Here is a 72,089-nt window from a genome sequence, read left to right as displayed (position 1 = left end):
TGCGGTCAGTTGGCTTAGCAAGAAACAAGCAACAGTTGCACTTTCAACTGCAGAGGCTGAGTATATTGCTTTGAGCCAAGCTGCACAAGAAGGAGTTTGGTTAAGACGACTACTAACTGAGCCTGGAATGGAGACCACAGCAACAGTGATCCTGGAGGACAATCAAGGAGCAATTGCAATCGCAGAAAATCCAGTTGATCATGCAAGAATAAAGCACATAGACATTCGTTACCACTACTTTCGTGAATGTGTGCAAAATGGACAAATCCAGCTGAAGTATTGCTGTACAGAAAACATGAAGGCTGACATCTTAACCAAACCACTGTCTAGACAAAAGTTTGAGTATCTCAGAGAGAAGATTGGACTGTGTTCAGTTTAAAAAGGGCTATCATATGCTTAACATGCCTATATTATGCTTATGTTAAGATGTCAAGCATATCTACACCGCATTCATTACTCCAAGGCAAGACTGGCCAAAATATTTCAAAACATAGATGCAAGCTGTGAGAGATGTAGAGATCCCTCTGCAGATTTAACACATATGTTTTGGTCATGTTCAACTTTAAAAGCCTACTGGTCAACAATTTTCAAAACATTGTCTGAAGCATTGAATGTTGAGCTTCAACCCAATGCAGCTATGGGTATATTTAGTGTCACAGATAGACGACATAGAACATTAAGGAAGAGTCATAAAAACATAATCGCTTTCACTACACTGCTTGCACTCAAGAAGGATATTATTGCATTGGAAGTCAAAAAAGCCACCCAAAGTGGCTTTGTTGTTTAGTGACCTGACACAATTTATACAGTTGGAAAAGATAAAGTACGCTCTCAAGGGGTCGAAGGAGAGATTCTTTGCCGTTTGGGATACATTGCTAAAACATTTAGAGAAAATTAAAACCATACCCACCTGATAGACGCTTGACAGCTGCTGTACATCCTTTTTCTGTATGATTGTGATTAATTTTGTGCAAATTATTGCCCTTTAAGTGCACATCTTCAAATATGGTGAATTTCCTTGTACGTCATTTAAATTCTGGATCGGCGTCCAACATGTTCTTGGGGTGGGGTAAATATATAAAAAGGAGCATTGTGGCCTTGCTACATGTATATCTTTGTACTACCATTGTTGATGCTCAATAAAAAAATGTCAGGCATATTGTAATGCAGAATAATAGTTTTGTCTAAGATGGACACAGTACATTTTTTTTCTTTTGTGTGAGTTCAAAACAAAAGAGAAAATGTTTTATTTTCTAGTAACACTGTGATATAGGTGCATATTTTTTTGGGGAAAGAAATAAACAATGCCAGTGAAGTAAGTGAACTCCATGGTAAAATTAAGTGGGAGTGTTGTAATAGTAATTTTACAATGTATGTTGAAGGGATATTACTGCCCTCTGTTGGTGTGTCTGTGCATTACATGCAATAAAAGGTGTTCGTTAAAAACATCAAACGCAACCATCGTCGGCCTGATCACTGCTGGAGAGGAGACGGCTTACAGGGAAGAGATGGCTCAGCTGGTGTCCTGGAGCCTGGAAAATAATCTCTCCTTAAATGCTGAGAGGACTAAGGAGATGATTATTGACACAAGAATGAGGAAAGACCAGCACGCCCCACTATGCATTAACGGGACTCAGGTGGGTGAAGACATTCAAACTCCTCGGCACCCACATCAGTGAGGATTTCACCTGGACTCATAACACACGGTAGATCATCAAATAGGCTCAACAACGACTCTTCTTCCTAAGGAAGCTGAGAAAATTTGGACTCACCTCAAAACTTCTCAGTAACTTTTACAGATGCACAGTGGAGAGTATCCTGACAAACTCCATCATAGTGTGGTACAGGAACAGCATCACTCAGGACAGGAAGGCTCTCTTAGCATGTTGGCAAAACTCATCTGTGGAGTACCACTCCCACCACTACAGGACATTTACAACACTCCTACCATCTAGCAGACGCTACAGGAGTGTGAAAGCAAGGACAACCAGACTAAAAAACAGTTTCTATCCACAGGCCATCAGGCTACTGAATCACTGACTATGTCGAACTGTTTATCCATAACTGTAAATTTGCACTTTTGTACACTTATACACAGCATAATACAACTGTAATTACCCCTAACCTGTAAATTTGCAATTCTGTACATATCTCTACATATACACTGTTGGGATTAAGTAATTTGCAGTGCCTCAATAATGCTATACTTTTTATTAATAAGTGTTATAAAGTTATATAGTGTAGTATTAAGTGGACACAGCCCTGAAAAATAAAGGTATGAGACCATGTGTCGCTCACGCTTTCCTGGGAAAATGTACATAAGAGGGGAGCATCTCTAGTGGAAAGTTACTGAGACACTGTTGTTCAGACTAGAATGAGAGAGCTTCTGTAATAAAACTGCTAAGTGCGCGTCACCATTTTGAGATCCGCGGCAACGTGTCATGCAGGACGCATCTCCCTCCTAGAAGTAATGTGAAAGAGAAATAAAGTGTTAAATGGTCTAGTGAGCAGTGTTTTGTCTTTCATCGGATGCCTCTGAGGAATGAAAAGAACTCGGTGAAGTGTTGATATTTAACAACACCTTAATATTGCATACTCTGTATAAATTATCACTGTGACATTGTTGCAGCCATTGCTGGACTGGTCATCGGGCATACCGGGCATTTATCAAGGAAGGTTTTGAGGAAATTGGGCCTTGCATCTTATTTTTAATGGATTTATCATTGTTAGTGGGCTGTGTCCCGACTGCTTTTAAACATGCAGTAGTGCACCCTGTTCTTAAAAAAAGTAATTTTGATCAGAAAGACTCTGCCAATTATAGGCCAATCTCGAAGCTTCCGTTTTTATCACAATTTTAGAGAAAGCCGTCTTTCTCCAAATACAGGCTTGCTTAGTTGCAAATAATATTACTGACAAATACCAGTCTGGCTTTAAGCCACACCATAGCACTGAAACGGCCCTGCTAAGAGTCTATAATGATCTTCTTGTATTTGCTGACTCTGGTCGCCCTGCCGTTTTAGTTTTATTGGATCTGTCTTCAGCCTTTGACATGGTTGATCATAATATACTCTTGAGGAGGCTAGAGCACATTGTAGGCATCACGCGTTCTGCCCTTAACTGGTTTAATTCTTACCTCACAGATAGATCCTTCTCTGTTGTGATGGGAGGATACTCTTCCTCTGTTGCCCCTCTCTGTTGTGGTGTGCCCCAGGGGTCTGTATTGGGTCCTTTATTATTCTCTTTTTATATGCTACCCTTGGGCTCCATATTTGAAAAATACAATATTTCTTATCACTTTTTACCAGTGTTGGTCAAGTTACTTGAAAAAAGTAATCAGTAATTAATTACTGATTACTTCCCCAAAAAAGTAATCCCTTTACTTTACTGATTACTTATTTTCAAAAGTAATTAATTACTTAGTTACTTTTTAAAAACACGATTTACAACCTGAATAGGTGATAAAGCGATAGATCTTTCAGCCCAATTCTACTTTTTCTGCATAATCCATCATACAAAATGTAATCAAATGGAAAAGTCTCTTTTTAAAACTTGTTTTATCAGTTTTAATCTTTTAACTTTATGCATCAAGCAAACATTTAATTATATGCAACATTCTCTGACTGGAAGAAATTAGTTTAACATTTAAACCTATTTTCTGCACATTCCAGCACATAAAATAAAATATTTTTTGTGTTTACACTCAGTCTTTCAAATAGATGCAAGTAAAACACAGCAGAAAATAAATAACATCAAAGACTCAGCGGTCCTGTTGCTCTATTTTCACCTGTAAAGCAGGAGTGGGGCAGGCGGAGGTTTACCCTGGTGCAGGTGTGCCGCGGTCAGTGGAAGGATACGGCAGTTTCTCTGTGAGTTTCCCATTACGTCGTAGCTACTCGGTGCTTGTTGGAAGTTTAGGGGTTTTTTCGCTGTAAAAAGAAGTTTTCTTCCCATGCACAGCGGACACTAATGTTTTTGTCACTTTTTATGGAATCAAACTCAAAGTAAGGTCAGTACTTCCACGCTTTAAACGCTGCACGCTCATACTCTCTCCCACACTCGATATGTAATCCATTGTTGATCTGCACACAGCTGTTGTCACTAACGGCGCACTCGCTTACGTCACTGTCATGAGACATTCTCGCAAAAAAATCACGGTTTTAGTAACGCAGTAACGCAGCGTTCCTACGGAAAAGTAACGGTAATCTAATTACCGTTTTTGCAATAGTAATCCCTTACTTTACTCGTTACTTGAAAAAAGTAATCAGATTACAGTAACGCGTTACAAGTAACGCGTTACTGCCCATCTCTGCTTTTTACACTGATGACATTCAAATCTATTGTCAACTGACTGATGATTTGGCAGCATCACTGACCTCCCTGAACGATTGCCTGAGAGAGGTTAAAGATTGGCTGCCAGAAAATTCTCTCGTTTTAAATGAGAAAAAAACTGAAGTTATGGTGTTCGACAGCCATGTTCCTCGAGACCAGCTTGTTGCCCTGCTGGGGCCCCTTGCTAACTCTCTCCCTGATTCTATGCGTAACCTGGGTGTCTGTTTGGATAGCTCCTTTAAGCTCGATAAGCAAGTATCATCTGTAGTTAAATCTGTTTTTTTTTTTCAACTTCAAATTTCTAAAGCTAAGCATTATATACCACACAGGGACCTGGAAAAACATATCCATGCTTTTGTGACCTCCAGGTTAGATTATTGTAATTCTCTCTACTGTGGTCTCCAAGCCTTCTCTCTTCGAAGGCTGCAACTCGTTCAGAATGCTGCGGCTCGCCTTCTTACTGGAGCTAGGAAATTTGACCCTATTACTCCGGCTCTTGTTGATCTACATTGGTTACCAATCAAATATCGCATTGAGTTTAAAATCTCACTGACCTCCTCAATTTGTACACTCCTTGTTGCGCATTAAGATCATCAGGTGAATTACTCCTGGCCCAACCTAAGTTTAGACTGAACACCAGAGGCTATCGTGCCTTTGCTTCAGCTGCACCCAAGCTTTGGTACAGCCTCCCTGCTTCGATTCGAGCCTCGGACTCTATCTAGTCCTTTAAATCAAGATTGAAAGCATATCTATTTGACTTGGCTTTCCTGACTAGTTAATACCCTTTTAAATCTTTTAAATTTTAAACTTCTAAATCTTTTATTAAATTTATTATTTTATTATTAATTTTACTGCTGTTTTTGTCTTCTTAGCGGATTTTGTATTTATCTAACTCTCCTGGTCTGTTAGTGCCTCTATCCTGTCTGTGCTAGTGCCCGATTTGTACCCTGTTATTGACTTATGGTGACTCTCCATATTACTGTGAAGCACTTTGGTGTGCCTTCGGGTTTTTAAATGTGCTATATAAATAAAACTGTATTGTATTGTATTTGCCGACGTGATTTTTCATTTTTATGGGCCGATGATTTGTTTTTGTTTGTTTGTTTGTTGTTTTGGGTTTTTTTTATAACAGTATAAACAATGAAAGGTGGTGGATTGGCCAGATGCTGGCAGATGTGTAAAAATAACTCAGTTATTTAGAGCTTCCACAGAGGCAGCAGGTGGATGAGAGAAAGGGGAGGCAGGAGGAGGAGAGACCCGAGGCGCCCACCAGTCCGAGTGTCAGGTGAACTGAGCTTCAGGTAAGAAGTTATGACCTGCAGTCTATCTGGGTCAGATATAAACCAAGTTTAGTTTATTTTCATAGTGCTCTCTTTTTACCCTCAGTTACAATAACTCGTACTGCTACTAGCTAGCGAGACAGAGTTTCTATACAGCTGGGTGGTGCTATGATGTTACTGATGGTGAACATTATTTTATTCATAAGGTTAGTTAGTAGAGTTGCCAAATGTTCCGTAAAAAATGGAATCGTCTCGTATTCAGAGAAAATATTACGCGTTTCGTTTTGAGCTGAAAAAGACACAAAGCTGGATTTGTTCTGTCATTATGCTGCACAGCTGCCTCTTCTTCTCTCATTCTCTCTCCCTCCCTCTCCTGTTGCTACTTTAATCATGAAACTGATCGATGATCAGCTGATCGGCTTTTCTCTCTTGTTTATTTATCGCCCATTTTGTGCCAGAAACAGGAAACCAGCGGATGTCGCGCTAAACAACAGCAGCACGTTCAAGCTTGATCAGCTGTTAGAATGTATTTAATATTAATTTCTAGTATCAGCTGATGTTTGCTGGAGCCACAGCTGTAAAGCTGCTGGTCATGATGTTGGTTTGGTTATGTGGTGAGAGGGAAACATGAAGATGAAACCAGGAGATGTCCTTACTGAACCATCAGAGCTGAACAGGTGATGGAGAAACAGGTTTACCTTTTAGGTGACATGGATGAGTTGAAGTTATGAACTGTTTCTGAGAGACAAATAACACCAGGATCCTTTTCTAAGTAGCTGACAGGGGCGGGTCTAGCAAAGTGTTGCCAGGGGGGCAGGTAGGGCATTAACAGGGAAAGGGGGGCACAAAGTAATACCTTTCTTTCTTATTCTCATTTAAAATGTCTCACTTTTAATAAATAATTATCTGAATCTTACAACCAAAGTTTTTCTCTGATGTAAAATTTATAGAAATCACACATATACCAACAAGACTGTACATCACTGTCACAACAGCGTCTTTTTTCATTCAAGGCTTTATGGCTTTTCCTATAATACCTCGTCAAAATGCCCGGGCCGATTTTTGTGTCCCAGTCCAGCCCTGCGCACGACATGCAGTGAATTAATCTGAGAAGGTGCATTAAAAAATAAATGGCCGGGCCAGCGGTGCACATCGCAAATTAGCTTGCATAGACACATTAGTTGTTCCTCTTCTTAATGACAGTATCTTAACTAACAACCCCAACTACCAGATTCAACTTGTAATTGGCTAAAAATAACTTCGCCTACCGGTGAGAGGGACGTTGCTAGCTGGCAGTTTTTTCAAGCGATGTTAAAATTTTCACATTCCAACACTTCAAATGCTTCAGGAGCATCCATCAGCATGCCATCAGTTAACCCTTCGCATGCCACAGCTGGCACGCGTGCCCAGTCCTGTCCTGGACCATGGTGCTGACACTCACCAGTCCCCGGCCCCCTTCCTTCCGCTTAGCGTACAGCCTCAGGGTGCTGGACTTGGGGTGAAACCCTCCATGCATGGTTAGGAGTTTCCTGGTCTTGATGTCAGCGGCTTTTATCTCTTCCTTTGGCCAACTTATTATCCCAGCAGGGCACCTGATCACGGGCAGGGCGTAGGTGTTGATGGCCCGGATCTTGTTCTTACCGTTCAGCTGACTCCTCAGGACTTGCCTGACCCTCTGCAGGTACTTGGTGGTTGCAGCTTTTCTAGCGGCCTCTTCATGGTTCCTACTCACCTGCGGGATCCCCAGGTACTTGTAGCTGTCCTCTATGTCTGCAATGTTGCCTTCTGGTAGTTCAATCCCCTCAGTTCTGACTACCTTCCCTCTCTTTGTTACCATCCGACTACACTTCTCCAGTCCGAACCACATTCCAATGTCATTGCTGTATAGCCTGGTAGTGTGGATCAGTGAATCGATGTCTCGTTCACTCTTGGCATACAGCTTGATGTCATCCATGTACAGGAGGTGTCTGACAACTGTTTCATTCCATAGTCGGTATCCGTAACCAGTCTTGTTAATGATCTCACTGAGGGGGTTCAGGCCTATGCAGAACAGCAGTGGGGACATTGCATGTCCTTGGTAGATCCTGCACTTGATGGTGACTTGTGCTATGGGTCTTGAAGATTCCATAGGTCCCTCATCCTATTAATGACTGTGCCACATTGCAACAACAATGTTGCAAATTCTGTTTATTCAAAGTGTCTTTACTGACTTCTTCTTAAATGAGAAAAAACATCTGCTGTTACAGATGAGAAAGCACTTGTTTTAACCAACACCTCGCACAATGTCAAGACATCTTACGATTGCTCACTTTGAGACCAAGAGTTTAATGAAATGAACCAAATTTATTCTATAATACTGTCTGGAACGTAACCTTTCAGAAGGTGAGTCGTGATATTAAAAAGTCCCTGCATGTTATAAATGAACTGTTCCTCATTTTAAAAAGAATTTGAATGTCCCTGTCTGGGACCCATTGAAGACTAATTGCTTGCAGCTTCAAAATGTAGTATGTTCTTATTTATAGTATGATATCGTATAATATAGTATGTTATTCTTACATAATTTCTTTATGAATATTTATTGTTAGAATACATATTTTGGATCACAAAAACAAGTACTGAACACTTACTATATCATCATTTAGTTATGATGATGCTCATTGCTACAATAGTCATTTTCATATACATTTCCTAAACATCATTTTGAATTCGTATTGGAAAGACTCATTTTGGAAAGCCTTGTAAAAAAAGCAAAAAACCATTTGTACTTCACTTATATAGCACGCTTGACAATACTACAGATAATGTTTACACATCTTCAGTAAGCTAGCCTCACACTGAAACACAGTTTATATAATTGAACAGATACAAAATGAAACAGGTTCTAAAACATTAAAGTCTAGTTATCAGGGAGAAGTCTACGGTTTCTTTGCATCATAATTCAAACAGTACTGAGGTAGAAAGAAAATTACCAGATTTAGACAGTTACATCTCTGACATGTATTGACAAAAAATACACTTCTGGAATTTTGTACATGCCATTTTTCAATAAAAATAACATTTAAAAAGTTTGTTTTGCTCTCATAAAGAAAACAAATCCTAAATGTCATGCAGTCATGCAGATGCATGCCATAAGCTGAAGAACTCTCACTCTTTTCTCAATTTTATTATACAGCCAAATTTCCATCATTACTGAAAATTTTTAAAAAAAAATTGGGGGTCATTAACTACAGGACTTACATTGCCGGTAACCTGGTAATAGATTATAGTAGCGAAAACAAGCCCAAGGTTTAAATCGTTGAATCTAGGACAACATTTTAAGTTAAAGTTTAGACCTGTTAACACACACACACACACACACACACACACACACACACACACACACAAGCTTCTTTATATTTTGTTTACAAGTAAGGCAAAATCAAAGTTTTTAGGAAAAGTCCTCCAGGCTGATTGAACAGCTTTAAAAAGCTTTTGTTTTGATGTTGGCTGCCTTTTGTTTCATTTGCTGTCAACACAATCCCTGGATTCTGGGATTGTGCTCCACTGTGTGCTAACCAGGTATGGTTTTATTGGTTTATTCACTGGTTTGGAATCACCGAGCCTCATTTACAAACAGTGCAAATGCACAATTTTTTACAGGAAAATCTGTGATTTATCAGTATTTTCATAACTGAATTTCTTTGTATTTTGCAAACAAATGTTGTAACCCCTCTGACAATGGATAACAAACAAATCACAGCCTGGCTGCAGTAGGAATTTGAATTTGCTACAAAAAACAATAACCCCCCCCCCCCCCAATTATTATAGCCTTATTTACAGTTTTCCAAATGATCATATACCACAAAATAAATAGCACAGGTAAAGAAAACAAAAACACTAAATGAAAACAGTGTATTCAGCACATGTATAAACTGACAGCTTAGAGTACTCAGCCTTCTTGGAGTACCTGGGTGTGGTGCTTGAGGGTCGTCCTACTGCGAGACTGCAATGCTCATGTGAGCAACGAAAGTGAGACCTGGAGGGGCGTGACTGGGAGGAATGGCCTGCCAGATCTGAACCTGAGCGGTGTTCAATTCAATTAAATTCAATTTTATTTATACAGCGCCATAACACAACAGTCACCTCAAAGTGTTTCATATTCCAAGGTAGACCCTACAATAAGTGTTGTGTTGACTTCTGTGCAAATAACAATTTGTCCATTACAAACACAATGTTTGAACATAAGGACAGACTGTGGCACCAGGACACCCTAGGCCGCAGGTCGATGATTGACTTTGTAATCCTATCATCAGGGTGGCTGTAGCTCAGGCAGTAGAGCAGGTCATCTACTGATCGGAAGGTTGGTGGTTTGATTCCTGGCTGCCAAATATCCTTGGGCAAGATACTAACCTTCATACGCCGATGGATTCATCAGTGTATGAAGGTGTGTGTGAATGTTAGTTAGAAAGCACTTACGTAGAAAATGTGTTTGTGTGAATGCTTTACAAGTTGTGTAAAGCGCTTTGAGTCCACGGAAGAGTAGAAAAGCGCTATATAAGAACCAGCCCATTTACCATCTTTGGCTATATGTTCTGGACACTCAGGTGAAGAGAGGCGCTGATCACCACCTGGTGAGTTGGATCAAGTGGTGGAGGAGATCTGTGGGGCACATGAATATATAGTGATGTTGTGCTGGGAATGCCACATCTTCAACTCCCACATTGGGCAGAACTTTGACAGCATTCCAAAGGATGCTGGGGAGAAGAAGGAGGAGTCCTATTGGGATTGATTACCCTGTGGGACTTTGGATTTAATTTTTTTTGATTGATTCGTACCAACGGGCCAAGTGGAAAAATTGGACCAGTTCTTTATCCTCTCAAGGATACTTGAGGGTGCATGGGAGTTTGCCCAGTCTACATGTGTTTTGTGGACCTGGAGAAGGCATTTGACTGTTTCTTAGTGTTGTGTGGGAGGTGCTTCAGGAATAAGCGGTGTCTGGCCTGTTGCTATTCGCCATTCAGTCCTTATACGACTTGCAATTGCGCGGTCCACATTGCCGGCAATAAATCAGACTTGTTCTCTCCAAGGAGAGAAGTATTGAAGTCTTGGGGAGAGGGGAAAATGAGATCGACAGACAGATTGGTGCTGCGGCTGCAGTGATGTGGACGCTGTACCGGTTCGTAATGGTCTGCGTCCCTAACCCTCAACTATGGTCACAAGCTTTGATGGCGGAATAAGCTTTCTCCAAAGGGTGGCTGGCTTCTCCCTTAGAGAAAGGGTGAAGAGTCTGGCCATCCGGGAGGGACTCAGAGTAAAGCTGCTACACCTCCATATTGAAAGGCGGCAGTTCAGGTTGTAAGGGCAGCTGACAAGAATGCCCCCTGGGCGCCTCCTTGGTGAGGCAGAGGGGCAGACCCAGGAATCCTAAAGAGATTAGGAGGAGGTGGCTGGGGAGAGGGAGCTGCTGCCCCCCGCGACCCCGGATAAGCGCAAACAAACAAACAAAAAATATATGGATGCAAAGAGGTGTGGGAGTCAACCTTCATCCACTCATTTTCTTCCACTTATGTGGGACAGGGTCATGGGGCAGAGGCTTAAGGAGAGCCGCCTAGACCTCCCTCAATCCTGCTACCTCCTCCAGCTTATTTGAGGGAACACCAAACCTGTCTTTACCACAACAGAGTGGCGGGCAGCATCCACAGCCTCATCTATTAATTTAAAAATATTCCATTAATCTGTGTTTTATTGTTTCTTAAATGTTCTTATTTTTCCACTGAAAATGACTTCTACCATTGCTGGATGTGATCATTTACAATATATATGTTTTTGGTACTACACCCTTGATGCTGAAGAATCTGGATTTTCTGTTTTCATTGCATTGAGCTTTTCATATGAGGCTGACAGATTACTCCATGTGGTCCTTGTCCTCCGTCTGTTAGTCATAGCGCCTTTTTCAAATTTTCTTTCTTACTTGAGCGAAAATAAGTGTTTCAGGGGAAATGAACTCCTGCATTTCAGACTCAGTATCGCTTTTTATTTATTTTTAAAAAGTCATCACTCCTGTGGAAACACTTTGGAAAGCTTCCACCTTGGACCTCAGACATTATTATTTAATTTTGTGCAGTCACACTTTCTCCTTATTTCCTGCCTAGAGGTGCAGGCGTCTCTCTTTACCACATCATCACCACTTTCTCCACTTCATCTGGAGGGAAATGTGTCCTTATGTAGAAAATTGGGGCGGGTCAGTCTGCAGATAGTATGCAAACTGTATTCTACAAGGTTGTTGATTCCGAACACTTCAGATTTATTAATGTTGGACACGATGTATCATGCTTCCTTGAGGTTTATTACCAATTGTAAATACCTGACCCATCACTGTGATTTGTACTTAAGAGTAAAATGGCCTTCTTTGGCCATTAGAAGACAGGGGCATTGGTACACTTTTATTTACAAAGCTATGCTTGGATTGCTGCCTCCTTATATTTGTACTTTGGTCACAAGGACAAATAGTGGTTCTTACTCCTTGCGCTCAAATGATCAGCTGCTGTTGTCTGTTCCCCTTGTCCGCACAGAGCTGGGTAAGAAAGCCTTTGTCCACTCTGCGCCTTTTTCATGGAACATGTTACAGAAAGACTGGAAACTAACTGAATTGTTGTCTTTAAATGTTTTTAAAACTAAACTCAAAGGCCTACAGGCTGCCTCAATAATGTGTAATTGTTTTGTGTAATTTTAACTTTGTTTGTTCGTATGTATTTGTCTTGAAATGTGCTGCCTCTTGGCCAGGACTCCCTTGAAAAAGAGGTCTTTGATCTCAACGGGACATTCCTGGTTAAATAAAGGTTAAATAAAAATAAATAAATTAAAATAAGCAGTAAAAACTAAATAGGCCGGTTGTATGTTTTATAAATCCAACAATAATTTTTCTTGGGAACAATTTTTTTTTTCGTTACACAGAGTAATTCTACGTAAACATTAGTAAATGAGGCCCAGTGTCATGCTGACACTTTACAGCTTTACAGATGCACAGACACTTCTTTAATAGGTTCATAATTTCATCAGTTTTGATAAGACTGCCAACATCAGTGGCTGAAATGCAGCCCCAAACCAAAACAGAGTCCCCACTGTGTTTAACGATGGCTGTAAAACACTCACCGTTGTCTCTTCTTGACCTTCTTCATGCACTCTAGCAAGCTGAATTTTTTACATTTGGACCTATCGCTCCATAAGATGTGGAGGATTTTCTCCCCGCTTCCCTTCTATTGGCTTCTTGACACATTTCCTGTTTTTGACGATGCATCTCTCCCCGACCATTTCTTAATAACGTGACATAATTATTTGAATACAATTTCTCTTTGCCATGTGATTTGTATCAATGTTTCAGTGACAATTACTTTGACATCTTCCACATTTTGCAGTTTTATATGCTTTGACAATGGTGGCATTAAACCTCATGGAATGAACCTCTTCTTGCAGGTTTTACAAACATACTTCCTCTCACTTGTGCAACTTCTTGTGTACACTGTCAGTCACTACTTTGACCACATCTTGTTGTAGTTTCGCTAAATTTCACCCCCTCACCCATGTGGATTCTTGTGTGATCCGTCACAGAACTGAAACCTTTGCCAGGAGATTTGCAAAGGTGCTGCCTCTCAGCTGTGTGATTTTTCACGTGAACACTCCCACCACTTTGAGTAAAAACTTCTCCAAATGTTTTGCAAGAACTCTCACTTGTGTGAGACCCCATGTGGACAGTCAAATGACTATTTTGACTGAAAGTCTTACCACAGGTTTTGCAAGAATATGGCCTCTCACCTGTGTGAGTTCTCATGTGTACATTCAAATGACTGTTCTGACTGAAGCTTTTACCACAGGTTACACAGGAGTAGGGCTTATCACCTGTGTGAGTCCTTATGTGGACAGTTAAATCCCTCATTTGGCCAAAACCTTTTCCACATGTTTTACAAGAATACGGCTTCTCACCTGTGTGAGTTCTTGTGTGCCTTTTCAACTTTGATAAGCAGGTAAATTTTTTCCCACATGTGTTGCATTGATAAGGCTTTATATGTGTGTGAGTTTTCATGTGGGCAGTCAAATTACCGCTTTGTGTAAATCTTTTTCCACACGTGGCACAAGAATATGGCTTCTCACCTGTGTGAAACCTAACATGACGTATCAAATTTGAAGCGTCCCTAAACGGTTTCCCACAGATCTTGCAGGGATAGGGCTTTTCACCTGTGTGGGTTCTCATGTGGTTCAGTACTTTGTCACGTCTTCTGAAATTTTTCCCACATGCTTCACAAGAATATGGCTTTTCACCCGTGTGAATGGTTATGTGGCACTTCAACTTTTCCAAGCGGATAAATCTTTTTCCACAAGTGTTGCATTGGTAAGGTTTTATACCTGTATGCGTCGCCATGTGCACCGTTAAATTGCCTTTATGATAAAATCGCTTCCCACAAGTATCGCAAGAATGTCGCTTCTCACCTGTGTGATATCTAATGTGACATATCAGATTTGATCTGTCACTAAATGCTTTCCCACAGATGTTACAGGCAAAAGGCTTTTCACCGGTGTGAGTTCTTATATGGACCAACAAGTTATCCTTTCTCCTGAATTTTTTCCCACATGCGTCGCAAGAGAAAGGCTTCTCACCTGTGTGAATGCTCGTGTGTACTTTCAATGTTGACACGTATTTAAATCTCTTCCCACAGGTGTTACAAGAATATGGTTTCTCATCTGCTCTTCCCTGGCATAGAGAGTCGTGAGAAAGGAGCTGGCTGTTTGGCTCTTCTTTACAGGAACTCTGTTCCTCAAAAACTGAAGAGATCATGAAGGGATTGGTTTGCTGCTCCAGTACAAGCTGCTCTCCCTCCAGTACAAGCTGCTCTCCCTCCAGCACAAGCTGCTCTCCCTCCAGCACAAGCTGCTCTCCCTCCTGATTTGTGAAGAGTTCCTCCTCTTCCTCTTTTATTTGTAGAAGGCCTAGGTCCTGCTGGTTCAGACCAGATTTATTCTCCAGGTTAAAGAGCCATTTGTCATCGAAAATGTCCTCCTTGCATGCATAGTGGTCTAAAGGAATAAAGGGACACATAAAAACATTACTACTGCGATGAGAGGTAAATACATTTTTCAACACCAATAATGACCTTAGACATTGTTGTATTTGGTGTATGATATTGTGAGTTTTTTCTATCCGTTCACCATCTAAATGTATTTGCTTCCACCAATTTGTATGTGTGCAGCTGACAGCCGAGGCTTGTGCGTTAATAAAGACAAGCCTGCAGTCCGCGAGTCCTCTGTTGGGATAGTATGAGTACTATGAGGTAATTAAGATATAATGGGGCCTGATGATTCAAGACTTCGTAGGTGAGAAGAAGGATTTTAAATTCAATTATGGATTTAATAGGTAGTCAGTAAGGACAACCCAGCATGGGAGAAATAGTTCCCATTTCTAGTTCCTGTTAGTGCTGCTGTACATTTGCTGCAGTGTCTTAGATCCACTTATGCTTTTCTGGGAGCCTTTAAAATAGCCAACAACAAGGAGTCAATATAGTTCAGCCTTGAAGTAACAAATGTGTGGTGTAGTTTTTCACCATCACCATTAACTCGGACGTTAAAGGACATATGCTGGTTAAAAATGACTCCGAGACTCTTCAGTGTTTCTGGAGTCGTTGTGTTAAACCAGAGTAAACGTCATGTTTCTAAAGCTCCATTTTGTCTGAATTTAGGAGAAAAACAATTACTGGACATGCAGACCGTTATGTCTTTCAGACAAACCTGCAGTTTAACTGATTTCTGTTATCAGGTCTCATTTTTGAAAAATAAATAGGTAGATCTGTAATGACCTGAGGCAGCTTTATCAACTAAAGGCTTTGAAAGTAATGGTTAATTTACAGCAGCATAAAAACCCGTGGTACATAATGTTTTTAACACTGATAAAATTATCACTTTTAATATCAATGCATTGTATTTCTATTGTGTCTAATAGACACACTGATGGTTTGGAGAGACTGAAAGAAGCAGTCTAAATAAAAATCAGTGGATGTTTAAGTTGAATACTTGAAGATGGATCTCATGGAAGGATGTGATCGTTTCCTCTCTTGAATGGCTAAATTCTTTTGCTTGTGAAGAATTTTAAGAAATCATGACTACTTAAAGTTAATGGGTTATTGGGCTGTGCAGAGCTCTGACTGTCAGCATAGCTACGGTGCAGAAAAGAGGATGGTTTTTATTAGTAAGCGAGTTTTTGTTAGAAAGGAACAAACTATTTTTCCAGGACAAACTCTAAGTTAGAGTTATCTCCATGAAGGCATGTGTTGGTGAGTTATATGAAGGAAATATCAGCCAAACTGCTTTGATTTGCCATTTTCTTTTTTTTCAGTAGTAATGTTACATTCACTCTGACGAATGGGAACATTGTAACCTTTGTTTCTGTGTTGTCTCTTCTTTGGCTTCAGCTTTGTGCTGGTGTCCACACGGTTGTCTACTTCCTGGTAATGATTCTTAGATCCAGGAGAGCTGTGACAGATGAACTGGTCAGAACGTATTTTGGGTTCATTATCATCACTTTCCTCATTAGTGCAAGGCACCATGAAGGTGTCAGTTTCCTGCTTCAGTAAAAGCTGCTCTTCATTCTCAGTGAAGCAGTGTTCCTCGTGTTCCTCTTTAATCGGCAGAGGAACCGTTTCCTCCTGGTCCAAACTGGAGATGCTCTCCTCATTGCAGAGCTGCTGGTCTGTGAGAACGTCCGTATTGTAGACATGTTGTGGGAGATCTTCAGAAAAAAAGAAATAAAAAGGTACACATGACAAAAGGTTACTCCTGTGATCATTGGACATTCAAGTTAGTGACAGAAACAGGTTTCTTTGTGATAAAACAACAATAAAAATGCTAAATTTAAGGTTCTACAGTGAGAGCATGCTGCTCACACTGTTTCATCATTTGTTGGACAGCTTTAATTGAAGCAGCTTTTTAAAAATGTACATTAACCATCCATTTCTGTTCTCAAACGGATCTCCCTGTTGGAGCTCAGTGTGGGGGGAGTTATTTTTTCTCCTTGTAACAACAAGAGGCATGGCATGGGAGGCGGCGATAAAGAGAGGGGACTGGAACTACTAACAATGCGAAGCCTTAGTTTTTAACCTTTCAGCGTCAATCTGCGATTGAGGATGGAGCCTCTCAGTGCCTCATTTGTAAATTAAATATCCTCCACAGAGCTTTATGTTGTGCATTTTCTATGGTTTCGGTTTGGGTCGCTGCTCATGTGGTCGAGCAGCCAGTGCTACCTAGCCTGACCTGTCTCTCCAATGTGATGTTTGTGTATTGTATGTATGGTCGGCAAGGTATCATCTACTTTAATTGCCCCTTGGGGATAAATAAAGTCTCTCTGACTGAAATACAGATCTTTTTGTTCTTGTCCTCCATTTTTAGCCTAAATTAATTGGAGAAATTTTCAAGAAATCTTTTTGATACTTGATGAAAATCATTTGCAGTGGATGTCTAAAGTCCAAGAACTTCTCAAAGGACTACGAATTCACAAACAGGCTGCTCCTGGTTCCAGGTATTAGCCTTAGCACCAGTCTGCAGCATGCATCAATCATAACGCACAGCACGATGTGCCACACGCTTCAAATGCTATTTGTTGTCATATTTTAGTAATATGCAAACATCTTTTGTAGTAACATGTTTTCATGTTTGACATCAGTTTATTGTGTGTTTTTCCTCTTGGGTGTCTGTCTGCAGTATAGCGTGTAATGCTCATAATGCACAATGCCAGGTATGAAGAATGTGATTAGTTGTTCAAATGTTATTAGTTTTTGGCATGTTTACTTAACGGTTTTTCAAATGTAACATAATATCTGAGTGTTTCTTAGTTTTAGACGAGTTAGGCGATTAAAAAAAGAAAAACAGACTAAGACGTCAGGAACATCCCTGGCTTCTAGTGGAGAGCTGTGTTTATGAAAAATCCAATATCACTCTTATTACCCTGGTGTGTTTCTGACTCTCCTCAGAGCACATGCTCCTCTTACAATTAGTTTCAGCAAAATTGTAAATCAAGTAGGAAAATTACATTTATGGAATTGACAGAGTCTAGACAATATTTTATCGGCAGTCCTCTAATGACCCGTTTTCTGAAAGGCACCATGTGGTTGCTTTGTTTAGTGCCATGTCGCACATTCACAGCTCCCACAAAGCTCACCCTGAACTCACCACACAACAGCTGATTAAAGTCACCCACCCATATCTACACTGCTCTAGTACACTTCACATTTGGATGGCTGCTAGGTTAAAACAGGGTTTGGAAAAACATTCCTCTTCTGGTACAGCATTGGACTGAAAATGATTTTAAAATCAGCCAGTAGCCAAAGAACAAAAAAATATATCGCAGTAGGTGAAACTGTGGCCTCTCCTATGCAAAGTATACATAAACCATGAGCAGGTTAAGACTTTTGCACAATATTGAGTTTTTATACTTTACCAGTCTTGGTAGCCGGGAATCGGTCCGCCAGGACCTTTGATCCTGGCCGCCGCCTAACTCACATTGCACCAGACCCCTATGGCGCCTCCTGCGGGTGGTGGGCCTGCAGGAAGATGGGCCCATGTCCCCTTTTCGGGCTGTGTCCGGCCGAGCCACCAGACGCTCGCCCTCGGGCACCCTCCCCCCCAGGGCGGGGCCCCGGTAACCCTATCCCGGGCAGGGTGAACTGTTCCCTCAATGGTCTTTTCATAGGGGTCTTCTGAATCGCTCTTTGTCTGGAGTGCCCACTCCGGGTCAGGGATGAGTTCCTGCCCCAAGTGGAGGAGTTTAAGTATCTCGGGGTCTTGTTCACAAGTGATGGGAGAAGAAAGTGGGAGATTGACAGACGGATTGGTGCTGCGGCTGCACTGATGCGGACGCTGTACCAGTCCGTCGTGGTGAAGAGGGAGCTGAGCGTAAAAGCGAAGCTCTCAATTTACCGGTCGATCTACGCCCTTACCCTCACCTATGGTCACGAGCTGTGGGTAGTGACCGAAAGAACGAGATCGCGGATACAAGCGGCAGAAATGAGCTTCCTCCGAAGGGTGGCTGGCCTCTCCCTTAGAGATAGGGTGAGAAGTTCGGCCATTCGGGAGGGACTCAGAGTAGAGCCGCTGCTCCTCCACATCGAAAGGAGCCAGCCGAGCAGTTTGGGCATCTGACAAGGATGCCTCCTGGGCGCCGCCTGGGCGAGGTTTTCCGAGCATGTCCCACCGGGAGGAGGCCCCGGGGCAGACCCAGGACACGCTGGAAAGATTATATCTCTGGTCAGAGGAGGCAATAGCGGAACTACAGGGCTGTTTCGAGGTGACCGACTGGGAAACACTCTGTGAGCCTCACGCCGAGGACATCAGTGGGCTTACTGAGTGTATCACAGGCTACATAACTTTCTGCACCGACTCCATTGTTCCAGCTCAGACTGTTCATTGTTACCCAAATAACAAGCCGTGGGTGACTAAGGACATCAAAGCCCTCCTCAACAACAAGAAGAGGGCTTTCAGAGGGGGCAACAAAGAGGAGGTGAGGAAGATCCAGGTGTTACTAAAGGACAAGATCAGAGAGGCTAAGGACAATTACAGGAGGAAGCTGGAGTGGAAACTCCAGCAGAACAGCATGAGAGAGGTGTGGAGGGGCATGAAGACCATCACTGGATTCAGGCCAACCAACAGCAGGGGAGCTGAGGGAGGTGAGAATAGAGCCGACGAGTTGAATCTGTTTTTCAATAGATTCGACACCACAGTGTCTGCTCCCACCCCCACAACCTCACCTGCAGTCAGCCTGGAATCCAGGCCAGCCTCTCTCTTCACATGTTGCCTCCTGTGAGATTCCTGACACCCCTCCCCCACCCATCACCTTCACTCAATACCAGGTTGAGATGCAAATGAGGAGACTTCACTCAGGCAAGTCTGCTGGACCAGACGGAGTGAGTCCCCTTGTCCTCAAGACCTGTGCCCCCCAGCTGTGTGGAGTCTTTCATAAACTGTTTATGCTGAGTCTGAGTCTGCAGAGGGTCCCGGTGATGTGGAAGACATCATGCCTCGTCCCTGTACCAAAGACGCCTCGTCCCAGTGGCCCCCAGGATTACAGGCCCGTGGCACTGACCTCCCACATCATGAAGACCCTGGAAAGGCTCATCCTGGACCAGCTGCGACCCATAGTAAGACCACATCTGGATCCCCTTCAGTTCGCTTATCAGCCTCGTCTCGGAACAGAGGACGCCATCATCTACCTGCTCAATCGTGTCTACACCCATCTGGACCAGCCGGCGAGCACTGTGAGGGTCATGTTTTTTGACTTTTCCAGTGCTTTCAACACCATCAGGCCGACCCTCCTGGGTGATAAGTTAGCAGCGATGCAGGTGGATGCTTCTCTGGTGTCCTGGATTGTTGATTACCTGACAGGAAGACCACAATATGTACGTCTCCCACAGTGTGTGTCTGACAAGGTGATTAGCAACACAGGGGCACCACAGGGGACTGTCCTCTCCCCCTTCCTCTTCACCCTCTACACCACAGACTTCAGCCACTGCACAGAGACCTGCCATCTTCAGAAGTTTTCTGATGACTCTGCGGTGGTTGGATGCATCAGCAGGGATGATGAGACAGAGTACCGGGCTGTGGTCGACTCCTTTGTCACGTGGTGTGAGCAGAATCATCTGCAGCTCAACGTGGCAAAGACCAAGGAACTGATCGTGGACTTCAGGAAGACCAGGAAACACTTGACCCCTGTTTCAATCCAGGGGGTCAGTGTTGACATTGTGGAGGACTATAAATACCTTGGAGTACACATTGACAATAAACTGGACTGGGCTAAAAACACCACAGCACTTTACAGGAAGGGCCAGAGTCGTCTCTATTTTTTGAGGCGACTGAGGTCCTTCAACATCTGCCAGAAAATGCTGAGGATTTTCTATGAGTCTGTTGTGGCCAGTGCGATCCTCTATGCTGTTGCATGCTGGGGGAGCAGGCTGAGGGTCGCAGATGCCAACAGACTTAATAAACTGATCCGTAAGGCCAGCAATGTTGTGGGGATGGAGCTGGACTCCCTCAAGGTGGTGTCGGAGAGGCGGATGCTGTCCAAGATAAAGACAATGTTGGATAACACCTCCCACCCACTCCATGACATGTTGGTCAGTCACAGGAGCTCGTTCAGTGAGAGACTGAGATTACCGAAAAGCACCACTGAACGACACAGGAAATCATTCCTGCCTGTGGCTCCCTGTACAACGCATCCACTTAACACACTGTTTGCTGCTACAGCTACACATGTTTCTTTTCCAACTATTTATTTATAAGTGACTTATGTATGTATGTATGTATGTATATATATGTATATATTGTACTATTCTTAGTTAGCGTATTGTCTGTCTTGTCTTAATGTTGGTTTAAAATGGAGCACTGTAACAAAAAATAATTTCCCCCAGGGATCAATAAAGTATTCTGATTCTGATTCTGATCTCTCAGCTGGCCTGGGAACGCCTTGGTGTTCCCCAGATAAGCTGGAGGAAGTGGCTGGGGAGAGGGAGGTCTGGGCTTCTCTGCTTAGGCTGCTGCCCCCGCGACCCGGCTCCGGATAAGCGGAAGAAGATGGATGGATATATTTTACCAGGTGAAAATATTTAAGAATGAAAGCTCTCAAAGAGAACATCCCAACAATCATCCTCCATGGAGCAAGCATTTAGGTATTCGTGCACTACACGAGTAGTTACCTGCACGAGTAGGTTTTTTTTGAAGAAAGCACCATCTGTTGTTGACACTCAGCAAAGCGGTGTGTTTATAGTGGACACTGAGCTGCAGCCACCCACTGAGTAATTGTATTAACTCAATTATAAAACATCATTGTTGCAAACTCTTTGCTTCAGTGCTTCATTTAATGCATGACTCTGTAGCACTCACCCATATCTTCAACTGAAAATAGACCTGCAGGGCTCTAGAGGGCAACCAAATCTCTGATTGTTCGCATTTGGGGGGTTAGCGTCCAGAGATAGTCAGGGATGGGACCTCTGCGATTGGCCGTGGTCCTGTAATTGTCCCTTAGTCCTTCGCATGGACGTTTGAAAGTGCAGGCACATAGAGAGAGGTGAGTAGCTTGAACAAAGCGATATCGATTCATGAAATCCTGAATCGACTTTTAAATATAAATGTATTTTGCCAGAAATGCCGGAATCTCAGGTTAAAGCTCACAAAACTATTTCAACAAACAGCAAATGAGAGCAGGAAGCCATAAACACAGAGCGGACCATCAGAATCAGCTTTCTCTTTCTCGGATTTCTCACCCGACAGCACGTACACGAACACGCCGTCGGGGCTGAAAGCCGACAGCTCACTGACTCTGAGATTTAAGATTCCTTAAATAATGTTTTATTAATAAAAGAAATCCTGTCCACCCAACATCAACATATCTCAGACATCTTCAGGCTCTCTGCCCTTGGTGTGTTTTGGACCAGCACCTGTGACATCAGTACTTGGTAATGTTCCCTGTGTTTCATGTGTCTGAGCGAACACACCAACTCCCTGAGCGATCCCTTGGACCACTGTGAGCAAGAGCAGACGTGTGCACTGTGGTCACACCAGCATCGAATCCATCCAAGTTACATGGTTTATTAAAATAATCAAATTACAGCATTTACATTTATGTTAGACTACTTTTAATTAACTGCTTTAGCCCACTTACAGTGAAAATTAAAAAAATCTTGTCCATGTCCTGTGTAGTATGTTAACACTATTGGAAGTAAAAATAACTTGAACTCCAATTTTGAAAACACAACTTTCTTTTTTTCTTTTTTTTAAAAATAAAGCTCTGACTTGTATTATGAGCCTGTGGTCTGGGAGAGAGTCCTGTAACTCTCTGGCTGTGTCCCAATTCAGGGTCTGCACGCTTGAAGTACGCATTTTAAGTCCGATTACGTCACCGCCACGCGGTCCCAATTCGAAGTGCACTTCAAATGCGTACTCCAAATGCGCCGTCGATTTCCCCAAATATCAAGTGTGGTCCGGTGCACGCTTTGTGGTCCCATATATCCCACAATTCATAGCGCGGCGGTGGGTGTGGATTATTTTGCCGCAAAATACGGCAGAAGGCAGAAGGGAGCGGCCAAAGAGTGAACTGTCAAAAGTAAGTACTGAATATGATGTCACTTATTTATTATGTGTGAATGTTTAATAACGAAGAAAATTAAAACATTACTGTTGGCCACATGTCGGCAAAGTTATGTGACATTAGTGCCTTTATGTGTGGACGGGATTATTTTTTAAAACGAAAATGGAAAATCTCCGTTTTCAAAAATACCCGTGTACGTGTGGACGTAGCCTCAGTCTCTGACTGGAAGCGCTAATTCGTCATTCGGCTTTTGTCAGACTAAAGTAACTGTTAAAACTGTTTGAAAAGCTCAGCTATACAACAAGGAGAGATTGAGAATTTCCTTTTAGTTCTCAGTTTATTTGATATTGACAAAAGTTAGTCAGTTTTGTCTGTTCTTCTGTAAAACAAACTAAGATTTATTTTTAGAATTAATATTTTGTTTCTAAGTGGAATTGACAATTTAGTAGTCTGTTTCGTTTGTGCTATTTTGAAACTTAAACGCTTTAGTGGCTGCCTTTTGTGTAGTTTGCAATATTTGCCTTTATTTATCTGAAAAAGTCTCATGTTCCTTAAGTACATCTACCCTGTTGAACTTATTATGGGAAATAAATATTTAAATAAAAACAAGCTGCTGATTATTTCACATTTTACTTGTGAGCAACGGCACATTTAAATCTTACAAATATAGTTATTTGGCTTATATCGTGATAGATATCGTTATCGCCTGAAATGAAAAAAACATATCGTGATATGAAAAAATCTCATATCGCCCAGCTCTACTATAAGGATGTTATGTGTTTGTAGACTTTCTGCCCAGTTTGACCCATTTAGCAGACGTCAGCCTGTTTAAGGCTCTGATATCTATTCTGTATGACTTAAAGCAGTTATGACATGGTCTGATTTTCTCACCCAATAAAGGAATATTTCATATATCAGTCTACTCTTCATTCTATCAGAAACTGTTTTCACAGCTCGTACATTTTCTTTTTACACATATATGTAAGCATTGAGCCAAATTTAGTAATGCCAACATACTGAAGGAACAACATTTGTCTCTTATGTATAATACATCTGTATATACACTTATGAGTGAAGATTTAAGGTGATTGGAAATATATATAACTGCAACTTGAATCTTTGACCCAGAGTTCAAGCTCAGTGCTGTAATATACCCCCCTCTTCCGGGGGGCGGGTGGGGGTATATATATTATATATGGCTACGGATACCGACTACGGAACGGAGCAGTTGTCAGCCACCTCCTGTACATGGATGACATCAAGCTGTATGCCAAGAGTGAACGAGACATCGATTCACTGATCCACACTACCAGGCTATACAGCAATGACATTGGAATGTCGTTCGGACTGGAGAAGTGTAGTCGGATGGTAACAAAGAGAGGGAAGGTAGTCAGAACTGAGGGGATTGAAATACCAGAAGGCAACATTGCAGACATAGAGGACAGCTACAAGTACCTGGGGATCCCACAGGCAAATGGGAGCCATGAAGAGGCCGCTAGAAAGGCTGCAACCACCAAGTACCTGCAGAGGGTCAGGCAAGTCCTGAGGAGTCAGCTGAACAGTAAGAACAAGATCCGGGCCATCAACACCTACGCCCTTCCCGTGATCAGGTACCCTGCTGGGGTAATAGGCTGGCCAAAGGAGGAGATAGAAGCCACTGACATAAAGACAAAAAAGCTCCTTACCATGCATGGAGGGTTTCACCCCAAGTCCAGCACCCTGAGGCTGTACGCTAAGTGGAAGGAAGGGGGCCAGGGACTGGTGAGTGTCAGCACCACAGTCCAGGATGAGACAACGAACATCCAAGAATACATTGGGAAGATGGCCCCAACTGACCGAGTGCTCAGTGAATACCTCAGGCAGCAGAAACCCAAGAAAGAGGAGGGAGATGAGGAACCATCATGGAAGGACAGGCCCCTGCACGGTATGTACCACCGGCAGATAGAGGAGGTGGCTGACATCCAGAAATCCTACCAGTGGCTGGACAAAGCTGGACTGAAAGACAGCACAGAGGCACTAATCATGGCAGCACAAGAACAATCTGTGAGCACAAGATCCATAGAGGCTGGGGTCTATCACACCAGGCAAGACCCCAGGTGCAGGCTGTGTAAAGATGCCCCAGAGACAATCCAGCACATAACAACAGGGTGCAAGATGCTAGCAGGCAAGGCATACATGGAACGCCATAACCAAGTGGTGTACAGGAACATCTGTGCCGAGTATAACCTGGAAGTCCCGAGGTCAAAATGGGAGATGCCCCCAAGGGTGGTGGAGAATGACCGAGCTAAGATCCTGTGGGACTTCCAGATACAGACGGACAAAATGGTGTAGGGCTGCTCGATTATGGCAAAAATGATAATCACGATTATTTTCACTGAAATTGAGATCTCAATTATTTGACGATATTTATTTAACCCTTTAAGACCTACTATAGAACCAAGTCCGCCAGAGCTCATATTATTTTTTTACATGTTGTAGTGCCATTTGTGGGAGCATTTCAAGTTGTTATACTACTGTTATAGCCCATATTTTAATAATATGTATGCATTAAGTCCATAGTAACTACATTAATTGCAAAAAAGTGCAATAAACTACAAAAAAATTGAAAATTGTTTTTGTTTTTTTTTACATATATTTCTACTTGGAGAAATTTAAGAGGTTTATCTCTCAAAACTTTAAATACAAAAAAGTTGCAAAAAATAGTTTCCCACCACAGGAAATTTATTTTGAGTGTCTTCATAGTTTTATTTTGGAGATACACCAATTTTTATATACTGCAGGAAAAACAAAAAAACAATCCTATGATGCAAATTTGCAAAGAAAACAGCAGGTGCATCAAAATAAACTATTTCCAGCAGTGCAATTCGAGTTCTAAGCATCCCAGAAACAATTCAGAAAAGTCAAACATGACTTATGAAAACACCATTATAGGCTTTTAAGGCCTACAAGTAAAAAACTACATTTTCTGCGAAAATGACGTCGCTTCCGGTTTCGGGCAGGAAATGGCGGACATGCGATAGTTCGCGCTGACGTCTGTTTCACTGTGGGAAGTGTTACGAACAGCTGATCGGATCGGCAAAGCGTGTTTCTGGAATATTATGTTTTTGTTCCTGCAAGCGCTTTTTATGCAAATTTTGCAAAGCTTTATGTGGAAGGAAACCGTGACCGAGGACAAGCTGATGGCATAAGATGTAAGTACAACTCCTCCGGTTTCATATGCAAAAAAATATATTGCGCTAGCTTACACGGTTCAGGTTCTACAGGGAATTAAAAATAGCTACACAAAACGGAGCGTGCAGCTCTGACCAGCTTTAAAGGGTTAACAATAACAACGTATTGAATAATGACTTTAAAAAATAATATAAAATAGTGTGCAACACCACTGAAGTTTTTTTTTACCTCTCTTTTCAGCCAACGGCAGTCACTCTTCTCTCCAAATAACTTCTGCTTAGCTTTCCGAGCTTCCCTCGGGTCCTCTTAATCAGCGGTCTCCACCTTTTTTTGCGCCACGGACCGGTTTATGCCCGACAATATTTTCACGGACCGGCCTTTAAGGTGTCGCGGATAAATGAGGGAGGGGCTAATAATCGGCTCAGTCATTTTTAATGATCGTTGAAAGCCCAGATCGTAATCATGATTAAAATTCGATTAATTGAGCAGCCCTAAAATTGTGGTGGCTAACCAACCGGTCATAGTGGTGGTAGACAAACAGAAGAAGACGGCCGTAGTGATCGATGTAGCAGTTCCGAATGACAGCAATATCAGGAAGAAGGAACACGAGAAGCTGGAGAAATACCAAGGGCTCAGAGAAGAGCTCGAGAGGATGTGGAGGGTGAAGGTAACAGTGGTCCCCGTGGTAATCGGAGCACTAGGTGCGGTGACTCCCAAGCTAGGCGAGTGGCCCCAGCAGATCCCAGGAACAACATCGGAGATCTCTGTCCAGAAGAGCGCAGTCCTGGGAACAGCTAAGATACTGCGCAGGACCCTCAAGGTCCCAGGACTCTGGTAGAGGACCCGAGCTTGAAGGATAAACCGCCCGCAGGGGCGTGCTGGGTGTTTTTTATTTTTATATATATATATATACTAGGGGTGCAACGATATTCGTATCGATATTGAACCGTTCGATACAGTGCTTTCGGTTCGGTACGCATATGTATCGAACAATACAACATTTGTAATTTATTTTATCAACTTTCCTTCTGACGATGCTGTCTGTGTTGAGCGCTCAGTGAATCTGTGTTCGACTACTCCGCCTAGGCTGCACTGTCCAGCGCAGATCCACTGAGCGCTCAACACAGACAGCATAGTCAGAAGGAAGAGCGCAGGGCAAGCTAGCAAGACAGAAGTTAAGCTCTCCTTGCAACAGGCAAATTGAACCTCATTCAGATCTGGCGTTTGGAATTATTTTGGTTTTCATGTGACGTATGACCCTGAAGGTAAGCGAGTCATGGACTAAAGTAAAACAGTATGTTGGATGTGCCATGCAATGCTCAATTACATGGGTGGGAACTAGTGTGTTAGCGCAGTTAGCTCGTTAACGTGTTGGCCGTCTAGCCCCATGCACAGAGCGATCGGCGGTAGCTCGTTAACGGAGATTTGCCGTGTTGTGGCGTTAAGGTCATTTCAACGAGATTAACCTGAAAGCACTAGTGGGAACACAACGAATATGACTGCACATTTACGCCGACATCATCCTAGTGCAAAGACAAAAACAACAAGCATGCTACTAACTTTAGCCGAGTCATTTAGACAGCTGTTAGCACATGATTCTCCTTATGCTGCTGAGAATATAGCCCAGAAGAAGCGGATAGTATAGCTTTTATTTTGGAAAGAGCCATTTCTCTGTAATAAACTCTCTTTTCCAAAGATGAGTGATTCCTCAATCAGATACAGGGCTCGCAATATCGCTAGCCCCAGGACGTCGGGCTAGCGATTTTTTCTGTCGCGCTACCAAAATCTCTCTCTGCCCTGCCCGTCGGGCTATTGTAGGAAAAATATATGTCAATGCTTTTGCATTCTTTCAGAAATGTAGCTGGGTAATTATGTCATTGGCATCGGTGAGCCACTGTCAATATGTGACATATTGAAGTCGCGTTTGAATTTGCGCTTGTTTTTTTGCTTTCACTTTGCAATCGTGCGAACTGTGTATAGAGAGCGACAGCAGTGATCTGTGAGTGATGATAATTTGTGCACCAATTACTCTGACATCGTCTTATCAATCGTTAGCTTACTATGCAAACATGACAAGTGAAATCTCCCACAGCTTAAACATGTGAGAGGTTGATCACGCAGAGAATCGCTGAGCTTATGTGAGTGCGTGTGTAAAAGCATTTCAGTTCTGCTGAGCCAAATAAGTCATGGTCAGGGTGAAGAAGTGACAGCCAAAGAAAAGCTTACCACAAAACGGAGAAGTTATGACAAATCAGACTATAAGGCAAAAAGAAAGTGCAGCTTTATGGTTTCATGGACAAAAGAATTTCTGTGGCTGCAATATGACGTGCTAAATAACCAGGGCTGCACATAAGTAGTCCACAGGTGCGCATTCGCTGTCAAAATAAAAAACACGCACAGGGGTTAGGGTTAAATTTAAAAACTGTACTTTTGAGTTAAAATATATATATTTATAATTTTAATAAATGACAAATTAAAAAGGCATGAACATTTTTTTTGTATCGAAAAAATATCGAACCGTGACACCAAAGTATCGAACCGAACCGTGAATTTTGTGTATCGTTGCACCCCTAATATATATATATATATACATACATACATACATATATACATACACACATATATATATATATATATATATATATATATATATATATTAGGGGTGCAACGATATTCGTATCGATATTGAACCGTTCGATACAGTGCTTTCGGTTCGGTACGCATATGTATCGAACAATACAAAATTTGTAATTTATTTTATCAACTTTCCTTCTGACGATGCTGTATGTGTTGAGCGCTCAGTGAATCTGCGTTCGACTACTCCGCCTAGGCTCGACAGTGCAGCCTAGGTGGAGTAGTCGAACGCAGATTCACTGAGCGCTCAACACAGACAGCATCGTCAGAAGGAAGAGCGCAGGGCAAGCTAGCGAGACAGAAGTTAAGCTCTCCTTGCAACATGGACCTCCCCCCACCCTCATTCAGATCTGGCATTTGGAATTATTTTGGTTTTCATGTGACGTATGACCCTGAAGGTAAGCGAGTCATGGACTAAAGTAAAACAGTATGTTGGATGTGCCATGCAATGCTCAATTACATGGGTGGGAACTAGTGTGTTAGCGCAGTTAGCTCGTTAACGTGTTGGCCGTCTAGCCCCATGCACGGGGCGATCGGCGGTAGCTCGTTAACGGAGATTTGCCGTGTTGTGGCGTTAAGGTCATTTCAACGAGATTAACCTGAAAGCACTAGTGGGAACACAACGAATATGACTGCACATTTACGCCGACATCATCCTAGTGCAAAGACAAGTGGAAGCAGAAAAAAAACAAGCAAGCATGCTACTAACTTTAGCCGAGTCATTTAGACAGCTGTTAGCACATGATTCTCCTTATGCTGCTGAGAATATAGCCCAGAAGAAGCGGATAGTATAGCTTTTATTTTGGAAAGAGACATTTCTCTGTAATAAACTCTCTTTTCCAAAGATGAGTGATTCCTCAATCAGATACAGGGCTCGCAATATCGCTAGCCCGACGTCCCGGGGCTAGCGATTTTTCCAGTCGGGCTACCAAAATCTCTCTCTGCCCTGCCCGTCGGGCTATTGTAGGAAGGAAAAATATATGTCAATGCTTTTGCATTCTTTCGGAAATGTAGCTGGGTAATTATGTCATTGGCATCGGTGAGCCACTGTCAATATGTGACATATTGAAGTCGCGTTTGAATTTGCGCTTGTTTTTTTGCTTTCACTTTGCAATCGTGCGAACTGTGTATAGAGAGCGACAGCACTGATCTGTGAGTGATGATAATTTGTGCACCAATTCCTCTGACATCGTCTTATTAATCGTTAGCTTACTATGCAAACATGACAAGTGAAATCTCCCGCAGCAAGCTTAAACATGTGAGAGGTTGATCTCGCAGAGAATCGCTGAGCTTATGTGAGAAGCGCAAATTCAAACGCGATTTCAATATGTCACATATTGACAGTGGCTCACCGATGCCAATGACATAATTACCCAGCTACATTTCCGAAAGAATGCAAAAGCATTGACATATATTTTTCCTTCCTACAATAGCCCGACGGGCAGGGCAGAGAGAGATTTTGGTAGCCCGACTGGAAAGATCGCTAGCCCCGGGACGTCGGGCTAGCGGCTAACGGCTAACGGCTGTCTAAATGACTAAATAACGGCTGTCTAAATGACTCGGGTAAAGTTTGTAGCATGCGTGCTTGTTGTTTTTGTCGGCTTCCACTTGTCTTTGCACTAGGATGATGTTGGAGTAAATGTGCAGTCATATTCGTTGTGTTCCCACTAGTGCTGTCAGCGTAAATCTCGTTGAAATGACCTTAACGCCACAACACGGCAAATCTCTGTTAACGAGCTACCGCGGATCGCCCTGAGCGTGGGGCTGGACGGCCAACACGTTAGCGAGCTAACTGCGCTAACACACTAGCTCCCACCCATGTAATTGAGCATTGCGTGGCACATCCAACATACTGTTTTACTTTAGTCCATGACGCGCTTACCTTCAGGGTCATACGTCAGATGAAGACCAAAATAGTTCCAAACGCCAGATCTGAATGAGGGTGGAGGGGTTCATATTGGCATGTTGCAAGGAGAGCTTAACTTCTGTCTCGCTAGCTTGCCCTGTGCTCAGTGAATCTGCACTCGACAGTGCAGCCTAGGCTGCACTGTCGAGTGCAGATCCACTGAGCGCTCAACACAGACAGCATCGTCAGAAGGAAAGTTGATAAAATAAATTACAAATTTTGTATTGTTCGATACATATGTGTACCGAACCGAAAGCACTGTATCGAACGGTTCAATATCGATACGAATATCGTTGCACCCCTAATACATACACATATATATACATACATAGACATATATATACATACATACATACACACACACATACATATATATATATACATACACATATACATATATATATGTCAAACCAGTTTTTTAATATATTTAACTCCTTTTCCGCTGTAGTCAGAAGCTGTTCTAGGTTTTTACCTGAGCAGTACAGACTGGTATCATCAGCAAACAATACACATTTTAACAGTTTGGAAATGCTACATATGTCATTTATATATAATAAAAATAATTTAGGGCCCAGCACAGAGCCCTGAGGAACACCACAAGTTACCTTCAACTGCTTAGATTTTACATTATTGAATTCGACATATTGATTTCTGTCATCCAGGTAACTTTTCATCCACTTGTATGCTAACCCTCTTATGCCATATCTCTCTAGTTTATTCATTAATATAGAATGATCAGTTGTATCAAACGCCTTTTTTAAGTCTATAAAAACACCAACAGTATATTCCTGTCATTTGCTGTCATGTAGTTCTTGTTATGGATAAAAAGTGTCTTTTTTTTGTTTCAAAACAGCTGATAACTATTCGCTGATAGCTGCCAACATCTGCAAACAAATATAATTCTATAAAGTGGTTCTATATATTGTGTAACTGTTCATATAGAGAGTTATTAAATTTATTGCTAATGCAATCATATGGCACACTGACTTCTGAGGAAATTTTAAATGGCACTCGTCATCAGAAAGGTTGCCTACCCCTGCTGTAGATTATTTATTATAAGCCTATTTTTACTTTGCTTACCAACACAATTTAAAAACTGGTTTATAGTATGAAGTTCGCATAGTCGACAAAAGTCCTGAATCGGTCATGTGCTTTGGAGCACAGGCACATCCATCAACTCTACAAGGTTAACTCTGTAATCATCAAAGGTTGTTACGTTCAAACTGAGGGCTATCTTCCAATGTACACACACTAACAGTCCAGCAAAGGTTTGAGCTGTCTGAACATCTTGCCAAAAATAGAATAGAATAGAATAATCCTTTAATTGGCCCACAAGGGGAAATTTGGTTGTAACAGCAGCCAAAAAGACACATATACAAACAAAGAGTACACAGGACACAGAACAGAAACATACACAATTTTCTTACATATTTACATTAAGGACAAAGTGAAAAAAGGACTCTGTCAGATCGCAGCTGCTGATACTGGCTGCAAGCTTGGAGTGGCGCTGGAAGTCATATATAAATAACGAAAGACATTTAAACTTGAGAAAAATAACTTTTGTTGCTCACAAATCAGGAGATGGCTATAAGTTATTACAGTGTTTCCAGGTTTAAAGAATTGGAATTAGAAGCAACATCAAGAAATATAAAGTGTGCCACACAATACAGAAAATGCCTGAAGAAAGATCCAGCGGTCTAAAGACCCAGAACAGCTGCCGAGACACTAGAGTGAATGACTTAGCCACGTTGTGAAAAGTAGATTCAAAGAATACAATCACTAAAACCCAGACAATGGACTGCAACGTTACTGACCAACAAAAAAATCTCCCTCACCCTCAAGCCAGAATAAAGTACACTAAGGACAACCTGGAGAAAGATTATGCATATTGGAAATACCTCCTGTGGGCACATGACATTTGGAGAAAACAAGGAGTGCATACAACCCAAAGAACACTGTCCCCACAGTGAAACACAGAAACACAGAGAAACACAGAAACAGTGCAACACAGAAACACAGTGAAACACGGAAACAGTGGAACAAAGTGAAACACAGAAACAGTGAAACACAGTGAAACACAGAAACACAGTGAAACACAGAAACAGTGAAACACAGTGAAACACAGAAACAGTGAAACACAGTGAAATACAGAAACACAGTGAAACACAGAGAAATACAGAAACACAGTGAAACACAGAGAAACAGTGAAACACAGTGAAACACAGAATCAGTGAAACACAGTGAAACACAGAAACAGTGAAACACAGTGAAACACAGAAACAGTGAAACACAGAAAAACACGGAAACAGTGAAACACAGAAAAACACGGAAACAGTGAAACACAGTGGAACACAGAAAACGTGAAACACAGAAACACAGTGAAACACAGAAACACAGAAACACAGTGAAACACAGAGAAACACGGAAACACAGTGAAACACAGAAACACAGAAAAACACACAAAACGTGGAACACAGTGAAACACAGAGAAACACGGAAACAGTGGAACAAAGTGAAACACAGAAACAGTGAAACACAGAAAAACACGGAAACAGTGAAACACAGTGGAACACAGAAACAGTGAAACACAGAAAAACACGGAAACAGTGAAACACAGTGGAACACAGAAAACGTGAAACACAGAAACACAGTGAAACACAGTGAAACACAGTGAAACAGAAACTCAGTGAAACACAGAAACACAGTGAAAGTTAGTTCAGGGGATATGTGTTAGCCTTGTTAAAAACACAGGCCACCACAACACAGTCACGTCCATGTATGCCTGCTGTTAGGGCACAGGAAGCTGCTGGAGTGTTGTCCTCAACAACATGTGTCAGACAATACAAGCACATAAGCACTGACACAGGAAGTGCTTTTGTGTGTGTGTGTGTGTGTGTGTGTGTGTGTGTGTGTGTGTGTGTGTGTGTGTGTGTGTGTGTGTGTGTGTGTGTGTGCGCCTGTGTTTAATTGTGTAATTTCCGTAACTGTGAGATATGTGCTGCTACCTATCTTGGCAGGTCTCCCTTGAAAAAGAGGTTTTTAATCTCAATGGGATCTTCCTGGTTAAATTAAAAATAGAGGAAGGGAAGAAGTTAAAAACTGGACATAGAGACATCTGAGTGTTTGTGTCTCTGTGTAATCTGTAAAGCTCTGAGCTTCTGTACTCATACATCAATAAAACAACCATAAAACCAACACAGTCGTACATGTCTGCACCACAACAGCTTGTCTTCCATTATTACCAACTTAGCCTGACTCGACTCTGTTACTGTTGTTTTTAATTACTACTAAATACCACCTCAATGTGTGTCGGACGTCATAGCAACGCAACTGCAAGTCCTGTGATGTCATTTGTATGTGACACAACCACAACAACAGAGGACGCTGCGGCAGTATAGCTGATGCCCACACACACAGACCACTACCTCCTCTTTGACTCCCACCACCGTCTGGAACACAAACTTGGACCCTACAACACTGGGCAGAAAACACGCCCAGGGCAGGAGGCAAAGAAATGGAACACACATGTAAACAAAGCTTTCAAAATATGTGGTTATCCCAGCTGGGCCTTCATCCAACCAGCACAGATGCAGAGTAAAGAAGGTCAGACACCAACGAGCCACACACTCATACACAAACTGGTTCATCCCAAACACAAGCTAAGCAACACAGTGTATGCTGTGGAGTGCAACTAGGAGAGCTCAGACCTCTGCAGTGAAGAAATTAAACAGCCACTGCATAAACGCATGGCACAGCATAGAAGCGCCACCTTGACAGGACAAGACTCGGCTGTACATCTGCATCTAAAGGTCAAAGGTCACTCTTTGAGGATGCCAATGTCCACATTTTGGACAGTGAAAACAGATGGTTTGAAAGAGGAGTGAAAGAAACCATCCTTGAACAGAGGGCGGGGCTTACGACACCAACTGTCTGCTACCTACATCCCAGTTTTGAGATCCCTTCCCAGGCACCTCAACCCCTACTCACATCTTGCGTCAGTTGATCTGAATAAGTCACATGATAGGGCGAGGCGAGGTCCCACAATGGCTTCACCCGAAGTCTCTGCCGATAGCGACCTACACCCTTTTTTGACACCTTGGCTCACATGATGAATATACATCACAGACACCTCACCCTTACTACTGGAACTTCAACATTATGCACTCCATACTATACATTAATGCCACTTGTTTTGCACATGTTCAACTACCAACCTCTGTATAGTTTATACATTTTATTTATTGTTTACTCTATTTAATTTGTAAAATATGTGTACACACACACACACACGTAGAAAAACATATTTAGTATACACATCCAGTAATGCATATACTATTATATATTGTACATATATTTATTACTCTCAGATTTAGCCATTCTTATATTTTCCTTGTTTTATGTTATGGTATGTTTTGCACACCTCTGTTGCTTGTGAAGCTCACACACAAGAATTTCACTCGCATGTAATGGACCAGTGTACCTGCACATATGATGTGACAATAAAAGTGATTTGATTTGGATTTGATTTGAATAGTGGGTCAACGACCCTCTTAAGGGACACCTGGGACCTGAACAAACTGAGTACCGTGTACTGATTGCATGAATACAGTTGAAGTTTTAGAGCAGTCGTGTTAGAAATAAACACACTACTGCACTGGGAAAATATAACTGGGATAATACTGTGTTTCCTGCTCGCTGTGCTCGTTTCAGCTGCTCCTTGAATGTCTCCATTGTCCATGAGCTTTATAATTTCTCCAGATTTCTCAACGCAGCTAACACAAAGACAACTTGAAAGGACAGATGTAGTAGTATCCCACGGAGAGAATGGGGGTGGGGTTATATAAATCAGTATGTGGCCAAAAGCAGAGACACAAAGAGACACGCACTGCTAACAAAAGAAACGCGTTATGTGATCGATATCAAACTATAAAGTAACCTTCTTTGTGTTACACCCACGCCTGAAATGTGAATCAATTTCCTACGCCATCTGGAACCTGCAGTAAACCGTTTCAGGTATGCGCTCCTTCACAATAACCCGAGGGCATCAATTTATTTTCAGTGAAGTTTACAGCAGCATTTCCGTGACCTCGTTACATCTACCTGTCCGTTTCACCCCTTTAAATGCGTGCTACTGATCCACTAGTTCGCAGCTTTATCATGCAGCGGTGGTTTTGTTACGTACCTATTCTCTGTAACTTTATTTTGGGGAACTTAACGGTGATATCCCGGAGTATGCGCTGCCTGGCATCGGCCTCATTCTGGACGATCGTTTTTACAAAGGCTCCGAATATCTCTTCAGCAGCAGCCGTTAGTCGCTCATTAACAAAGTCTCTCAAATACTCGACTGAACACATCGTTACTTCAGCAGCTCAAATATTTATCTGCTATAAAGTACACAACCGTTTTCAGCTTCGACTACCGAGCAGAGCCAGAAACGTTCTACGCATGTGCAAAAAAACTTCTTCCTGTTCCTTCCTTTCACAATAAAACCCATCGACATTTTTAACAAGCTTTATTTAAAAATGACAACCTATGCACCACTGACTATAGAAAGGACTGTTATCCAGTGATGTTTATACAGCCAGTGGTGCATACAAAGAAACTTAATGCCATAACAGGAAATGAGTGTGTACAAAATAATAATACAAAATCACTAGTTTTAAACTCAGTGTTCGCAAATAATGTAAATTATTATTTGGGAGTAACAGGCAGAAGTTAGACAAAACATTCACAAAGAAGATGAAGATGAAGAGGCTTGGATGGAGCTCTGAGTAGCATGTGAGAGGCTGAGATGAGGAAGAGCCGGTCTGCATGAAAGACTGCGAGGGCCGGATAGAAAGATAATTGGACTAGACCAGTGATGTCAGCAGTGAGCTTGACAGGAAAGTGGAAGTGATGAAAAGGATAGATTGGCCAACAAACACAGACAGATCTGCGATACAGATTTTTCTTTATTGAACCATGTGTAAGCTTCATTTCAATAAGCAGAGATTTTTAGGATGAACGGAACATGATTTATTGATAAACAGAAAGCAATCAAACAATTCCACAATTTTATTGTAACAATAATTCTATTCTATTCTAAGCTTAGAAGTGGATTGTGGTAAATGAGACACAGAGCGGGCAGAGTTAAAGGGCCATCGGTGGCCAGAAGAGCGTTACGGAGCTGAGACAGAGCTCATGATCTGTGATAGAGATCAAGGCCAGTGAAGGCTAGGAGAGAAAGCAGAGAGCCTGCAAGAGGCTGAGCGCTAGCAAAGGACAGACGAAGGAGAGAGCCTGCATTAAGGCTCAATTCAATTCAGTTTTATTTATACATCGCCAAATCACATCGACAGTCACCTCAAAGCACTTTATACTGTAATGTAGACCCTACATTAATAGATACAGAGAAAAACCCAACAATCGTATGAGCCCCTATGAGCAAGCACTTTGGCAACAGTGGGAAGGGAAATCTCACTTTTAACAGGAAGAAACTTCCAGCAGAAACAGAGGGGCGGTTATCTACCGCAACCGGTTGGGCTGAGGCCAGGAAGACGGGACAAAAACATGCTGTGGAGGCCAAAATGGGCCAGTGAAGGAGATCGGAGCCTGCAATAAGCTGTAATATGCTATAATAATAGAACCTGCTAATTTTTGGTTGGAATGCTTTAGTGATAAACTATAGTGGTGAAAAGACAAATTGGAAAAGATAATGTCATATTTTGGATTGAATAGATTAGAAGAGGAAGTAAATTCACTGAACCTTAAAAACCCTTAAAAAGCTAAAACGAATATGAAATCCAAAAGACATTCAACATAGAACTAAACATGCCTTTGCAAAGACAAATTGGTATCTTATGAAGAATCGATAAAGTTATTGGTTCTGGACTCTTTCAGTCCAGAACTGAAAGAGTAACCTTTGCTATACCTTTATCCAGAAGTTAAATAGAAGATTTGAAAAAAAAACTTGGTAACCCTGGATCGTGACATCTAGCACTGAACTGTATTCCAGAAATTAAAATTTCAGTATAAGAAACTCCTCAGCCATATGCTGCCAATGTGCTGGAAAGGAGAGTTCATTTGTTAGTCCTTGGATACAGCAGGAACTATAAGGTTTTTGTCTCCAGAATGTGAACTGATGCGAATGAGAATAAGCACCTCAAAATCTGAGGCCATGGTCCTCAGCTGGAAAAGAGTGGAGTAGCTCACTCTAGGCCCCAAGTGAAGGAATGTAAGTATGGGGGTCTTGTGCATGAGTGAGGGGAGCAAGAGGTTGACAGATGGATTGGGGTGGCAGTGTTGCAGACACTGTTCCAGTCAGTCGTGGTGAAGAGAGAGCTAAACACAAAACAGGCCCCTCTTCTGTGGAACCAGCTTCCAGTTTGGATTCAGGAGACAGACACTATCTCTACTTTCAAGATTAGGCTTCAAACTTTCCTCTTTGCTAAAGCATATAGTTAGGGCTGGACCAGGTGACCCTGGATCCTCCCTTAGTTATGCTGCAATAGGTGTAGGCTGCCGGGGATTCCCATGATGCATTGAGTTTTTCCTTTCCAGTCACCTTTCTCACTCACTATGTGTTAACAGACCTCTCTGCATTGAATCATATCTGTTATTAACCTCTGTCTCTCTTCCACAGCGTGTCTTTATCCTGTCTTCCTTCTCTCACCCCAACCAATCACAGCAGATGGCCCCGCCCCTCCCTGAGCCTGGTTCTGCAGGAGGTTTCTTCCTGTTAAAAGGGAGTTTTTCCTTCCCACTGTCGCCGAAGTGCTGTTCATAGGGGGGTCATATGATTGTTGGGTTTTTCTCTGAATCTATGAAGCGCCTTGAGGCGACTTTTGTTGTGATTTGGCGCTATATAAATAAAATTGAATTGAATTGAAATTGAAAAACCTAAGCTGGTCAGTGTACATGCCTTCCCTTACCTATGGTCATGAGCTCTTGGTAGGAAAGGGTTGTTTCTTGTGAAGCGTAGCAACGGAAAGAATTCAGTCAGAGGTGGACTCGCTGGTCTGTTGTGGATCGTTGTCCTGGTGCAGAACCCAAGTGCTACAGGCCAGAAACAGATGGCTGCACATTCTCCTTCAGGATGTTTTGGCAGACAGAGGAATTCACGCTTCTATTTACCACAGCTTTGTGCTAAATAAGTGTGTATGCAGCGCTATGACTAAGTGAGGCAGCAAAACAGACTGAGACCATCAGACTACCACCACCACGTTTGACTGTTGGTGTGATGTTCCTTTTCTGAAATGCTGTGTTACTTTTACACCACATGTAATGGGACAACTTCCAAAAATGTAACTTTTGTCTCGCCTTGGGTATCATCAAGATGTTTTTGGCAAAACCGAGATGAGCCTTTATGTTCCTTTTTGCTCTCACTATGGTTCCCCACAGCTTTAGAAATGGCATTATAACCTTATCCAGACTGAGAGATCTCAGTTACTGTGTTTCTCTAGGATCTTTAAGTCTACTCCACTTTGTCAGGCAGGTCCTATTTAAATGATGTCACATATGACAGCATTTGTAACAGGCCATATATAATTTATAGAAAAACTTTATATATATCTTTTTTCTTCTTCTTGAAGCTTAATAAGGAATAAGGAAGATATGTAATCACTCATCTGCCTGCTTTTCTGGGTGTTAGTTTGGTTTTCTGTTCTCTGCACCACTACCATTTCCCACTCTGTCAATCTTAATACTGCCATTGCTACTTTAGTTGTTGAAAAGCTGTTAATATAACAATATCCACTTCTTAAGTCTGAGGTCCGAACCAACGACTGTCCAAACTTTCAAACAGAAACTGTGTCATCACAGAGAATTAAAAATGGTCCAAATTCTTTCACGTTCAATAAAATGATCAGTGTGGCTCTTCTCCCAGATGTAAAGTTTAACATCCAGGCATCCATGAAAAAGAGGATAAACTACAAAGTCCTGTAGCTGAACGAATTGGCTTCATGTGTGACCATGACGAGCCACTGCCACTTGGTAAATATGCAGATAAAGTAAAACAAAGAAGCTTAGGCTATACAAATGTGGCACAATTTACATTCAGCTGTCCTGTGTATTACTACTGTACTGAGAAATGTCTCTTAAGTAAAAAGTGTAAAGGGCAGTGAAAAGTTACACATTTAAAATGCACCAGAATGTATCTGTAAATAAATGTCAGTATTTCTTTCTTCACTTGAAGAAACATACGGTCAAGGTTAGGTGACCTCCACCTACTCTGTGTCCAGCAATGCCTCTGATCGAACCAGGGTTTGGTTGACTAGGGTCTGCGTGCTGCCTGAGTCCACCAAAGCATATACCCCTGTGAATGATTCAAACACCACACGACGTTAATTGGCTGTTTTGCCACTTTTATTCAGGCACACACACACGATATGCTTCAGCACTGAAAAGGGAAGCTAGCTCATCAACCTAACTACCTCCACCTGCAGCTCAGCCTCCCCTTGAGCCCACTGCACCACCCCTCCACTGCAGCAGAGCCAAAGATCACACCCCTGCCACAACCCCCTTGGCACCTTATCAGAACGTTGTATGTCCCTCCTGGACCAGTGGTAGGTGTTGGGAGGCTGTGTCCCAAACGCCCACACCTCCAACACACCTGGGGTCCGTTCTTCGTACCTCGCTTACTACATCCAAGATCAAATCATCGCGCTAACTTTGAGCTCGCTATTCCGGTTCTCCGAACACACCTGTTGTTGACGATTAGTACAGCTGGATGAAGTAATGTGAGATCACTGGGTGGCTTAACAGGTATGGAACGCCAGGACTGCCATAATGAATTAATTAAATACACCATTAAATAATTAATTAAATGTGTCAATAATTAATTAAAATTGGAATTAATTAATTAAATAAATAGTTATGACACATGTAATTAATTAATTATTGACACATTTAATTAATTATTTATGTATTTCACATTTTAATTAATTATTGACACATTTAATTAATTAATTATTGACACATTTAATTAATTATTTATGTATTTCACATTTTAATTAATTATTGACGCATTTAATTAATTATTTATGTATTTCACATTGTAATTAATTATTGACACATTTAATTAATTAATTATTGACACATTTAATTAATTATTTATGTATTTCACATTTTAATTAATTATTGACACATTTAATTAATTATTTAATGATATATTTATTTATTTCATTTTGGCAGTCCTGGCGCCTGGCTTTCATCATGAAATAATTTTATCTGTCAGCCTCACCCATCAAACTCAGGGGGCGGGGTTAACGCTGCCCATGCAGCTTCTCTAACATTTGATTGGTTGCCGTGCAAAGTAAGTCAAAACAGGTCGATCCTAGATAATCGATTGCTTGTGTAGACTTGGGGCAGCCAGTTATCCCAGAATGCAGATCAAATCACAGGCAGCAATGGTGGTGGTGTAGTTTTAAAATACCCCGTTTTTCTGTCACCAGCTACACTTTTAACAGTGTTTTAGCCGCGAATGTCGCGACGTATGTCTGGTCAGGTTGTCAACATAGAACATGTTTGCAAAAGTGCTCAGATGTTTTCAGAGATTTCACTAGCTCTGCTAACAGTTAGCATGCAGAGTGCACCGAGGGGGTTACGTTAACCGGTTTGTTTACATATTCCACTCTCCGTGTTCCACATGTTGCATTCGCAGATTCTCATTTTCACCGAACGATCGTCTCTTTCCGCCTGGTCTTGTGTCTCTGTGCTTCTGTAACATAAAGAACGAGCTGACATTTTTCTCATGAAACCAGCGATCAGCTCAACAGACCCTCAGTTTACCTGCATGCATCCTCCTCCTCATCTGTCAGCTGTTTAACACCTGCTGCTAATTCAAGAAACACGCCTACGTTACCTGGTGATAGTCACAGTTTAACTGGGCAGCCGGTGCTCGATATAAAGCAATGTCAGCGCATTTTTCTGCACAAGATAAGTAAATATAGTGTTTTCCCCGAGCGCAGAGCTGCTGGAGCTTGTTTCCTTACAGAGCACTTTATAGGCGAACAGCTTTATCAGCGGCTGATGTCCAATCACCGGCACACAGCTTTCAAACCTCAGCTGAGTTTTAGCTCTCAGTGGTTAAACGCTGGACTTCATTCACTCAGGTTCTGTCTGTCGGGTCACGTTTACTTCGCTGTTTTATTTACAACTGAGCAAATCGGTTTGGCTGAGGTTAAAGTTACGTTTCATAACTGCATAGTTTCACAGACGTTTAATGGTTCACATGTGTTAGACTGAACTATCATCTAAATATCATCTGTTTTTTAATAGTTATTCAACTGTATTCTAAGCACCAGCTGTCTGTTAGAATGTGATTTTTTCTCTCTCTGTTGGCAGAGGTATAAAAATGCGCAGGAAAATCTGACGTGCATGGCGAACTTCACCGACGATATTTAGGGAGGAATAAACACACATCAAACATAAATGAACCATTTGTCTGTCTCCATAATTGAGAGAATTTTCTCTTCTTATGTCAACACTCTCTCTCTTTTTTTTTTCTTTTTTTTTTTTTGCTTTTTCGGTCATGTTATGTTTACCTGTCAAAGGCTTGTTACAAACTATGAAACACATTGTGCAGACTTCTGGATGTTAGAAGAAAACTAATACTGCTCATGAATGAGACTAAAGGCAGGAAGGTGTCCTTTAAAACTAAACATGTTAATAGGACCTCCCTGTTTATATCATAGTTTATGATATAGCACGTGTATTTCAGTAATAGCCTGCTGAGGCCACTATACGTGCTGGCCTCATATCAAATGTGAAGGCAGACTGAGTCTATGTTTGACGTTTGTTTATATCTAATCTTCCTTTTCAAACATTTAAACAGCAGCGAGTCTGCAGCTGAGGGAATACAAATTCAAACTGTCGGAACAGGTTTGCTCGTTTCTTGGATTCATTTGGTGATTCATTAAATGTATAACTGTTATTCTAATCTGCTGCTGAGTCTCTTACACTTTTCTTTATGCTGTATATTTTCACGTCTCTGGAATAGTTGGCAGTTAGATGGGAAACTTTGTGTTAACTCATGGAGCTGAGGATATCGTGGATATGCTGACCTCGCTGCGTGGTGTACAGAGCGAGGTCAGCATGATTAATATTCACAATAAAAATATTAGCCGAACATCATGAAGTCTGTATGTGTTTCATAGTGTCGAACAACCTTTGTACAGTTAAAGCCAGCAGTTACTACATGACGGAAACACCAACGTTATCTCTTTTATGTGTTTATACACAGGTCACACTGATTACTGAACAAAAACCCAAAGATCAGATGTTAAACAGATTTATTTGCTCTCTCTCCTCCTTAAACATGTTTTTAATGTTAGTTATAATTCAGAATTGGCGACTGAAACATGTAGGACACATAAGAACATCAGGAAATAAAACATCGATAAATATAACCTCAGTAAAAGAAGTCAGCGGGGGTTACTACAGCTGTGTACCGGGGCCTGCGCTTTGTCGGTGGGATTGCTTGCGAGGCGAGCGGGTCTATCCCACGCTTTGCCGTCAGACTGGGCAGACATCTCCGAAATCATCGAAACACTTTTGCAAAGAGGCTGTATCTTGACAAACCGACCAGACACATGAAGATTAAACCACTACATTCTCGGCTAAAAAAATATTAAAACGGTATTTGGTGACACACAAACAGGGTTTTTCAAAGCTCAGTTCTGTTAGCTTCCACATGCCGGTTGTTGTGTGCTAGAAACAATGGCCACCAGGCCAAAGCAATGGTTTTGACTCGATCAGCGTTAACCCCGCCCCCTGAGTTTGATGGGTGATGCTGACAGATAAAATTATTTCATGATGAGAGCCAGGCGCCAGGACTGCCAAAATGAAATAAATAAATATATCATTAAATAATTAATTACATGTGTCAATAATTAATTAATTACATGTGTCATAACTATTTCTTTAATTAATTAATTCCAATTTTAATTAATTATTGACACATTTAATTAATTATTTAATGGTGTATTTAATTAATTCATTATGGCAGTCCTGGCGTTCCATAAACAGGGGCTACGCATCGATAGTAGAAACATTGATCGGCAACCCTTTGATTGGTCGGCAAAAATGTCGAAGGAGCGCGCTCAGTATTTTTCGGCAGCAGAGCAAGAACTCTTGATTGAGGGATTTCAGGAGTTTCAGAGTTTAATTAAAACGCAAGGGAACACTGCAAAGGCAAGGAGAGAGGGCTGGCAGAAAGTTGCTGACAAATTAAACTCGTAAGTAATTTCATCCATCCATTCGCTTATCCTTTTCAGGGTCGCGGGGGGCGCTGGAGCCTATCCCAGCTGTCATAGGGCGAAAGGCGGGGTACACCCTGGACAGGTCGCCAGTCTGTCGCAGGGCCAACACACAGGGACAGACAACCATTCACACTCACATTCACTCGCACATTCACACCTAGTGGCAATTTATATTATCCAATTAACCTATCCCCACTAACTGCATGTTTTTGGACGGTGGGAGGAAGCCGGAGTACCCGGAGAGAACCCACGCAAACACGGGGAGAACATGCAAACTCCACACAGAAAGACCTGGTGGTGGAATTGAACTCAGGACCTTCTTGCTGTGCGGCAACAGTGCTAACCACCGTGCCACCATGCTGCCTCAAGTAATTTAATAATAATAATAATAATGGAGTGGATTGATATAGTGCTTTTCAAGGCACCCAAAGCGCTTTGCAATGCCACTATTCATTCACTCTCACATTCATACACTGGTGGAGGCAGCTACAGGTGTAGCCACAGCTGCCCTGGGGCAGACTGACAGAAGCGAGGCTGCCATATCGCGCCATCGGCCCCTCTGGCCAACACCAGTAGGCGGTAGGGTAGATTTATTATATTACACCATATTATATTATATTATATTATATTATATTATATTATATTATATTATATTATATCCTCTTTCACATTAGAGCCACAACAGGACCCACTAGAACATGGGGACAAGTAAAAGTGAAATATAAGAATATGCTACAGAATGGTAATATTTATCACTTATATTGCTTTTCGTCTCTTGGAAAGAGACCCTGAAATAATCTGTTAGTTTGTTCATAACAGCAACCAAGAAAGGGCAGAGCAAAAAAAGACAGGTGGTGGTCCTGCACCCCCTCGTCAACAAGTTGGTTAAGTGAATAATACCCTCACGGGAAAATCGATGTCTCTCTATGAGCACACTGTCGCGCTGAGCTAAAGGATCCTGTCTGTCCCGCAACATACGCTGAATTCTGAGGACTCTCCTTATCAATCTTGCACCTTCCACAATGGGCTGCTCGCGTAAACGGACAGGATATGGCTGCGACAGGCTTCCCAAATCCACCTTCGCTTTTATAGCCGTGGTCTCTCATCTTGATTACACGAAGTAATTTACAATTACTACTCTGAAATATGAATTACATCTGTAATAATCACATACATGTAATAGAATGTTAATAGTACATTTCCCTTTTTTAGGAAATGACCTGTGTGAAATCAATAAAAGGATCAAGTGCTGCATTGTCTTTAGTTACATTGATGTTATTTATTTATGGTGAAACAGTGGTGGAATATCGCTGTTGCTTTCGTATAAATGAAGCGGACATACCTGCGTGGCCGCGATCTAATCCTGTTTACATAAAGTAAACCTGCTCCCGAGCAGGTTTACGCTTACGGCTCTGTTGCTATGACAGCAAGTCCCGGATGAGCTTCGGGGAACCGAACGATCCAAGATCACGCGAAATCGTCAACAATCAAATCCAGCTAACTTACTTAGTGAGGTACGAAGAACGGGCCCCTGGAGTCTGTGTGAGCCAGTTCATGGGGAGAGGAAACAGGAAGGAAAGGGTCATTACTTGTTAGTAAATTAACCCATGATGTTGCCTGACTCTCAGTACACAAGCATCATGTCCATATGCCCCATATGGGCGATCGTGGCTCAAGAGTTGGGAGTTCGCCTTGTAATCGGAAGGTTGCCAGTTCGAGCCCCGGCTCGGACAGTCTCGCTGTCGGCAAGACACTTCACCCATTGCATACTAGTGGTGGTCAGAGGGCCCGGTAGTCCGGCAGCCTCGCCTCTGTCAGTGCGCCCCAGGGTGGCTGTGGCTACAATGTAGCTGCCATCACCAGTGTGTGAATGGGTGGATGACTGGATATGTAAAGCGCTTTGGGGTCCTTAGGGACTAGTAAAGCGCTATACAAATACAGGCCATAATTAACATAACATTAACTTTTCCAAAAAATAAAGATATCATTATCTGGATCAAATATATAAATACAAATAAACTAACATTTTGGATTGAAATAAATTTAAATTCTCAACAATAAAATGATGTACATTTTTTTTACAGCTTAAACATTTTTACTTTTAAAATTAAGTTTAGGAAAAATTTAACTTTGGACATCAATTTTTAAAGTAGAGCCAGGAGAAATGTGTCTGTCTTCTGAGACAGAGTGGACCTCAAACAGTTGTGGCTGTTTTAGCCCACTGAAGGCTCTCTCATCACATGCAAGTCATGGGCAGAGTGCAACATATACAGAGAGCAATGCACACTTCTCCAGAAATGCTTTGTTGATGCGGGATGCAGTGATAAGGTATTATTTACAAATAAACAATATCTAGAATCAAAACAACTTTCCCACTCACCTACTTCTCCAGATATCAGTGGGGCTGGTTCAGTGTCAGGAATGTGGGTGTGGGGAGATGGGAGTGGGACAGCTAAGCTGACCCAGAAGCTTGATCTTTTTTTGCCTGGCACCAAGTCGGCAGATGCAGGGAAAGGTGATATACGCATGCACACAGTGTTTGCCTGCATTGATTAGATGTTCAGCGAAATAACAAAGATAAGATAAGATAAGATAAGATAGAACTTTATTAATCCCTCGGGTGGGTTCCTCTGGGAAATTCGACTTCCAAAAAAAGCACAGCAACGACCGAAGTTACAGTTACAGAATTGTTATATATATATATATATATATATATATATATATATATATATATATATATATATATATATATATATATATATATATATATATATCTACACACACACACACACACACACACACACACACACACACACACACACACACACACATATATAAATACAGAGACAAATATAAATAAAATATACAAAGGGGATAAATAGAATAAATAGGAATAAAAAATAAAAATACAAGTGAATTGCACATTTCAAGTATTGAGTCTATTGCACTGTTGACTATTTACAAAAAGTATTGCACAAAAGGTATTGCACAGTGAGGTGAAGAGGCACTACAGCTTAGTTGTTCCCCCCTCCTTTGTCCTCCTGTTTCCCCTCCCTCTCCCCTCCAGAGAGGAGTTAAACAGTCTGATGGCGTGTGGGACAAAGGAGTTTTTAAGTCTGTTAGTTCTTGTCTTTGGGAGAAGCAACCTGTCACTGAACAGACTCTTCTGGTTGTTAATGGCCGTGTGCAGAGGATGCCCAGCATTGTCCATAATGTCCATCAGTTTCTTTAATGTCCTTTTCTCTGCCACTGTCACCAGAGTGTCCAGCTTCATGCCGACCACAGAGCTAGCCCTCCTGATCAGTTTCTCCAGCCTGGATGAGTCCCTCTTTGCTGTGCTGCTCCCCCAGCACACCACAGCATAGAAAAGTACTCCAGCAACCACCGACTGGTAAAACATCCTCAGGAGCTTCCTGCAGATGTTAAAAGACCTCAGCCTCCTGAGGAAGTACAGTCGGCTTTGGGCTTTTTTATACAGGTGCTCTGTGTTGCATGACCAGTCCAGTTTATTGTCCACCCACAGCCCGAGGTACTTGTACTTGTTGACCACCTCCACCTCCTCCCCCTCTATCTGAACCGGCAGTGGACCTGCTCTAGACCTCCCGAAGTCCACAACCAGTTCCTTAGTCTTTGAGGTGTTGAGTTGCAGGTGGTTTGTGTGACTCCATGCGACAAAGTTCCTCACCAGACTTCTGTACTCCTCTTCCTGATCATCCCAGATACACCCCATGATGGCCGTGTCATCTGCAAACTTCTGAATGTGGCATAATTCAGAGTTGTAGCAGAAGTCAGAGGTGTACAGGGTGAAGAGAAGAGGGGACAGCACAGTTCCCTGTGGTGCTCCTGTGCTGCTGACCACTGTGTCAGACGTGATGTCCTTCAGCCTGACGTACTGTGGTCTGTCGGTGAGGTAGTCGGAGATCCAAGCCACCAGGCAGGGGTCCACCTCCATCCTGTTCAGTTTTTCCTGAAGCATACAGGGCCGGATGGTATTAAAGGCACTGGAAAAGTCAAGAAACAGGATCCTGACCGTGCCTTTTCCCCCATCCAGGTGTGAGTGGGCTCTGTGTAGGAGGTACAGGATGGCATCCTCCACTCCGACACCCGCCTTGTATGCAAACTGTAGTGGGTCCTGGGCATGTTGTACCTGTGGTCGGAGGAGGTTGAGGAAGAGCCGCTCTAGAGTCTTCATAAGATGTGACGTCAGTGCCACCGGTCGGAAGTCATTCAGCTCATTGGGCCGGTTCTTTTTAGGGACCGGGACGATGCAGGATGTCTTCCATAGGGCGGGCACTCTCCCCAGTCGCAGACTGAGGTTGAAGACTCGTTGTAGCAGCTCCCCAAGTTCAGCAGCACACGCCTTTAGCATCCTAGGACACACCTTGTCTGGGCCTGCTGCCTTTCTGGGGCGAAGCTTCCTCAGTTGCCTCCTGACCTGATCCACTGTGACACTGGGAGATGTTTGGGAGGAGGGGAGGGGGGGAGATGTCTTGCTGCTGAGAGAGGGATTGGAGGAGGGGGGTGTCATGGTGTCAGGAAGGGGGGGAAGCGAGGGAGGCAGGAGAGTGGGGAGAGGACTCTGTAGTGAAGGTGAGGGTGGGGGGGTTGTGGGCTGGTCAAACCTGTTGAAGAAGTTGTTGAGTTCGTTTGCCTTCTCCACAGTCCCCCCCACTGTGCTTTTCTTGGTGTTGTGGCCTGTGATGGTTTTCACACCATTCCAGACCTCCCTCATATTGTTCCTCTCCAACTTCTGCTCCACCTTCCTCCTGTAGGTGTCCTTTGCTTCCCTCAGGCAGCGTTTCACCTCCCGCTGTGCTGCCTTCATCTCCTCCTTCACTTTGCTCCTGAAAGCCTTCTTCTTCATGTTGAGGACAGCTTTGACTTCCTGTGTTAGAGAGACACATTAAGTAATCTAACTATTATTAAATTAAAATATTAAATATAAAAGTCATAGATTTTCTTTCATGTGGACGTGGCTATGAGTTTCACTTCTATCACCCACAGACAAGGCCAACCTTTTTTGGTAAAAAAAATAAAAATAAAATTGTGTCATCCTCTCTTTTGTCTTTTCTTTGGAACCCCAACTTTACTTTTCATGGTCCCATCCTACAGTGTCGTTCTGGATAAGTGGTAGAAGCTGACTGGATTTTATTCTTTTTTGCCAAAAAGAAAAACAAATTAATGCTAAGAAAAAAAATTATAAGTAATAAGAGTATAACACTCTTTTATGGCAGTAGGTTTGCACCTTTTGTACAAAAACGGACTGATTGACTGTTCTCCTATTTTGTCAGTCATTGACCATTAGAGTCATCATCACTTTACTCATCACTTAAGAGTCATCCTAGTTAGTTCAGGGTGAAAGTGATCGACCGCAGGGGCTCATCCACCAAAGAGTTAACCACAACAACCCAAGAGTTGTTTTCACCTCAGTGAAACCTCGTACCCTCTACAGACGATGTGTCAGTTCGGTTAAGGAGGTTTTAAAGGATTCCTTCCACTGCCCTCAGTTCAATTCAGCAGCACTTGGACTATATACCATGTGGGGGGAGAGCACAGCTTTACCCTCCTGAATTGCCTGAAGTTTTGTTCAAAATGCTTCAAGGCAGACCAAAAGTCTTTGTCCATGGCCTCACTGAACTCCTCCCAAACCCAAGTTTTGCTTTAGCCATTGCCCGAGCTGCGGTTCGCTTGGCCTGCTGGTGCCCATGAGCTGTCTCCGAAGTCCTTTCACTTCACACTTGATGGCTCCTTTCACTTGCGGTCTCCACCATCTGGTTCGGGGATAACCACCAGGCTCCAACCACCTCTGCAGCTCCTTGCAGCAGCCTCAGCAATGGAGGGTTAGAAAACTGGTCCTTTCGGACTCAGTGTCCCCAGCCTCCCTCGGAATGCTGTTGAAGTCCTGGGAGTTAAAGAATTTTATGGGCATTTCCAGCATACCCTCACTATAGCTTTAGTTGTGCCAGGCCTGTCCGGCATTTTATCCCCACCAACTGATCTAACTGAGCACCAGGTGGTAATTATTTGATGGCTCACAAGGCCACAGATCAGATGATACAACTGCAAAATTCATCATCAACCAAAAATAATTTCAAACTTGTGCACCCAAATCTGTTTTGGAAAGTAGGTAGTCCTTCCACTCTAGAAAAAGAACTCCATCCATCCATCCATCTTCATCCGCTTTGTCCGGGGCCGGGTCGCGGGGGCAGCAGCCTAAGCAAAGAGGTGCATTGTGTGCCGGGTGGCGGCCAGGAGCGGAGGCCCTGGCGGACTGACCCCCGGCTGCCAAGACTGGCAATAGGGAGAAAAAGAACTCATTAAATGAAAAAAAAAATCCCAAATTACCATTTATGTCCTATACCTTTTTTTAGTTCTCAGCATAAGAGCAGTGTGGCTGGGGGTGGGGTGCTTTGGATAACTGTTTTTGTCATGTAATTGGATTGCACTTTGTCAGGCCTCTAACCTAAAATCCTGACCATCTGCATGTCCCACCTGAAGGCTAAGCTTCTGCTGGTGTAGCTTTCAGGGTCACTGAGGCTTGCAAACGCCCGATCATGTTAAGGCGGCAATCCCTCAGGGGGAAAACTGAAAAATAAAACAACAAAAACTAAAACAAAAATATTCTTCATCAGATTATCACAACTAAAAACATTTACTTTAAGTGGATGGCCTCTATCGAATATATTCAAACCCAATATTAACAAAACTAAAAAGGGCCAAGTTATAAAAATAAAGTCAATTCACCAAGTCTTGAAAAATAAAACAGAAAAATAAAATAAAACTATCATCCAGACCTTTACAACCAACAATATAAAATTTATCTTGGGTGGCCTAATTCTCAAATAAATGTGCAAAATAAAGTAAGAATAAAATAGGACTAAATAAAATTTCGAATCACCATGTCTCTTCCATATCCAAGTTATATGTTATGGACTTGTCATGGGTCAAGATCACCCAATTCCTCTTCCTTGTATGTAACATGGTGTGACGACAGGGGTTTAGGACCTTAACTTCCCTTTGTGAGCTGCTGGAAGTGTGTGTGTGATTACTGTGATTACTTTAGTATATGAAATGAGGGAACTGTTGATTGCAGAGCTGAAAGCTGGGCGGCTTTGTGTCGGGTCTGTGCAGCAGACAGGCTCACAGAGATAAACACGTCTGTACTGAAACAATAGTCACACACTGTACAAACATAGATGTATTTTTTAGTTAATTATCTCACGAGACGACAGAGATTTGCTGCTTCATTTTGCTCTACCCTGCCTACTGAGAAACCTGACACAGGCTCATTTGCATACTGACAGTGATTGGATGCTTAGCTGGGGGGGAGGGATCTCTGGTGAGTGCTGTGTGAGCCTGCACACAGAGTACGGAGGAAAAGAGCGAATGAGAGCTACTGTAGTAAATGTACTAAATCTTGTCCATATTCAGTTTGTGGGAAATCTATTATTGTCCTTCAACGTCTAAAAGTTTGACTTAACGGGGCAGGATGTTTGTTTAAGGGGCCGCTGCCCCCTCTTGCCCCAGCGTAGAGCCGGCCCTAATCACAAAGTATGCACGTACACATCTGTACGTACCCCACCTCCTCCTTAACGGCTGGGCCAATCTGAACGAAGATTTGCACAAACATCATCACACATATGGGGTTTATTTCAGGATGATTTATTATAAATCCCAGTTTGCTTGATTTTCCTACATAGTGTTTATTTTTGTTGGACCACCGTGAACGTTACGTTTTCCGTTTGCATTAGTATCAGTGTACGTTTACCGTACAGAACCTAATGGTCACATGAATTTGTATCCAGTGTTGTTTTGAAACACAGAAAGAAAGATTTAAAGTCAGTCCATCAGAAAAGGAAGTAAATATTGAAACCTCGTTGACAAAAGGAAGTTAGTTTAAAAGGCAGTTTTGACACAAATCAAGTTTTAATGTTATACTCGAAGTCTGGAACAAAGTGGGACAAAAAGGTTCAGAACTCACCAAAAAACAGAAACAAAAGGTTTTCAACAGATAAATGTTTCCAAGACTCACACACTTTTCAGTTAGTGTTTGAATACAAATTTAGCACACAGTGACAACTCACACTATGACCAATACAGTACATGTACCATACTGGTATATACATATGTATATACAGATGTATATACATATTTACATGTACGCTGAAGCCATGTTTTAAAAGGTTTATAAGATGATCCCACACAAGATCCCTTACACCACTGGCTGAAATGCAGCTCCAAATCACCACAGAGCCTCCACCATGTTTTACATACGGCTTTTGTTACCCTCTCCTGTATGCATGTATGACTTTTGACCCAAGGTTTGGAGTCTCACCCCAAATGCCCTGCTGCTGCTCATTTTCAGTCTAGTTCTTGTGTAATTTAGCATCCTTGAAGTGTTCCTTTCTAAGAATGGCTGCTTGACAGTCACCCTATTACTGCCACACTTTCTTGTGTAGTTTCAGGTTATTTAAGGACACACTGCACACTATGCTACTTTTTTAGCTAATAGCTCCTTGTTGGTGCAAAATACTCTTTTATGCCTGTCAAACTCTGCTGTCATTGGCATGTTCCACAGATTCAAGTAAAGAAGCTAACGGTGTAGAGATCCAGTTTAATGTGATTCTTTGCCAACTGCTGACATGAAACTGAAACCTTTGCTAGATTTGCAAAGGCGCTGCCTCTCAGCTGTGTGAGTTCTCATTTTGACTAAAAGTTTTTGCAAATGTTTTGCAAGAACTCTCACTTGTGTGAGACCCCATGTGGACAGTCAAATGACTATTTTGACTGAAAGTTTTACCACAAGTTTTGCAAGAATATGGCCTCTCACCTGTGTGAGTTCTCATGTGGACATTCAAATGACTGTTCTGACTGAAGCTCTTACCACAGGTTACACAGGAATAGGGCTTCTCACCCGTGTGAGTCCTTATGTGCACGGTCAAATCCCTCATTTGAATGAAACTTTTCCCACATGTTTTACAGGAATACGGCTTCTCGCCTGTGTGGATTCTTGTGTGGAATTTCAGATTTGTCCTCTGACTAAAAGTTTTGCCACATGTCGCACAAGAATATGGCTTCTCACCCGTATGAGTCCTTGCATGAATTTTCAAGTTTGCTAAGCAAGCAAATCTTTTTCCACAAATCTTGCAGTGGTAAGGTTTTATACCTGTGTGCGTCACCATGTGCACCGTTAAATTGCCTTTATGATAAAATCTTTTCCCACATGTTTCACACGAGTATCGCTTCTCACCTGTGTGAAATCTAATGTGATATATCAGATTTGAGCTGTCTCTAAATGCTTTCCCACAAATGCTGCAGGAATATGGCTTCTCACCGGTGTGAGTTCTTATATGGACCAACAAGTTATCCTTTCTCCTGAATGTTTTCCCACATGCGTCACACGAGAATGGCCTCTCACCTGTGTGAATGCTCGTGTGTATTTTTAGCTTTGATGCATATTTAAATCTTTTCCCACAAGTGTTGCAAGAATATGGTTTGTCATCTGTGGATGTTCTTTTTTGATGTAGAGAGTTGTGAGAGAGGAGCAGGTGACTGCTTGGTTTCGGCTGGCAGTAGTTTTTTTCCTCATAAATTACTGTTAATGGACTGGTTTCCTGGTCAATTACAAGCTCCTGTCTCTCCTGACTTGTGCAAAGTTCCGTCCATTCTTCCTTAATCTTAGCCGATCCAACGTCCTGTTGATCCAGACCAGAGTTCTCCAGGTTAAAGAGGTACAAGTCCTCGAGAACCTCCTCCTTGCAGACATATTGCTGGAGCTGGTCTGGAGAGACAAAGTGGCACATAAAACAGTCAGTGCTGTATTCATATACAAATGAAGATCTAAGCAAATTTTGTGACGGCCAACGGATTGTTAACACCAGTGGGTTCAGGTTTCACTTCAGCTGAAGCTGTTTGGTGTGCAGCATGTTGTAGGTCCAGGTTAGGGTAGATGTTTTAGTTCGAACTTCAGCGCTCTAATGTGCAGCTGTCATTTTAAAAATAAACAGCAGGATTAACACAATCAACTTGAGTTGAAATATTTATTTTACGGCTTCACGCTCAAAATCCCAAGATGAAAGAGTCCCTGCAGAATGAATTTTCTCTTATTTGCAACACATTTTTTATATTCTGTACAGATCTTTAATCAACATTTTATTATTTTCATCTGATAAAGTTTCTGATTGGAGTAATCTGTGTATGAAACACCTCATTTTATGTGAGCGCACACGAAGCCTGAAGCAGAAAGCCAGGCCGGACAAAGAAAGTTTAACTATTATCAGCTGCTCACATGTAAACAAATGAATTCTGGCTAACGGTAGTCCATTTTATATTCTTCACACTGGCTCCCAATAGATGATGAAATTCTTGTTTTAACATACAGAGCACTAAATGGCCCCAGCTTCTTATAAAATACTCTGCTGCTCGTTGTCTTCGCTCACAGGCTCAGAGTTTGTTGGTTTCTCCCCGAACACGACTGAAGGCGAAAGGGGGCGGAGCCTTTCAGTCGTACCACCACAGTTACGTTTGGTTGACTCTGTGGAATCCTTTAAAAAGCAGTTAAAACTTTATTATTTAAACAGGCCTTCTGTTAATCAACACTTCTGAATTGTTTTGAATTTGCATTGTTTATATTGTCTATTTTGTTACTTAATGTTTTCTTTATTGTAACCTTTGTGTACAGCGCTTTGTGACTGCCTGTCTATGAAAAGCGCTTAATAAATAAACCTCACTTACAAAGAGACACAAAGAGTGAACAGTGGACAGAAATTTGAACATGAACCTACAACAAACCACAAGATGGGTTTTCAAGATGGCTGCCAGTGTTTTCCAACTAGCTTTTCTCTGCGTGTGAAGGGGCTCAAATGTCCTTCCTGAATCAACACATTTTTGTTGAACCATCCACTTAAAATTTGAATATTGCTGAGAGTACGGTGATGTTATAATTCTACTTTTGACCATTTGGGGTTTCTGGGAAGCGTATGGTGACGTGGTGGCTACAGAGAAATGTTCCTCTAACCCCGACTTAATATTGTAGATATTTTGTTTTCTCTGACTGAAAAACAAAACGAAACATGTCTAAGAAACCAAGACGTGAGCTTCTTAGTTGTGGTCAGCACAGTGTAAACCAGCAGGTTAACCTCGTGAGCCTAACGGAGGAGGCCACAGTCAAAGGGATCAGTAGACTGAACTGAACAAAGGATTGATGAACAATATTCCCGTTCAATAATCCTGATGATCTTATTCTCACTGGGTTGGACACACTGCAGCTATGCCAGGGCTACAGCTGGTGATGAGGACGCAGCATTTAGAGAGAAACACGACAGGAACAAGTCGTCCAATTCTTGAACAGCAAGAACATTTGTTTAGAAAAGCACCAGATGTCTAATTGCTACACTCTGACTGATTTTCATCTAGGCACCAAAGACACTTAATACTTGATATTTTAAAAGTTGAGCTTAAACATGGTTATAATCCTGCTGCTGCTTGTCCGGGCCGGGCCTTGGGAGCGATCGTTATATGTACAGATTTCTTACCTGTGTCCATGTTACAGTGACTCCCTGACATGGGAGAGATGTCCACATTGTAATTTTTGGTTCTGTGACATTTCTTCTTTGGCTTCAGCTCCTCATTGGTGGTTGATCCCATTTCTACATGTTTAGTTCCTTGCTGGTCTCTGGTGTCCACTACAGGAGAAGTTTGAGAGAGGAACTGGTTAACGTTTGGGTCGGGTTCATCAACCACTCCTAATTAGTTAAAGTCACCATAAAGGTGCTGGTCTCTGTTAATACAAGCAGCTTACTGGAACAGTCTTCCTCTTGCTCCTCTTTTATCAGGAGAGGCTCTGCTTCCTCCTGGACCAATCTGGAGTTCCTTTCCTGGTTACAGTGCTGCTGCTGCTCTATAAGAGCCTCATCTTTATTATTAATGACAAGTTGTTGTGGGAGGTCTATCGAGACAAAGGGACAAAACAAGGTTACATGTGTGATGACAGAAAAACACTCATACTTAGTACTGAAACAGTGATCTATACTGATAAGGAGTATAGAGTGTTAGGACCAAGAGGATCCACATCGTGTGATAGAAATGAAAATGATCAGCCTAGGGTTGGGCAATTGGACAATATATCGACGATTGACGATAGTGTTTACAAGGGCGATTTATTTATTTATTTTCCCATGACTAGGTTTGCTAATCATGATGGAGCTCATAGAAGTCAACAGAAAAAAAAATAATAGCGCTGTTTTAACAGCACCCTCTTTGATCTGCGAGCAAATGCCCCTCCTCAGAGAGCTGCAGAAGCTGGTGATAGCCTAGCATACTCAGCCGGATGGTGGACATGTACATGCTCATGTCAGTTAGTCGTGTTTGAGAGCTTTGCTCGCACTATACGTCTGCACAAGCGGCACACCACTTTGGTTACATCCTTAGGTTTACCTCTTTTATTTGGTTTAAAGCCAAAGAAATCCCAAATTGGGGACTTTATATTTTTTTAGTGCTGTCAGCGTTAATGTGCCGTCATCACAACTAACGCATTTAACAATTAACCCATATGGAGCGCAGACTGAGTCTATATCCCTGAAATATCTCTGTCAATGCATTTCGGGCAGTTTGTCCAAATTCTGTTAATTCTGGGGGTTGAGAGCGTTACAAATTTAAATCGTGAGGATGATTGATGATTAAGAAATCTTGTTCTTAGAGTAATGTCAAAAAGATAGAAACCACTGCATGGTAGTGTTAGTGGTCAGTGACAGTGATGGGATGAATCTGAGTGTCTGTGATACTCATCATATTAGCGATCCTAACTAAAAACTGGTGTGTAATGTGTGGCCCTTTAAAGAGCCCCACCTTATCCCAAGATAAAACAAAGGACTAACTTAACCATGCTGTGTTTTAGTTGAATGTGTTCTCATCCTGTATAGAGCAACAAATAACAAGACTGACAGTGAATGGAGAAACACTCACCCAGTTTCTGTTCTGTTTTTGTCATGCTTATATCATACAACCTGAACATATCAGCAGGATGTCCCGTTTCCCCTTTCTCTTTGTTTAAAACATATAAAACAAGTCCATGCAATTTGAACTCAAAATTGTGTTTTCACCTCGCAAGTTAACTGATACTTGATAAATGTTTGCTGCTATTTTTGGTCAACTGCCATTTTTGACTTCCCTCTGCAAGCGTCCAGCTGCAAGGGGAGAGATGAAGGACTACGATTCATCAAGCAATGTGATCATAAATAATCCTCGACACTAATTTTTTTATGCCTGCGTTTAGATTGCATATAGATTTTGACCATACTTGAGATTATTTGTATTTTTTTGCATTTAAGAAAATTATGCTAATGACATTCAGTTGTACGTTTCTTTTATGCCCGAGGATTTATCTAAGCTTCAGCGTCTGAATGATTGCTTAGATTTGATCAAACGTTGGATGGCTGCAAATTTCCTCCAACTCAACGAGGGGAAAACCGAAGTCCTCGTATGCGCCCCTGATAGGTTTCTATCGCAGATAGTGAAAGCCCTCGGTCCTCTCTCACTTTATGTTAAATCCTCTATCAGGAATTAAGGTGTCACCTTTGACACCTTGGCATGTGAAATCTCTGGCTCGGTCTTGTTTTTATCATTTAAGAAATGTGGCTAAGCTGAGCCCGGTTTTATCTCGCTCTGAACTCGAGATTGCTATAGATGCATTTATTTCGTCACGCTTGGATTATTGTAATTCGCTGTTTATGTGTCTAAGCAAAGGTTCACTGGATCGGCTGCAGGTTGTGCAAAACGCTGCAGCGAGGCTTTTGACAAAATCCTGCAAGTACTCACATGTGACACCGTTATTATCTCAGTTACACTGGCTTCCTGTTAAATTTAGAGTCGATTTTAAGATCGTGGTCTTGACCTACAGAGCTGTGCACGGACTGGCACCAGCCTACATCTTTGATCTGCTACAGCCCGATGTCCCTAGCAGGTCTTTGAGGTCATCTGATCAGGGCTTACTTGCTATAAAAAAATACTAAGAGGAGGACTCAGGGTGACAGAGCTTTTGCCACTGTGGCCCCGAGACTGTGGAACTCTCCCCCCTAACATTAAGAACTGTGGACTCAGTAGCAAGACTTGCAATCTTATGTGCAGCACTTTGTGATTCTGTCTTGAAAGGTGCTATATAAATAAAAATTTATTTATTTAAAATGTTTTCTTTCAAGAATTGTTTTTATTAAATATGGCACGTACAAATAGATGTTGTATGTAGTTTAAAACATTGCAATTTCTAAAATGGAACCAATGAGGAGTTTATTCTATTCATTTTGGTTTCTCTTTTGAATATTTATAACTGCTCATTAATAAGACAAAAGTATTTCTTATCAGATTACTCAATTAATTGATGGTATAATCATTAGAAAATAATCAATAGCTGCAGGCTTAATAATGTAGGAAGTTAACATTACCGTTGTGACTCAGCCCATGGCTGTGGTGAATCATCACAGGACACTGAAACATCTCAATTTCTCCAATAAAAGTCACAAAATAAAGATTTTCTCTATTTCTGTCGAGCATGCTGGTCACCAAGGGTGTAACAGGTACTGTCACGGTTGCTAGGCAACAGGAGGCGCGCGTCTTAGGTTAGACCTACAGAAGCCGCTAACTTCCGGTCTTCCCGTCTTTCGTGCACGGGCAGGCCGGGTCCTTTAAAGGATGCAGCCCCTGAATTTGGACACACCCCAAACCTCACTAACGCTTACCTAAGAATCACATCACAGACGTGAGCATGCTCGGTAGCGCCGTCCATCAGCTCACCAGTACTCAAACACATAGCAGTACCACTCTGGGTTCATTAACACCATCGGAGCGTTACCTACCGATTCTGTGTAACTTTATTTTGGGGAACTTCACAGTGATATCCTGCAGTCTGCGCTGACTGATCTCGGCCTCATTCTGGACCATCGTTTTAACAAAGACGCCGAATATCTCTTCAGCAGCAGCCGTTAGTCTCTCGCTAACAAACTCTCGCAAATACTCAACGGAACACATCGTTACTTTGACAGCTCAAATATTTCTCTGTTATACGCGAATGCAACCGTTTTCCAGCTTCAACAAGCGGCTAACTTAGACGTAGCGCCAGGACTGTTTCCTCTGTGTGTCACATTATAAAGTTCCGGCTATAAAAGCAGGTGAACGTTTTGTTCCGTTATATATATCAGTGTATGGATCTATTACAGGGGTCGACAACCTTTCTGATGATGAGTGCATCTAAAATTCCCTCAGAAGTCAGTGTGCCATATGATTGCATTAGCAATAAATTTAATAACGCTCTATATTAACAGTTACTTACTATATAGAACCACTTTATAAAATTATGTTCACAGATGTTGGCAGCTATCAGCGAATATTTATCAGCTGTTTGGAAACAAAAAAAGACACTTTTTATCCATAACAGCAAATGAACTGTACAACAGAAAATCCAAATGCTATTTATGGTCTCTGTTACGATATTGCTTCAGGGAGCAGACATGACACCGTCTTAGGTTTTAGCCATCACTTTTTTATTATCTCCACACCACCCTCCGGTGGCTTCCACATGAACTGCACCTTAAACAACAACTGTTCACTCATATCATGACAGTCTCCTCACAACAATGATATGAAAAATAAACTGGGCCAATATGGCATGTTTGTTAATACAGAGACACACATGTTAATGTGACCTCTGGTCTCCCACTCAGACACACAGGTCTCCGAGTGTCCAGCATTCAGAGGCTACCTGAGGACTCGTGTGAGAGAAAATCTGCTCACACAGACATGTAGAGCCAAACACTGTCAATAAGGCCTCTGCAATGTTCTGAAGACAGTTAAACTTGTCAGGTAGTGATGTCCAGCAGGTGAACATGCAGCTCCATGAACACACGCACAGCAGTGGATTCCAGCTGCGTCCGTAATTCTACAAACTTTGACCCCACAGAGTCGAGCTTTTCAGTTCAATCAGCTGCATTTCGATGTCCTCTGTGTCCAACCAGTTAATGCGAGACAAATCCAGCTGCTCATTAAAGCTTTTTGATTTGATTAGAAAAGAAAACATTGGTCCAAACACCTGAAAGCCCCGAAAACCCATTGTGAATTCTGTCTCGAGTCTACGGATGTATCCGTGTATTTCCGTGGTGCTGATGCTGCGCTGAGCGGACAGCTCCTGAAGCATTTGAAGTGCCGGAATGTGAAAATTTCAACATCGCTTGAAAAAACTACCAGCTAGCAACGTCCCTCTCACCGGTAGGCGAAGTTATTTTTTAGCCAATTACAAGTTGAATCTGGTAGTTGGGGTTGTTAGCTAAGATACTGTCATTAAGAAGCGGCACAACTAATGTGCGATGTGCACCGTCATTTATTTTTTAATGCACCTTCTCAGATTAACTCACTGCGTGTCGCGCCCAGGGCTGGACTGGGACAAAAAAACAGCCCGGGCATTTTGACGAGAGACCGGCCCCCCAGGTATTAAAGCCATAAAGCCTTTGAATGAAAACGCTGTTGTGACAGTGATGTACAGTCTTGTTGGTATATGTGTGATTTCTATACATTTTATATCAGATAAAAACTTTGGTTGTAAGATTCAGATAATTATTTATTAAAAGCATTTTAAATGAGAATAAAAAATAAAAGTGTGTGCCCCCCTCTCCCTGTTAATGCCCTACCTGCCCCCCTGGCAGAACTAGACCCGCCCCTGCACAGTTACCAGCTGTCAGCTACTTAGAAAAGGATCCTGGTGTTATTTGTCTCTCAGAAACAGTTCATAACTTCAACTGATTCATGTCACCTAAAAGGTAAACCTGTTTCTCCATCACCTGTTCAGCTCTGATGGTTCAGTAAGGACATCTCCTGGTTTCATCTTCATGTTTCCCTCTCACCACATATCCAAACCGACATCATGACCAGCAGCTTTACAGCTGTGGCTCCAGCAAACATCAGCTGATACTAGAAATTAATATTAAATAAATTCTAACAACAGCTGATCAAGCTTAAACGTGCTGCTGTTGTTTAGCGCAACATCCGCTGGTTTCCTCTTTCTCGGCTGGTGATAGTGTTTTGGAACCATACAGTCAGACGGTCAGCATACCGTCCTGCTGATGATAGAGTACACCAAGGAACTGGAAGCTGCTCACTCTCTCCACAGCAGCGCCGTTGATGGTGATGGGCATGTGTGCTGCACCTCCGGAAGTCCACTATCAACTCCTTTGTCTTTGCGACGTTGAGGGTGAGATGGTTGTTAAAACGATGGGAAGAGGCGTGAGTTTCTCAAAATGGGCTCATTGAGTGCAGCACGGATAAGATCTTTGAGAGGCTTACGGCTGCCGTGAATACTCATAATAAGATCTCTGAGTGCAGACTGGATTACATCTTGGGGAGGCTCACTGTGGTCGTGAGTTCTCAGAATCGGCTCTTTGAGCACAAGAATGACAACATCACAGAGCGCAAGTTTGATAACATCATGGAGAAGCTCGCGGCTCTCCAACGGGATATTGAGAGACCAGTGTTGGACTGTTAGAACTGCTTTGAAATTCATATGAGCTGTTCGCACTAAAGTAAAAACCACCATCACTTCATGTGGAAACCCTTTTGGCGCCAGCTGCGGTCGCAAGGCTGAAGCCGAACAACAACTCCCTGATAACAACTGTGTTTAGACTGTTCTTCCCATTCCATGCAAGGCCACCTGGGTTGGCTGTTAGACTGTTTACTTAGGCTAGCAGGGCGAAGGACACTGTCTCAGCTGAACTCTGGACACGCACACACATACATATACACTGATATGCATACATTCATCCCCCCTCCCTTTCCAAACGCCTTCGATGCTTGTTCCCTCCTGGGGAACACGGCGGGTCTGAGCCCGCGCAGGAATGGTAGCGCTGGGCAGGATGGCTGCTGTGTTTGCTTCGGATTACTCCTCACCCCCCACCCGACCCTGTGGCTTGTCACGTGCTCCATAATGTTGTGCTTTTTTTGTTTCCTGTTCTCATGCTGTCCTCCCAGGAGCCCAGCATGAGTAGAGGTCTCTTTTTTTCCTCTTGTACTTTCCCATTGTAGTGTATATTTTAGTGTTTGTTTTCTGTAACGCTACCAATCTCCAATCTGTATCCCCATGTGATGTCTGTGTTGCTCTTTTTCTCTAATTGATCTTTCTGAGTTAACTTCAATAATTACTTTCTCCAAACCTTCAACGTGTCTTTTAGACCCCATTCCTACAAAACTGTTCAAAGAAGTCCTGCCATTAATTAATTCTTCGATCTTAAATATGATCAACCTATCTCTAATGATCGGCTATGTACCACAGGCCTTCAAGCTGGCTGTAGTTAAACCTTTACTCAAAAAGCATCTCTAGACCCAGCAGTCTTAGCTAATTATAGGCCAATCTCCAACCTTCCTTTCATATCAAACATCCTTGAAAGAGTAGTTGTCAAACAGCTAACAGATCATCTGCAGAGGAATGGCTTATTTGAAGAGTTTCAGTCAGGTTTCAGAGCTCATCACAGCACAGAAACAGCTTTAGTGAAGGTTACAAATGATCTTCTTATGGCCTCTGACAGTGGACTCATCTCTGTGCTTGTCCTGCTAGACCTCAGTGCAGCGTTCGATACTGTCGACCATAATATCCTATTAGAGCGATTAGAACATGCTGTAGGTATTACAGGTACTGTGCTGCAGTGGTTTGTATCATATCTATCTAATAGACTCCAGTTTGTGCATGTAAATGGAGAGTCCTCTTCACACACTGAGGTTAATTATGGAGTTCCACAGGGCTCAGTGCTAGGACCAATTCTGTTTACATTATACATGCTTCCCTTAGGCAGCATCATTAGAAGACATAGCATACATTTACACTGCTATGCAGATGACACCCAGCTCTATCTGTCCATGAAGCCAGATAACACACACCAATGAGTTAAACTGCAGGAATGTCTTAAAGACATAAAGACCTGGATGGCCGCTAACTTTCTGCTTCTTAATTCAGATCAAACTGAGGTTATTGTACTCGGCCCTGAAAATCTTAGAAATATGGTATCTAACCAGATTCTTACTCTGGATGGCATTACCTTGGCCTCCAGTAACGCTGTGAGGAACCTTGGAGTCATTTTTGACCAGGACATGTCCTTCAATGCACATATTAAACAAATATGTAAGACTGCGTTCTTCCATTTGTGCAACATCTCTAAAGTTAGAAATATCCTGTCTCAGAGTGACGCTGAAAAACTAGTTCATGCATTTATTACTTCCAGGCTGGACGACTGTAATTCATTATTATCAGGAAGTCCTAAAAACTCCCTGAAAAGCCTTCAGCTAATCCAAAATGCTGCAACAAGAGTCCTGACAGGGACTAGAAAGAGAGAGCAGATTTCTCCTGTTTTGGCTTCCTGTTAAATCCAGGATTCAAAATCCTGCTCCTCACATACAAGGTCTTAAATAATCAGGCCCCATCTTATCTTAATGACCTTGTAGTACCATATCACCCTATTAGAGCACTTCGCTCTCGCTCTGCAGGCCTACTTGTTGTTCCTAGAGTATTTAAAAGTAGAATGGGAGGCAGAGCCTTCAGTTTTCAGGCCCCTCTTCTGTGGAACCAGCTTCCAGTTTGGATTCAGGAGACAGACACTATCTCTACTTTCAAGATTAGGCTTCAAACTTTCCTTTTTGCTAAAGCATATAGTTAGGGCTGGACCAGGTGACCCTGAATCCTCCCTTAGTTATGCTGCAATAGGTGTAGGCTGCCGGGGATTCCCATGATGCATTGAGTTTTTCCTTTCCAGTCACCTTTCTCACTCACTGTGTGTTAACAGACCTCTCTGCATTGAATCATATCTGTTATTAACCTCTGTCTCTCTTCCACAGCATGTCTTTATCCTGTCTTCCTTCTCTCTCCCAACCAATCGCAGCAGATGGCCCCGCCCCTCCCTGAGCCTGGTTCTGCTGGAGGTTTCTTCCTGTTAAAAGGGAGTTTTTCCTTCCCACTGTCGCCAAAGTGCTGCTCACAGGGGGTCATATGATTGTTGGGTTTTTTTCTCTGTATCTATGAAGCGCCTTGAGGCGACTTATGTTGTGATTTGGCGCTAGATAAATAAAATTGAATTGAATTGAATTGTGTGTAAGGTCGGGGGGGTCCTGTTTCACTGCAAGGCAACCTGCATGTGGCGAATAAAGCCTTTGATTGATTGATTGATTGATTGATTGATTGATTGATTGATTGACACCTGTAAGCTGTCTCATCACCGTTGGTGATAAGACCCACCACTGTAGTGTCGTCCGCAAACTTCACAATGATGTTGGAGCTGTTAGTGGCTGTGCAGTCGTAGGTGTAGAGTGAGTACAGGAGAGGGCTCAGTACACACCCCTGTGGAGCACCAGTGTTCAGTGTGATGGGGGATGAGGTGATGCTGCCCAGTCTGACCACCTGGCGTCTGTCAGACAGGAAGCTAAGGATCCAGCTGCAGAGGGAGCTGCTCAGTCCTAGATCCTGCAGTTTCCTGTCCAGCTTCGAGGGAACGATGGTATTGAATGCTGAGCTGTAATCTACAAACAGCATTCTCACATACGTGTCTCTCTTCTCCAGGTGTGACAGGGCAGTGTGTAGTGTCAGGGCTATGGCATCATCAGTGGACCTGTTGTGGCGGTATGCAAACTGTAGAGGGTCCAGTGAGTCGGGTAGTGCAGAGCAGATGAAGTCCCTGACCAGCTTCTCGAAGCATTTGCTTACGATGGGGGTCAGGGCTACAGGTCGCCAGTCGTTCAATGAGGAGATGGTGGAGGATTTGGGTACAGGGACGACGGTGGCCATTTTGAAGCAGGCTGGGACTACAGACAGAGAGAGGGAAAGGTTGAAGATGTGCGTGAACACTCCAGCCAGCTGAGCCGCGCATGACCTGAGGACGCGGCCGGGAATCCCGTCCGGACCAGTAGCTTTGCGTGCGTTCACCTTCCTGAAGCACTTCCGCACATCCTCCTCAGACACAGTGTGCGCACTGACGTCATCCGCGGTGCGCACCAAGGACCAAGGATCTGTTCTGAGGCATCTGTGTGTAGCAAGAAAGGTAAGTGGAAGTCTGGGTGGGCTAAGACTGGAGGATGGGTGAGTATGTCAGTGTGTTGCTTTAGTGACCCCTGGTGTTCACCAGCCCATTCCACAGGAGTACCAGAGGACAGCTGACTGCCTTTGGGTTTCTTCTGGTGAGGTTGTGCTAGTTACATGCTAGAGAAGTTCATGCACAGGCTTTGGAAGCCCAAGAGTCCCACATCAGCACCAGTCTGAGGAGTTTTGGCCTTGAGTAACTGCACAGAAACAATTCACACTTTTCAGGCCTTAGCTTCAATTTGTGATGCTGGAGTGATTCAAAACTTTGTGAAGACCCCCAAAATGCTCCTCACAGGTTTTGGCATAACAGGGGATGTCGTTCAAATAGGGAATGTAGCATTCATCCCTGAATGCATCCAACATCCCTTCCATGCGCCTCTTAAAGGCCGCAGGCACACTGGAGAGGCCAATGGTATTCTAACCCACTTATACGACCCCCAGGGAGTTACAAAGCCTGCAAGATGCCTTGAAACCTTTGTGTTAAATCACAGGTGGTAAGCCTTTCCTTGATCAAGAATACTGAACCAGGAATGGTCCCCCAGTGTGTCAATCAGGTTTTGGATACAGGGCAGTGGGTGCCTATCAGGGGTGATGCCACACAAATTATTTGTGCCACTCCAAAAATAATTTCTGTCCACTATGAGATGAAGGAGAACAACAGCCTGATACCTGCAGGCCTGACAGCAGCAGATGTGTCACTGCTGTAACACCTGTAACACTCAGCAGTCGCCTCATTGTTCTGACACACACAACAAAAACTACACTACACACTAACTACACACTAACTACACAAGATTTGCCTTAAACGTCGAAAATCTCTCACATCTCAAAACACGCCGTCACTCCTAAAACTTCCCCCTGTTTCTTAATAACTAAATGGCATGTTTTGATTGCTCGATTTTTCGACCAATGGGAAAGGGTGGGGGGTGTTTTGGTTTCGTCTTTGCTCACAGGCGGAGAGCGCTTTCCTTATAAAACGCTGTTTTTACCGTTTCTTCCCGCAGTAAATATAAACAACGACAGTATTCAGGAAGAAAACCAAACATTGCAGATATTTTTATCATAACTCTGGTTTTACGTGGCCGATCAACACAATTTAAAAACTGGTATAAAGTCCACACTTTTCCCGTCAGTTGTTCCGTCTGTCCTGCTCACATCTCCAATGGTTGTACACGTTGTCAATAACGTGGCTTCACTCCACATCAGCCACGGCGCTTTGCTAGTTAAAACGCCGGTGTCGGCACATAAGGACGCTGTCATAGCCTGTCAATGACGTTGATTAGCTGCGTATGTACGAATGTGAATCACGTGATTGGCTGGACTATGGGATAGGGTGGCATCGTTCTAATCCCATATGGGAGCAGCCAGTCACTCACTGACTAACACTGCAAAACAGAATTGTTAACATATTTACTTTAATTTTTTTTTGTGTGCGCAACGCAGATTTTTTCTGCGCATAGACCGTGCCAGCAGTGCGCAATTCCGCATGCGCGCAGCTTAGAGGGAACATTGGTTACAGCCTTAGAGAGGAGTAGCATTCCCTCCAGCTCCTCTCTGAGGTAAACAATGTGGTGCAGGTGGGGAAGTGGTGGCACTCTGAATCTTTGTCTCTGTTTGGGAGTGAGTCAGTTTTAACCGTTTTCTAATGGGCTGGATACTGCCAATCAAAGATTTTCAAGGCAGATTAATGTCATGTTTTGTCTGGTTTCCTAAAGGCAGATTCACATTCAGCCATGAGAGCAGTTCCTTCTTCTGAATGTTTGAACACTGAGCTAATAGTTGTTTTACCATCAGTCTGGATGCTGGGTATTGAAGATTCCACTGGTCCCTATTCATGTAGCCCCTTCCACTGGGATTCCTTGCGCAGTACCATTCTAACAGCGCCCTGTTTTCATGTCTTGCCTGATACTATCGTGTTCCAAGAAAAGCTCCTTTAAGCACACTACCTGTTGGGGTCCCCTTGTCTGGAAATGTCTGTCTGTGTCTCAGAATGAGGTGGAGCCTTGTTTGGTGGAACTCGTAGATGTAAGTTGTGCCGTGGCTTGTGAGGTAGATTATGAGGATTTGAGCAAAAAGCTCTTCTAACTGATGCACATTACTAACAGCATCCTTTGGATATTCTCTGGTGAAACTGACATTTTTAGTTATGATTAGCTGGGCATTTGTTGTTACAGGGGTGGCTACATTTACATCATCAGTAAATAGTACATCAGTGGTAGCAGGCAGGTTAGGCAAGCCCAATAAGTGGGACAGTGACAAGTGGGGATGCTGGCTTTGCATTTACACTCTGCAGGTAAGAATTCACACATCAAATCACACTCTCCATAGTTATAGCATCACTTCAGTCACCAGTGTGGGATATATGTGTCATGGTCTGCGTCATTTGACCCAGCATTTTGAGTTTTCTTGTGTTTTTGTCATTTTGTCTTATGATTTATGTACAAGTTCACCTTTTTAGTTTTACATTTATTCTTTTGTGCCTAGTTATCCTGTTTTGAGTTTCTTATATTCCCTGTTTAGTTGCTTGATTACTTAGTGTTTTCCCTTGTGTCTTTGCCCTCTGTGAGTCTGTGCTTATGTGCTTGTATAAGTTCTTGTGACCTCCTTGGGTTTCAGTCCTGTTAAGGTTCACATAATTGAGGAAGGAGAGTACAAACAACCAGGTCCAGAAGATCTTGGTCAAACAATTGATTTTAATGAATACACACGTGGGAAGACAGGAATTAATCTTCGACTTAATCAAAGCATACACAGATTTTTATAGCATCAGGGTTTGAATTAACGACGCCCCTTCATACGTCACAGACAGAATATATACACACGTCAAATCAAAACCACAATGACTTTTAACACAGTTTAAAGGAACGTTGTCTTCTATCTTCATGGCCGGTACTTCCTGTCACTGCCAGATGCTCTCTTGTCATCTTGACACCTCAGCAGCAGTTCTGCGACAAACTGCTCTTTTTGCAACCCCAAGCAAAACATGATTAAACTTCCACCTATAAATGATTCTCTAACTGAGTGTGTGTGTGTGTGTGTGTGTGTGTGTGTGTGTGTGTGTGTGTGTGTGTGTGTGTGTGTGTGTGTGTGTGTGTGTGTGTGTGGGTGTGTGTGTGTGTGTGTCGTCCTCAAATGCCCTCTCATCTCACCCGTTGCACTTCTGACCTTTTACCAGACCAGAGGCTCATCCTTATGTGTAATAACCTAACTGAAACTACATGTACTATGTTGAATAAATGTTTTAATCAAGAACCTCTACTAAGAGCTTAATAAAAGAATATAAAAGTATAACAGACAATTTGAATAACCTAGTAATTCAAATAGCCTCGTCTAACCTGCTCAGAATGACTTTCGGTTTCAGTCCTGCAAACTCTCTGCAACTTCCTGTCAACTCCTGCAACTTAGTCTTTCTGAAAGACACACACACTGTTTAAACCTCTGAATGCAATATCAATGCTGCAGATTATATTATTAATGCAATAGTAATAATGATGATTATTTACCAATAACAGTAAAATAATTTCCCTGCTCCACAGTCCACCATGTTTATCCATGTTTCCCCAGCCCGGCATGTCTTCCCTCTCCCTCATATTCCCTTGCTCCGTCTCTTCTGCCTTTCCTCCACCCCTCTGTCAAACTCATGTGTCAGTCTTGTGTTCCTCTGTTTGCAGTTTTATTGTGAAGGTCTCGTGTTTCCGTGTTCAGCATGTCTTGTTTTGCTTCCTCTATGGCGTCAGCTGTGTTCCCTGTGTGATCTCTCTTCCCTCTGTTAAGGTTCACATAATTGAGGAAGGAGAGTACAAACAACCAGGTCCAGAAGATCTTGGTCAAACAATGGATTTTAATGAATACACGCGTGGGAAGACCACTGTACGCAGACAGCACTTGATCTTCGACTTAGTCAAAGCATACACAGATTTTTATAGCATCAGGGTTTGAATTAACGACGCCCCTTCATACGTCACAGACAGAATATATACACACGTCAAATCAAAACCACTTATCCTCATGTGTATTTAGGTCAGAGTCTCCCTCCGTCCGGTGTTGCATTCTCCCTCATGGCTGTGTGTTTCCCTGTGTGCCTCTACCTGTATCAGTTTATATATGTCCTGGTCTAGTTTTGTATTGTTTTGCCATTCAGCAAATTAAGCTGACTTTTTTTTAGTTTACTTTTTGCCTCCGTTTGAGTCCTTTCCTTCCTGCACTCAGTCAAATTCATGACAATATGGAGGACCAGAAGAGCAACGTGCATCAATATAAAGAATTTTCTGCTTCAATATTGGTTTGTGCAATAAAACTTGCCAATTAATTTGCTAATTTAAATGCATTTATGAGTTCATTTTTCTTTTTCATTTTTTATGAGTGAGGCCCTCTGTGAGAAAGAGTATTATGGGTGGTAATAAGGAAATATCATTAGAAGGAATTGAACATGATTCACTGATGTACAGAATTCAGTTTGAGGTATTTGGTGTTTAGATATTTACACGCTGACCCAGCGGTGATAGTGATGAGGGCATGACCCCCTGGAGTGAGGAGGGAGAGGCTATGACAGGGAGGAGATCGGTTGCATGAATTTCACCTCTAGGAAATAAAAAGATGCAATAATAACAAAACAAAACCAAAGGATGTGCCCAAAACAGCAGCTGCTGCAGGTGTTTTGCTCAACTTGACCGGACTGAAACAATCAACACTGACCGCTGAACAGAGGCTCTAGCTGGCAACAGTCAGATCCTGGAAATAACAATAGAAATAGCATGTTGTTTTATTCTAATTTGGAGTCAGTAGCAAAATAGTGCCAAATGCTGCTTACCCCAGAATTAAGGACACTATATTGAACTGCTGCTAAAAGTGCAGGTGCCCTGTCCACAACAGCTGAAAATAAGTGAATCAGGGCTGAGAATAAGCCACCGTACTGCTCATTAAATGTAGCTGTAGATAATGAGTAAAGAGGTGATGGCACTAGTGCAGCCCAACCCAGAAGAAAGTCAATGGGGAGCCTGGGATGAGAGCCAAACAAGAAAAATGGCAACTCCCTTGTGCCCTGATGGGGTGTGCTGGTATAACAAAAGAGCATGTGTGCATAAACGCACAGACTAATCCCGTTTCTGGGATGATGGAAGGGTGTGCAAGATGTTATGAAGGGTTCTATTAAACCATTCACACTGTCCATTATTCACTGGATGATATGGAATTGCACGAGACTTTGCTACCTGGTATAATTCACACAACTGGTGCATCAACAAACTCTAAATTCCTGCCTTGGTCAGAGTAGATGCGGCTAGGAACACCACTCTGTCAGAGGAACCTGGGCTACAGTAGAAGTCCGCTGATCTCGAGTAAGGACTTCAACGGTATATTTGCTGAAAACATCAGTCATAACCAGGACATTCTCAAGTCCACTGCTGGAGGATTACAAATGGCCCATTTAGCTATGTGATACCAGCCCCGAATCCTTTGCAATTTGACAATGCTCATAACCCTGAACCTACTGCTTGATATCAGAGGACATCCTTGGCCAGTAACAGTACTTGTTGGGTCTGCGCTTGCAGGCCCCGCTGGTTCAGAGACTTATCACCCGTGAACAAAGCAAGACAAACATTTTAACTTGCAACTCTGCACCTGTACTCAAACGACTCCGGCTCCCAGCCTTCCCTGCAGCCTTTTATTCTGTGAATACACAAGCACAATACACAAGCTCCTGATCCAGCTATCTCAGAGTCTCTGACTTCAGAGCCTCTGGGAGGACAAGTTGGAGCACTTCCTCGCCCCCATCAGGAAGTGAGATCCGGCAATAGAGTATCCCATCTTTCTCTACCAAATGGTAACACTGACATAGCAAATCCCACAGCAGTGGATCAGACTCCTGTAGGGTACAAATATCTCCAAGAGAATGTGATGGGAAGGCCCTGGTTTCTCTGAGTTGCAGGTGGCACCGGTCCTGGACATGATTCCTGCTGAAGCGGGATTGGAACAAAAGTCCTGAGCAACACACATTCTGCCAAGCTGGAGCGAGACTCATGCTGTCAAGAAAGAGCAGCTGCATTTTCTTCTGGTTACTACGGCATGACTGATATCTCATTTCAAAGATGAATGCCACCAGTTGAGATGCCCACCTCTGCTCTGTGGCACCTAGCTTGGCCGAAGAAAGGAAGCTTAGTGAATTGTTGTCTGTAAAGACACACAGTTGACCACTCTGCATAAGCCGGCAGTGATTTTTAACAACCAGCTTGACAGCGTGGGAAAGTGGATTTTTCTGCCAAGACCTGGGAAGCAGCAGATGTGTGACTTCAGATCTTCGTTATTAAACTGAGGCATGAGCTAAATTTCAATAAGGACAGATCTGTCATGGTTCTGGGTCATTTAGGCCCCTGTGTTGTCATTATGTTTCATTCGAGTCAGCTGTGTCCTCATGTCGCCACTTCCTCTGATCACCTCATGTGTGTATTTAGGTCCTCAGTCTTCCTGTTCAGCGTCATGTTGTCTGTTTCCTCGTTTCATGTATTCATAGGTATCATAGTTCCTCTGTATCGTCTCTGTTATCTTAGTTTTTCCCAGTGCAGGTTCAGTTAGCTCTCTCCCATGTTTGCCTTCATTTGAGTTGTATTCATGTTTTCAGCCACAATAAAGGATCTGGTTTGCAACTCAAGTTTCGTCTCCTCGCCTCTGTCTGCTCCTGGGTCGACCTCGCTCACTTCACTCGGTCTGCCCCGGGATGGTGACAAGATCATTAGAAGGAAGTGAAGATAATTTATTGATGTACAGAACTCAATTTGAGGTATTTGGCAGTCTGATGGCCCATCGAAGCAGAACAGAATCCCAGTAGTGATAAGGATTAGGGTAGGACCCCCAAAGAAAAGAAAAGCAATCTTACCATGGCAGGAAGTTCCTATTTTTAAATTTTTTTTAAATTAAATTAAATTAAATTTTTTAAGTTATTACAAATTGGACAGACAATTAGACAGAAAGGGAGAAAGAGAAACAGAGGGGAAGGGGGAACAGTAAGATATAGTATTTAAATACTAACTATTGAATGTTATTATTCAGACCCAGAGCCTGAAGCAGACATTGAGGGCACTCAGGCCCGGACATCCACAGGCCCCCCAGATTGCGAAAGCCCAAGGAGAACCAACGGAGAAGCAACTGTGCTACCTTCCCGGAAAGAGCTGAGGAGAGCCTCAGACATGGGGTCACCCAGCAGCCACGGTGCAGACGCCACAGCGGGCTGCACTGATGAGCCCGCGGGGTCTGCTGGCAGTCAGTCCCGCCAGAGAGAATCGAGCCCCAGTCCCAGAAGCCCGAAGTCTGAGGGCACCCCACCCCCGGATGGTGCCCAACCCAG

At 42.5% G+C, this 72,089-nt stretch overlaps 2 protein-coding genes across 2 annotated transcripts; both read right to left on the bottom strand.

Moving 5' to 3' along the window:
• Positions 1-12,452: 12,452 nt before the first annotated feature.
• On the bottom strand, positions 12,453-35,850 carry LOC146648800 (uncharacterized). Its single transcript, XM_085388252.1, has 3 exons — positions 35,598-35,850; positions 16,012-16,362; positions 12,453-14,657 (listed from the first exon to the last, which is right to left on the bottom strand). Exons 1-3 carry the CDS (start codon positions 35,767-35,769, stop codon positions 13,111-13,113), a joined length of 2,070 nt encoding a protein of 689 aa, XP_085244378.1. The 5' UTR covers positions 35,770-35,850; the 3' UTR covers positions 12,453-13,110.
• Positions 35,851-51,315: 15,465 nt separating this feature from the next.
• LOC146648799 (uncharacterized) lies at positions 51,316-58,773 on the bottom strand. Its single transcript, XM_085388254.1, has 4 exons — positions 58,503-58,773; positions 55,454-55,600; positions 55,188-55,337; positions 51,316-53,434 (listed from the first exon to the last, which is right to left on the bottom strand). Exons 1-4 carry the CDS (start codon positions 58,672-58,674, stop codon positions 52,338-52,340), a joined length of 1,566 nt encoding a protein of 521 aa, XP_085244380.1. The 5' UTR covers positions 58,675-58,773; the 3' UTR covers positions 51,316-52,337.
• Between the last annotated feature and the right edge of the window lie 13,316 nt (positions 58,774-72,089).

This window comes from Rhamphochromis longiceps, linkage group LG18 (assembly GCF_057381845.1).
Source record: "Rhamphochromis longiceps isolate RC_006_pf linkage group LG18, R_longiceps_female_GT1.1, whole genome shotgun sequence".
Lineage (NCBI taxonomy): Eukaryota > Metazoa > Chordata > Actinopteri > Cichliformes > Cichlidae > Rhamphochromis > Rhamphochromis longiceps.
The sequence above is the reverse complement of the archived record's forward strand: the minus strand, read 5'-3'. Positions and strand labels throughout refer to the sequence as shown.

Bases quoted from the DNA above. Each gene is read 5' to 3' on its own strand.
- LOC146648800 (XM_085388252.1), bottom strand. From the start codon at position 35,769: ATGTGTTCAGTCGAGTATTTGAGAGACTTTGTTAATGAGCGACTAACG. The intron at 16,363-35,597 runs GTACGTAACAAA...TTTTTTCTGAAG, and splicing joins AATAAAGTTACAGAGAATAG to ATCTCCCACAACATGTCTAC. The intron at 14,658-16,011 runs GTTACAATGTTC...TTATTCCTTTAG, and splicing joins GAGACAACACAGAAACAAAG to ACCACTATGCATGCAAGGAG.
- LOC146648799 (XM_085388254.1), bottom strand. From the start codon at position 58,674: ATGTGTTCCGTTGAGTATTTGCGAGAGTTTGTTAGCGAGAGACTAACG. The intron at 55,601-58,502 runs GTAGGTAACGCT...TTGTCTCGATAG, and splicing joins AATAAAGTTACACAGAATCG to ACCTCCCACAACAACTTGTC. The intron at 53,435-55,187 runs GTAAGAAATCTG...TTGTCTCTCCAG, and splicing joins TCACTGTAACATGGACACAG to ACCAGCTCCAGCAATATGTC.